Source organism: Hemibagrus wyckioides, linkage group LG13 (assembly GCF_019097595.1).
Source record: "Hemibagrus wyckioides isolate EC202008001 linkage group LG13, SWU_Hwy_1.0, whole genome shotgun sequence".
In the NCBI taxonomy this organism is placed as follows: domain Eukaryota; kingdom Metazoa; phylum Chordata; class Actinopteri; order Siluriformes; family Bagridae; genus Hemibagrus; species Hemibagrus wyckioides.
In genome coordinates this window covers 6,110,824-6,182,912 of record NC_080722.1, presented here as the reverse complement: position 1 = coordinate 6,182,912, position 72,089 = coordinate 6,110,824, and the positions used below count along the sequence as shown (strand labels likewise).

Sequence of the window (72,089 nt, the reverse complement as noted above, 5' to 3'; positions counted from 1 at the left end):
TTCCAGAGAATTAGTCTGCTCAAGGGTCCACTGCTAAAAAGTCCATTAATTAAGATGGATGACCACATACTTTTGTCCATATAGCTATAGACATTATAGAGATCTTATTTAGGGGTGGCTTCAGAAATTCAGGAGATTCTGATGTTGCATTGCTGCAGCACAGAAGGGCCAGTTGCGTGGAGTGAATCATGATTCATGTAAGCATATGTGTTTTTGTATGTTATATAAAAATAAATCACTACTACTAAACCAGCTAGTATTTAGAACTACTAAATCCAAAACTCCAAGTCTCAGTCGAGGTCAAAACAACAAGAGACTCCTGTTTTTCCCCACTAAGCTGAAAGCATGTAGTTTTCTTTGTATGCTGTAGCTTAAAGATTTCTCTCAGCCATAGTGAACAGCTTTGGGTTGAACTATAATGCTCTCTTTGTGCCAGGTTTTCTTGCTCAACATCACAGCTTTGCCAAAACTCCCTACAGTCACATTCCAAAATTCAGAAAGCCTCCTCTGAAGCGTGGAGGCCATTTCAGCAGCAAAGGGGTCCAACTACATGAACACACTTGGTTTTGGAAAAAGAAGTAGATATGGGTGTGACTGTCTCATGACTTCATACTGCCTGGGGATGTAGTATGGTGGATTTTATAGACATCTGGGAATGTCTATTCAACCAATTAGAAACAGGAGGCAGGAGCAAGAGGCATGGAAAAATCATGATCCTCCAATAAAAAAACAGAGGTGGTAACAATGTACTTGGCAGTGGGAAGGGCCTGAAAGCGGATCAGTCAGAAAACACCCACCCCTATGTCCCTACAACCCCTACCATCTGCATAGACACACAGAATTCACAGATCTGCCTTGAATGACTGAAAAATTTGTGCCTGTATGGTGCTCTTTAGTCTCTTCATAACTGTGTGCTGTATCATAAAGCAACATTGAAACAACCCATTATAGTTGCATTATTTCGTTAGACTTAGACAAAGATCATATTTTTACCAGAAGGACCATATCATTGTATATATTTTATACTTCAGGCTGCCAGAAAGACTGAAACCAAACGATGTCACTGAACATGGTAAAGTTGGACTTTCTGAGTAGGAATTACTCAAAGTTGGAGACCCTGTTGAGTTGGAATGATTCAAGATTCAAGATTCAATAAGCTTTATTGTCATTTCAACCACATATAGCTGACGCAGTACATAGTGAAATGAAACAACGTTTCTCCAGGACCTGGTGCTACATAAACATACAACAAAGTTCAAAGACAAAAAACAACACAGAGCTAGGACCAAAGTTTGTCCAAGCCACATGATTCTTAGCTTTCATTGGATGTTGCAGGTGCATTTTCCCTGAATTCTGTAGTCTCTCCTGGCAGTATCACAATGGAGACTCTTTAACCTGTGCAGTTGTCCTTGGGTGGGTGGAAGTCTTCACAATTTTACACAAGAAATTTGGTATTCATGAAGTTCCAAAAAAATGTTCTGATCTTAATTGTGCTCCTGAGTGTGTGTAAATTTACACAAAAGAAGACTAACAAATACAAACCTGACTGTTTAGCTTCAAATCATACTTATCTGTACATTTGTTTCCACTAGGTTGGACAGTTGTTTCTAGTTGGGTGTTCCAGTAGGAATCATAATCTAGTTCAGGCCCCGATACCTGAGTGAACTTTTGGTGTTTTATGAGCAGTCATGTCTGTTTTGAGCCAAAGAGGCAAGTTATTTATTAGTACATAGAACGATGAAGACTATAAAAGGAAACAAAGCTTTTTTTCTTACAATGAAACCCCTTCAGTTTAAAAACTTTCTTGTTTAGACAAGCATTTTTGAAAGTGCAGATGTGGGTTTTGATAAGATAGGGTGTTACCTAAATAATGCTGATGTTTGTAATAAAAATCCTTTCAGCCCACTCAGTACTGTCGGTTTAGGGTGACTAACTGATGCAGCTATCGTCATCTGGCCTTTTGACATTAGAGAGGTTATTATCATAATGTTGAATAACAATATAAGTGAAGTGTGAAATAAAAACTTTTGGACTTTGGAAAAAAACCGGTTCACACTTCTTAAATTTGTCTTTAAGGACCGACATTTGTATTATAATCCAGTGTTATTATTAAGACTTGAACTCTTTTTTAAAGGTCCTCATTGCTCATAATTTGTTAACAATCCATAGCAGAGTGTGTTGTAGCTGCATAGAGAGATTTCATGCCAATGTGTCTCTTTTACTGTGTTAAAGTTAGTTTCATATCTTTATTTGTGGTCAAGTGCATGAACAGCATGCATACTGTAGGACTGCATAATTTGAAAATAAAGGCCTTCAACCATTCAAGCCAGAAATACCTCATACAGAGCTAATAAAACATTTCTTCACTTTGAGCTTCTGTGTCTGCGGTGCTGACACATTCGGCACGGTCACTAAAGTTCAGCAAAAAGAAAGATGTGGAATGTTTGACATTTTGACAACAGAATTTACTATGAAATGCAAACCACACCAGCCGCCTATACTGCTACTAGTCTCAAAGGAAACCCATAGACTTGGCAACAGTGTCCATAGTAATAATATATAATAAAGAAATAAAAAAAAGGTGTATAGGATTAAGATATAAATTTTTTTTAAATAAACAGGATTGTTTTATAAAGTACCATGATATGTGTCAGTAAGGGTTGTTTTATGTTAATGTAATGGAAAGCATCTACTGGATACACATAGTGACAGAAAGCTGCTGCTTAAGCTGCTGCTGGCTTCCTCTTTATTAATAGCACAAGAAACCAGCCAGTGTGCTTGACTGAAAAAAAACAAACCTGACAAGAGTTATTTAGAAAATATTTGCAGCTAGTGAAATATAGGCTAGAATGTTGTCACGTTTACTCGTTCTTGTAGGTATTAATACTCGAACCCCGGCATCCTGGATCTATTTATTGTGAGTTTTGGTAATTACATTAGTCTAGGTGTAAAAGAACAAAGCATGAGCCAGTTTCTTCAGACTTTGCAGTAGGAAAAGAGCTCTAACTCTTACTTCTTCTTACGTAGAAAAGAAATCGGGTTATTTTGCGCAATTTATTAAATATTAAAGTTTCTGAACTGGCACATAATTAAATAGTTCAAAGTAATACACAGATAAATTATTTGGTACTTCACAGTTTTATTTACTTTCATTGTATACACTGTAGCCTAAAATGGAAATGTAATGATGCCTGTGTGTGTGTGTGTGTGTTAACTTAAATGTGGTTTGTTGCATTGTTCACAAATAATACAGTCTAAAAACAGCAAAGTCTTGAAACAGTTTTTATTTAACTATGGATAAGATGACAAGTGAATTTTTTAAGTATTGTTTAATTACTAGTGTAAATAGAATATAAAATCCATGGAGTAACTCCATACACACATACAGTAAACAACTGGATTTGACATTTTGATCATTTCACCTGACCACTGTACTCGCTCCCCCATCACAACAGACCTTCACACTTTCTGACCTGTGCCTTTTTCCTAGGCTGGGGTAGTGGTTTAGGTTGTTCCTCCTCCTCATCTATTGAAAGTGGTGGAGGCAAAGCATGTTTCTGGTTTCCGGATCTAGATTTGGTCAAACATGGGACTTGAGCTACTTCTTTGGCAGAAACATTATTATAGATTTCCGGAGATGTTGGCTGATCTCTTGTTGTTTGGTTTAAATTTCGATCACCAGGAGATGAACAGATGATGGTGTACAGTCCGAACTTTTCTTTATCTGGAAATCATTCCAAACATATATATATTTTATGTTTTTTTTCCCATATTATTTATATAATATAGTAATAGAAATCAAAGCCAAGATTAACTTTTTCAGCAATGTTTGCTCTTCTGCGGTATAAGGCCAGACGGGCTAGCCTGCACTCTCCATGTACGTCAGTTAGCTTTGAGTGACCATGACCCTGTCACTGGTTTACTGGTTGTTCTTCCTGTGACCAATATTGGAAGGTACTACACTTACAGTATGCTTATGGCATTTGGCAGGTGCCCTTATTTGGAGAGATTTAAAGAATTGCTTTGAAGTCTCTATCAACAAAGACATTGTTACTGGTTCACTAAGTCACAGACTAACAATAAGTCTGTTTCAGTGCTAGCACTAACCACTGCATACTAGGAACTCCCTACAGGACCAGGCATTTTAGAAATACTCTGACCCAGTCATCTAGCCATCACAATTTGCCCCCTGTCAAAGTCACTCAGATCTTTACACTTGCCCATTTTCCTGCATCTGACACATCAACTTCAAGAACTGATTTTTTACGAATCATTTCATAAAATCTGAGTGAACGTACCTTGCTGTTGTCTCGCATGGCGTTTACGGGAACGGCAGGCAACAGTCACCAGCACAATCATCACTAGCAGTATAAAAGCTCCTCCACCAGCTAAGATGCCCACCATAATCCCACGATCAAAGCCAAATATTTTATTATTCACATTGGGCTTAAGACCTAAGCAAAATTTCAACCATTATCTTTCATCATTAAGGTTTTATAGCATGCTCATATTCCTTATAAAACCTGCCAGAAATAAAAGTTACAAAATACTTACATGCTGCTTCCACTGGATCACTTGTATTATTATGAACTGGATTCTCTGCAGTACATGTATACTTTGATTTGTCTGTCTCAACATTTCTTAAGACTTTGAATGTATTATTCTTGAAATCTTTTCCATTTTTGTACCAGCTGAAAGATAGATCTTTAGTGTCCTCAATTTCACATATGAAGTTAACATTCTCATCCTGACATGTAACATTCACTCTCGGCTTTGGGATTTTCACTGGTAAATAAAGAAGGACAGCATCATGAGTATATTAGTCGCAGTATTCTGTATTTGAAATCATATTTATGTATTTTCAATAGGAACTATTAATAATTGTATTCAAATTAAATAATATTGCAATGAAGATGTGGTGAAATTTTCCTTATATTCATTAAAAAGCAAGAAAGTTTCAGTAAATAAGAATTTCTTATTTCAAATGTCTTACCATAAACACAGACGGTTTCTGTGTATGATTTTAAGTTCTTCCCATTCCCATCAAAAACATCAACAGTGTAGTTTCCAGAATCACTCAGTTTCACATGCTGGAGCTCCAGGCTTGTATTTTTCAGGATCCATCGTTCATTTTGTTTGATATTCCGTTTGCGGACTAACAGTTTATTGTCTTTTTTAATAGTGAATTTATCATCTTCCTTAAGTGGCCCGTCAGTCAGTTTAAAGGTGAGACTGTCTCCTTCTAATATATTTCTCTGACATGTGCTACAGTCTGTGGATAAAAAATTGTAGAGACATTTAAATACTGAAAACTAATTGATTTGAAAATTCAGATAAAGTCTACTTGAAAAGCAATGACCTACCTGTTGAAGTAAATAGCATCAGAAAACACAGCAACAGAAATGCAACACTGCCATCGATGTTCATCTTTCTTCTAAAAGTTTTCATTAACAAATGAATACAAGAGATTCAGCTTTCTGTTTTGAGCTGGAGGTGTGTTAATGCAAGAGGCCGTATAGGTTAGCTAGTTTCTGTTTTTTGGCCTCAGTCTACCCTGAAGTCTTCCCTAGTTCACTGTGCTGTATATACTGTATCACTGTGCTGTATATATCACTGTGTTGTGCGTCCCAACCCTAGACTGGGTCGTAACACTTAACATGGCAAAATGTCTCCACCTTTAGGTGAGCTTGGCTTTGGGTAAGAGTAGATTATGAGGAGACAACAGAAATACTTCTGTGTCTGAATGCATCACTTGTGTGTGCTGTTCATCAACTCCATTAGTAAATACGTCATGCTAGCTGAAAAGGTAGCTTAAATATGTTAGAGGTGTGAAATTAATCAATTATCCGTGCTTAAAACACAATAGGGTGCAAAATTGATGAACTGACAACCCAGGCACTTTATTCCTACAATGAAACAGGGGTCTAAATTGTTTACATGGTCAAACCCACACAGGCCATCTGGCAACAACAGCCATGCCTCAGCCACAGTCATTGAAATAAGTCACATAAGTCTGCTTGGATAATTGCATAAATGAGCATTGTTCTGAATGAAGTGGATATTTTGTTGTATATACTGCACTGAGATGAGTGTATGCTGTGTTGCTTGAGCTTTTACTTATTTTATTTTTTAAAAATAATTTTGTGTTTGGAAGCTAGGTTGAATAAACCAAACTTTATATTAACTTTATTTAACATACAAACTATGTAAATTTCTTTCTAAAATTTCAACAATTTCAAAAAAAAAATATATATATATATATATGTATATATATATATATATATATATATATATATGTATATATATATATATATATACATATTTTTTTTAAAGAAATTTGAAGAAAAATGGTGTCTTCACAAATAGCTTCAGCACAGATCCTGCAGTATTCGTCAGACCAAAACAGACTTGAATTGATGCACTTGTAAATGGATGTAATGACATTACATTTGCATGGATGCAGTTACAGAAAGCTAGAAATATACTGGCTCTCTGAAGTAAAACACAGAAATCAAATGATCAGAATACACAAGCTTATTAGGAAAACATGAAAAATACTGTTAAATATCTCAAACATTAGAAGCATCTGTTTTTTAAAAAGATTAATGGTAAGCAGCTGCTGGATATTGATGTTATTCTATGTAGTAAACACATATAACAGGTAGATTGGTTGTGATAAATTAACCAGAGGTGTGAATGTGTGTGTGCATGTGACAAACTGGAGTCCAAATCAGGGAATGTTCCTGCCTTCTTCCCATAATCCTATGGATCCACAGCAACACTGATGAGGATAGCGCTTTGGTACTAGGAAATAACACAGCATTTATTATTAGAAAAGTACAGAAAAGGCTATATTATTAAGACAATCACAGATATATATATGTGACTGTTAACCAAGGCCTGCTTAAATGGCTGCTCTATATTTTTAGGTCTGACCACAGGCTTATTTTATTTCAGTAATTTCATTGATAAATTACCCAATAAACTTATTATATTAAATCATCATGTGCTATCATTATGGTAGAATGGCTTTACTGACCACATTTAATATCTGTCACATATGAAATCGGACTTATTTTAATTTTTTCACAAGAACATTTGTTTTTCACAAGAACATCTATCTATCTATACTACTCAAAAAAAGTTAAGGATATTTGGCTTTTGGGTGAAATTTATGGAAAATGTAAAAATTTCACGCTACAGTGATATTATATCATGAAAGTAGGGCATTTAAGTAGAAGCATGCAATGGTGATTTCCTCATCTCAAACAATTTATTGAAACAAAAGCCAACAGTGGTGGGTATACCACAACAAAAAATGTCAATGTCTCAATAATTTGTCATGTGCCCTTGACCATCAATTACAGCTTGACAACGACGTCTCATGCTGTTCACAAGTCGACTTATTGTCTGCTGAGGCGTGGCATTCCACTGTTCTTGAAGGGCGGCCCTCAGGTCATTGAGGTTCTGGGGTGCAGAGTTACGAATCTCTACACGGCGACTCAGCTGATCCCACAGGTTTTCTATGGGATTCAGGTCTGGAGAAAGTGCAGGCCACTCCATTTGAGGTACCCCAGCCTCCAGCAGCCGTTCCCTAATGATGCGACCTCGATGAGCTGGAGCATTGTCGTCCATGAAGATGAAATTAGGCCTGTGTTGTTCATGCAGGGACACAATGACTGGATTAATGATGTTATTCAGGTAGTATTGGCTTGTCACTGTACCATTCACAAGATGTAGGGCAGTTCTGTATTGAGTAGACACACCTGCCCAGACTGTAACACCACCACAACAGTGGCTGATGCATAGCGCTCTCCTTGACGTCTCCAACATCGTTGGCGGCCATCATTTCTGCTGATGACACTCTGTGACACTCTAAGATCAGTGGCCACTTCCCTCTGAGAACATCCTGTTTGAAGCCTCGCAATGGCGAGGTACTGTTGATCAATTGTTAGGCGTCGTCTTGGTCTCATGATGTCAAAATGTGAACAGCATGATGAAGAGGACTGTTTAAATACCAATTCTAATTGAACCAGAAAATTTATTGGTCGATTCACGGATCAAACACCAGTTGTGAATTTTGCCGTTAAGCACCTTGTTAGAGAACAGCAAGTTATGCAAAAAGTACTGAAACACTTAACAGTTGGACATGTGCATTCAAAAGTGTAGAGAAGGTCAAATTAAGTTCACCTGTAAAGGTTATAGTGCATTTTAGGTGCATCCCGAAATTTTACCCGAAAGCCGAATATCTTAGTAGTGTATCAATCTATCTATCTATCTATCTATCTATCTATCTATCTATCTATCTATCTATCTATCTATCTATCTATTCTGTGTAAACTCATGCATGCATGATGATCTGCACCAATGACCATGTCACAAAGTTCCTGAGATCACATGTTCCACATTCTCATGATTGATGTAAACATTAATTAAAAGTTTTTGAATTGTATAATTTGAAGCAGTGCGCTCTGCAACGTTATCTTCTGATTGAATAATTAATCAGTTGTCCGACATCTTAATATTTGATGGCACTGCATTCTAATTGTTTGACTTACATCTAAAGCAACTTGCATTGATCTCATTTATAGACCTAAGCAGTTGAGGGTTAGGGGCCTTGCTCAAGGGACCAGTAATGGCAACCTGGTGGTCCTGGGACTTAAGCTCACAACCTTCTTAGCAGTTGTTTAACATCTTAAGCACTGAGCTACCACTCCCCCTACCACTAACTGAAAAAATTAACAGGGGTTTACTGTAGGTCCTATTCTATTTATTCTATTTAACTGGAAAGTAAATATATATCTAAATAACAAGACATGGATAATTCCCTTAAAAAAAAAAATCTGAGACTATCACTGACAGGAATGTCATGACAATGTAGAACTTTGTGTACATGGGTGAGGATGTTGAGAAAAGACACACATGACAGTTTTACTTATAATACAGCTGTTTTGTGAAAACTAACTGTAAAGATACAGTAAATCTGATTTAATATTTTAAGGCTTGCATGACTCAAAGAGAACAGCTAGAAATATTCTTCAAAAATAAGTGATCATTTAAAAAAAATCTAAGAGTGAACTTACCTCGCTGATGTTTCTCTTTGCATTTACAGGAACAGCAGGCAAGCTCCTCCCCAAGCTATGATGCTCACCATAATCCAAAGGTCAAAAGCAAAGAGCCTGGCCTTGTTACCTGAGCATCAATAAGATTATATATCACACTCACAGATCATAGTATAAATAAATCAAGATATAAATATTTAAAATATTTAAGTTTCAAAAAAGTGCATGAAAAAAATTTATATGCTGCTTCCACTGGATCACTTGTATTATTATTAACTGGATTCTGAGCAGTACATGCATACTTTGATTGGTCCGCCTCAATATTTGTTAAGCCTTTTTCATTCTTATTGATATTTTTCCCATTTTTGTACCAGCTGAAAGATAGGTCTTTACTGTCCTCAACTTCACATATGAAGTTAACCTTTTTATCCTGACATGTAACAATCACTCTTGGCTTTGGGACTTTCGCTGGATATAAGGAAGGACAGCATCATGGGTATATTAGTGCCAGTATTCTGTATTTGGAAACATTTCATATTTATGCATTTTTTAATAGGAATTATTGAGAAGTGTGTTAAAATAAAATAATATTGTATTGGATATATGGTGTAAGATATCTACACTTGTTATGAATGGAAATGTAAATTTTCCTCTTATTCATTAAAAGCAAGAACGAATTTCAGGAAGAAAATATATTTCTAATTCCAAACGTCTTACCATAAACACAGACAGTTTCTGTATAAGATTTTATGCTCACGCCGTTCCCATCGAAAACCTCAACAGTGTAGTTTCCAGTATAGGTCAGGTTCACATGCTGGAACTCCAAGATGTTATCTTTCACAATCCCTGGTCCATCTTTCTTCTTAGTCCTTCTGGGGACTAATGATTTATCATCTTTTTTAATTTCGAATCGATCATCATCCTTGAGCAGGTTGTCAGTCAGTTTAAAGGTGAGACTGTCCCCGTCTGATATCTTTCTCTGACATGTGTTACAGTCTGTGGATAAAAATTGTACAGACATTTAAATCATAATGAAATGTATGTTTGACATTCCTGCCAAACACAGATATGAAATTCTGATGAATTTGTTGTAGAAACCATTAGTACAATCTGAAATAATAATAATAATAATAATCATCATCATCATGAATACATGAAAAACATGTATATTATGTACATAATATTCATCATCGAGATGAATTAGATCACAAAGACTAGCATGATATGAGAACATTAAAAAACATTACAATGATTATTGAAACACAGAAAATCTTGACCTACCCGTTAAGGAAAACAGAGTCAGGAAACAAAGGAATAAGACTGTAACACTGTCGCTGGTGTCCATCTTTCCTTTAAAGACTCAGTGACTAATGTCTTATCCTGCAATAAATAATAAATAAATAAATAAAAAACAGGAACTTAACTTTCGATTTCAGAAATCGTTTATACAAGTCCACACACAGACAGCAACAAGGTGAACTGAATATCCTTTCACAGGAAAAAAAAAGAGAAAGTAATAACATGCATAAGCACCTCCTAGTGGTGCATTACTTTCTACAGAACAGAGAAAATGGTACATAAGGTATTGCTTCCTTTATTTCCTTTATATACAAGATTAATATTTAACAGTGTATTCATGTCTTGAGCAAAATGTTGTATATACAAGCTTAACTGAAATCATGAGTGTTTTCCACATTACTTTTGTGTGCAGTTCACCACCTCCCTTTCCATTAGGAAATACATAATAATGTCTGAATGTGTTTGGAGGTTTAAATTGATTAATCTAAAAACTATCCTCAAAACACAATCACGCATGGTGGCATCAAAATAGTGAACTGACCACACAGACACGTCATTTCTACAAAGAAACAGGGGTCTTAAAGAGTCAGCTAAAGATACTGAGATTGTGTATGTATTTTGCTGTTACAGCTATTTTGTCTCGACTGCATTACCTACCTTTCTCTCCTGGTGCTTGGTCTTCTTTTCTCTCTTTACAGGTTTATTTCACCTACACCCACTGCCTCGTCTCTGTGTTTTCTGCTTTTACTCTTAGATCCGTTAGATTTTACATGCCTCTTATTAGAATTCTTCATTCCACCTTAAATGCTAGCAAATGCATCACTGATCCAAAAGAAAAAATCTCAGGATACTCCGAAAACAATCGCAGTTTTTAGATTTGATTCATTCCAGAGATTCACATATTTTGATTCCTTTCACCAAAACGATTCCTTTCGATTCTTTTACTGATTCGTTCAGTGAAACATTCTGCAAGTTACATCATTTACACCAGTAGTGGGCGCCAGTGGTCGTCTTTTTCGAAATTATGAAGTGCATTACTTTGAAACCAAAATGAAAAAGAGAAGCTGACATTACAAGTTTTAGTATTTATTAAAATTGCCATTTCTTATCCACAACTAGATAATAGTAATAAAAAACTAAAATAAAAATAATCTTATGTGTTCTGATATGCTTTTTGCTCACTGCATGTGTTCAGAGTGATTATTGGAATTACTGTAGACTTTCTTTCAGTTCCTGTTAATCCTTCCCTGACATCTCTCAACAACTGCTACTGACCGGCTGTTTTATCTTAAATACTATCCTCTGTAAACCCTAGAGACTTCTGTATGTAAATATCATGAAAGGTCATTAGTTTCTTTCTTAGTTTCATTAAGGTTTTATAGCATGCTCATATTCCTTATAAAATCTGCCAGAAATAAAAGTTACACAATACTTACATGCTGCTTCCACTGGATCACTTGTATTATTATGAACTGGATTCTCTGCAGTACATGTATACTTTGATTTGTCTGTCTCAACATTTCTTAAGACTTTGAATGTATTATTCTTGAAATCTTTTCCATTTTTGTACCAGCTGAAAGATAGATCTATAGCGTCCTCAATTTCACATATGAAGTTAACATTCTCATCCTGACATGTAACATTCACTCTCGGCTTTGGGATTTTCACTGGTAAATAAAGAAGGACAGCATCATGAGTATATTAGTCGCAATATTCTGTATTTGAAATCATATTTATGTATTTTCAATAGGAACTATTAATAATTGTATTCAAATTAAATAATATTGCAATGAAGATGTGGTGTAAGATATCTACATGTGTTATGAATGGAATTGTAAATGTTCCTCATATCCATTAACAAGCAAGAAAGAGTTTCAGTAAAAAAAAAGAATTTCTTATTTCAAATGTCTTACCATAAACACAGACGGTTTCTGCGTATGATTTTAAGTTCACACCTTTCCCATCAAAAACATCAACAGTGTAGTTTCCAGAATCGCTCAGTTTCACTTGCTGGAGCTCCAGGCTTGTATTTTTCATGATCCATCGTTCATCTTGTTTGATATCCTTTTGTGTAGGTTAGCTAGTTTCTGTTTGTTATTTTGGCCTTGGTCTACCCTGAAGTCTTCCCTAGTTCACTGTGCTGTATATACTGTATCACTGTGCTGTATATATCACTGTGTTGTGCGTCCCAACCCTAGACTGGGTCGTAACACTTAACATGGCAAAATGTCTCCACCTTTAGGTGAGCTTGGCTTTGGGTAAGAGTAGATTATGAGGAGACTATGGAAATACTTCTGTGTCTGAATGCATCACTTGTGTGTGCTGTTCATCAACTCCATTAGTAAATACGTCATGCTAGCTGAAAAGGTAGCTTAAATATGTTAGAGGTGTGAAATTAATCAATTATCCGTGCTTAAAACACAATAGAGTGCGAAATTGATGAACTGACAACCCAGGCACTTTATTCCTACAATGAAACAGGGGTCTAAATGTTTTTTTTTTTAATATTAGTTCAAGAACCTACCAACTAAAGATACTGAAACATAGCGTCTGTATTTTGCTGTTTTACTTATTCTCTCCTGACTGCTTTACCCACCCTACTTTACTTACCTTGTGCTCATCTACGTGTTTATACTCTTATACATTTGTTGCATTTGCCTGCTAAATTTCCTTGTAAACACCCACCAGTTTTATGGCAGTCTACCAATCTTGATCATAGATTTGAAGCATAGATTATTAAATAGAAATCGTATGTTAAAGTGCTTACATTATACAGATTTTTGAAAAACTGAGCACAGGAGGATGAACAAAATATTATGAGAACCACACAAGGTGTTTAGTTATAAAGGTCTGGTTTAGGGTCTCTTATGCCTCTGATCTGTTTTCAAAAACATCTCTCTCTCTCTCTCTCTCACACACACACACCCACACACCACAGACTTGTAGATCAGTGCTGGCATCTCACAGATTAAAATACAGATTAAAACACTGAGGTTATCAGTAGAGCTTCCTTTTGTAACATGTACATAACTCAAGTAACAGTAGTAATCTTTTAGATTTCTACTTGAGTGGAAGTACCTACATTTAACTATACATATGCACTAAACTATTAACTGAAATAGACATATTTTAGTTATATTAATTTGAAGGTCTGTTTAAAGAAACCACTCTGATCAAGCAGGATCATGGTCCTGTCACCAAGAAAGACCTCCAACAGGAAAGAGAAGGGCTTCCAATCTCTGAAGGCAAATACAGAGAGAATGAGAAGGAATTTCTTCCCACAGGCCAACTGGCCCTCAGCCAGGACAACACCTAGAGCTTGGACTTTTTATGGATTTATGCCATAACACCCACTACTTCAGATGGGCTTTTCGCACATTTCAGTCTGAACTGCACTACATTACACATTTGCACTTTATACTCATTCCAAATATAACAACACAGTAAGTATTCAGCTGCTACTTCTCTATATTTTGGCTATTTATTTTTACTGCAAATCCCACTGTAAATCTCCCCTGTATTTTTATACATATTCTATCTATTTTTTTTTTGTATCTTAGTTTTATTTCTATTTATTTCTTTGTCTACTGTTAATTCCATTTTTTAAAATTATTTTTTAAATCTGACTTCTGACTAATAAGGAAAAAAACGCATTTCACTGCATCTCATACTGTGAATGATTGTGTATGTGACACATTTTAATTAAAACTTGACTGGAGACGAAAATAAGAGTTTCTGAATTTAGAAACTTTTACTTTTTAAACATGGTCAAACCCACACGGGCCATCTGGCACCAACAGCCATGCCTCGGACACAGTCATTGAGATAAGTCACACTGTTGTCTGCTTGGATAATTGCATAAATGAGCATTGTTCTGAATGAAGTGGATATTTTGTTGTATATACTGCACTGAGATGAGTGTATGCTGTGTTGCTTGAGCTTTTACATGTCAGTCATGATTAGTGATCTGTACTGATAAAAATAATTTTGTGTTTGGAAGCTAGGTTGAATAAACCAAACTTTATATTAACTTTATTTAACATACAAACTATATATATATAGCACAATAAGAATATAAAAGTATAAGTAAAAATACAACATATAAGATACAAAGTTGTACAGTTAGAAATGTGAATCAAAATGTTACCTGACATTTAGTTTCTCTCCTCTCCTTCATTCAGTCAGCTGTAGCCTATACTAATGTGTGTCTGTTTTTACATTGATAGGTCTATAACACCCACATCAGTGTAAGCTTGTATGACTTAAATAATAATTGTTGCTTTTCTGCTCATTTTTCTTTAGGACAGCCATGATTATTTTTGAAAGTAGCCCGTAAAAACACTATCTGTGACACAAACATTTTGAAGCACAGCTGCATTTGAACCACTTTGACAAGAAAACAACAGAACTGGCAACACTGACTGGACGTTTCTCACACCTTTGTAGCCACTTCTAAACACAAATCTAATAACTCTAATTCTTCCGAAAACAACACTAATATTTTTGCATGGATAAATGTAATTGGCTGCATTAATTTTGAGTTTTTTTTAAAAGACATTTTAAGACAATTTTCACAAATAGCTTCAGCACAGATCCTGCAGTATTCGTCAGACCAAAACAGACTTGAATTGATGCACTTGTAAATGGATGTAATGACATTACATTTGCATGGATGCAGTTACAGAAAGCTAGAAATATACTGGCTCTCTGAAGTAAAACACAGAAATCAAATGATCAGAATACACAAGCTTATTAGGAAAACATGAAAAATACTGTTAAATATCTCAAACATTAGAAGCATCTGTTTTTTAAAAAGATTAATGGTAAGCAGCTGCTGGATATTGATGTTATTCTATGTAGTAAACACATATAACAGGTAGATTGGTTGTGATAAATTAACCAGAGGTGTGAATGTGTGTGTGCATGTGACAAACTGGAGTCCAAATCAGGGAATGTTCCTGCCTCATGTATCTTCCCATAATCCTATGGATCCACAGCAACACTGATGAGGATAGCGCTTTGGTACTAGGAAATGACACAGCATTTATTATCAGAAAAGCACAGAAAAGGCTATATTATTAAGACAGTCCCATGTATATATATATATATATATATATATATATATATATATATATATATATATATATATATATATATGTGATTGTTAACCAAGGCCTGCTTAAATGGCTGCTCTATATTTTTAGGTCTGACCACAGGCTTATTTTATTTCAGTAATTTCATTGATAAATTACCCAATAAACTTATTATATTAAATCATCATGTGCTATCATTATGGTAGAATGGCTTTACTGACCACATTCAATATTTGTCACATATGAAATCGGACTTATTTTAATTTTTTCACAAGAACATTTGTTAGCGTCTAGTTAGCTAACACTGCTGGTGACAGGCACCTGAAAAACTCTTGAGAGCTCATTATAAACCTTAATAGTACAGCAAAGGGACCCTTGACCATTCTTATAAATCAGCATAAGCCAGTTTCCTTGTGGTTAAGGTTAGAACTTTAAGGAAGACAGAAGATCAGAAAGCTATGACTGAAAGAAAGGGGCAAGGTTTTCTTGATCCATCAACAAGCTGTTTTCAAAAAATACCTTTTTGTCTGACTATCTGTCTATCTGTCTATCTATCTATCTATCTATCTATCTATCTATCTATCTATCTATCTATCTATCTATCTATCTATCTATCTATCTATCTATCTATCTATTCTGTGTAAACTCATGCATGCATGATGATCTGCACCAATGACCATGTCACAAAGTTCCTGAGATCACATTCTCATGATTGATGTAAACATTAATTAAATGTTCTTGAATTGCATAATTTGAAGCAGTGCGCTCTGCAACGTTATCTTCTGATAATTAATCAGCTGTCTGACATCTTATTATTTGATGGCACTGCATTCTAATTGTTTGACTTACATTCAAAGCAACAAGACCTAAGCAGCTGAGGGTTATGGGCCTTGCTCAAGGGACCAGTAATGGCAACCTGGTGGTCCTGGGACTTAAGCTCACAACCTTCTTAGCAGTTGTTTAACATCTTAAGCACTGAGCTACCACTCCCCCTACCACTAAAAATGAACAGGGGTTTAGGTTTTTCTATTTAACTGGAAAGTAAATATATATCTAAATAACAAGACACGCATAATTCCCTTAAAAAAAAAAATCTGAGACTATCACTGACAGGAATGTCATGACAATGTAGAACTTTGTGTACATGGGTGAGGATGCTGAGAAAAGACACACATGACAGTTTTACTTATAATACAGCTGTTTTGTGAAAACTATTTCTAAAGATACAGTAAATCTGATTTCATATTTTAAGGCTTGCATGACTCAAAGAGAACATTTTTGAAAAAATAAAAACCACTGATCATTTCACAAAATCTAAGAGTGAACTTACCACACTGATGTTTCTCTTTGCATTTACAGGAACAGCAGGCAAGCTCCTCCCCTAGCTACGATGCACACCATAATCCAAAGGTCAAAAGCAAAGAGCCTGGCCTTGTTACCTGAGCATCAATCAGATTGTATATCATAGTATAAACAAATCAAGATTTAGAAAATATTTAAGTTTCAATAAAGTGTATGAAAAATACTTACATGCTGCTTCCACTTCATCACTTGCATGGTTATCAACTGGATTCTGAGCAGTACATGCATACTTTGAGTTGTCTGCCTTAACAACTGTTAAGACTTTTCCTTTCTTCTGGATATCTTTCTTATTTTGCTGCCAGCTGAAAGATATATCTTTACTATCCTCAACCTCACATGTGATGTAAACCTTCTCATCCTGACATGTAACATTCATTCTTGGCTTTGGAACTTTCACTGATCAATAAGGAAGGTATCATGAGTATATTAGTGACAGTATTCTGTATTTGAAATCATATTTACGTATTTTTAATAGGAACTATTAAATACTATTGCATGATGTAAGATATCTACATTTGTTATGAATGGAAGTGTAAATTTTCCTCTTACTCATTAAAAGCAAGAAAGAATTTCAGGAAGAAAATATATTTCCAATTCCAAATGTCTTACCATAAACACAGACAGTTTCTGTGTATGATATTAAGTTCTTGCCGTCCTCATCAAAAACATCAACAGTGTAGTTTCCAAAATCACTCAGTTTCACATGCTGGAGCTCCAGGCTTGTATTTACCATCTTCCATCGTTTATCTTGGTTGATATTCCGTTTGCGGACTAACAATTTATCGTCTTTTTTAATAATGAATTGATCATTCTCCTTAAGCGGCCTGTCAGTCAGTTTCAAAGTGAGACTGTCCCCTTCTAATATATTTCTCCAACATGCGCTACAGTCTGTGAATAAAAAATTGAACAGACATTTAACTTATAATGAAATGTATGTTTGATATTTCTGCCAAACACAGATATGAAATTCTGATGAATTCTTTAAAGACACCATTTGTAAATTCTGAAATAATAATAATAATAATAATAATAATAATAATAATATTAACAATCCTAATCACAACCTCATGGTAAAAAAAAAAAACATGAAAAAAATTCAGTTTACATAATATTCTGTAAGAGCCAGTGTAACTACTTAAAATCTCTGTATTCATCTTTAACTGAAATCGAGATGAATTAGATCACAAAGACTAGTATGATATGAGAACATTAAAAAACATTACAATGATTACTCAAACACAGAAAATCTTGACCTACCCATTAAGGAAAACAGAGTCAGGAAACAAAGGAATAAGACTGTAACACTGTCGCTGGTGTTCATCTTTCCTTTAAAGACTCAGTGACTAATGTCTTATCCTGCAATAAATAATAAATAAATAAATAAAAAACAGGAACTTAACTTTCGATTTCAGAAATCGTTTATACAAGTCCACACACAGACAGCAACAAGGTGAACTGAATATCCTTTCACAGGAAAAAAAAGAGAAAGTAATAACATGCATAAGCACCTCCTAGTGGTGCATTACTTTCTACAGAACAGAGAAAATGGTACATAAGGTATTGCTTCCTTTATTTCCTTTATATACAAGATTAATATTTAACAGTGTATTCATGTCTTGAGCAAAATGTTGTATATACAAGCTTAACTGAAATCATGAGTGTTTTCCACATTACTTTTGTGTGCAGTTCACCACCTCCCTTTCCATTAGGAAATACATAATAATGTCTGAATGTGTTTGGAGGTTTAAATTGATTAATCTAAAAACTATCCTCAAAACACAATCACGCATGGTGGCATCAAAATAGTGAACTGACCACACAGACACGTCATTTCTAGAAAGAAACAGGGGTCTTAAAGAGTCAGCTAAAGATACTGAGATTGTGTATGTATTTTGCTGTTACAGCTATTTTGTCTCGACTGCATTACCTACCTTTCTCTCCTGGTGCTTGGTCTTCTTTTCTCTCTTTACAGGTTTATTTCACCTACACCCACTGCCTTGTATCTATGTTTTCTGCTTTTACTGTTAGACCCATTAGATTTTACATGCCTATTATTAGAATTCTTCATTCCACCTTAAATGCTAGCAAATGCATCCTGAAGTAATCAAATAGAGGTTTTTAGATTTGATTCATTCCGGCGATTCACATATTTTGAGTCCTTTCACCAAAACGATTCCTTTAGATTCTTTTACTGATTCGTTCAGTGAAACTTTCTGCAAGTTACATCATTTACACCAGTAGTCGGTGTAAATCAGAGGTGGACGAAGTACACAACTTCCTTACTGGAGTGAAAGTACAAATACTACTGGTCAAACATTACTCCATTACAAGTAAAAGTTGTAAAGACAGATTTTTACTTAAGTAAAAGTACTTGTTTTTAAAAGTACTTAAGTATCAAAAGTAAATGTCAGCGCATTGTTTTATTATTGTTGTATGCAATACTTACAGTACCTTTTGTAGCAACCTAGTGAATATACTGACCAGTTTGTAGTATCTATGGAATTAAGAGCTTTTAGAATGTTACAAAACCTATAGAAATTAAACAACTGAATTGACAAAAAAAAGACAGGTATAATCATTTTATCATTTTTAATTTAACACTCCTACCACCCCAAACATAAAAGTACAGGTACATCTCAAAAAATTAGAATATCATGAAAAAGGTCAATATTTTTTATCACTCAGTTCAGAAAGTGAAACCCATATATTATATAGATTCATCACAGAGTGAAATATTTCAAGCCTTTATTTCTTGAAATTGTGATGATTATGGCTTACAGATAAGGAAAACCCAAAATTCTGTGTCTCAGAAAATTAGAATATTACATAAGATCAATAAAAAAGGATATTTCAAAGAGAAATGTCAGACTTCTGAAAAGTATTTTCGTTTCTATGCACTCAATACTTGGTTGGGCCTCCTTTTGCATCAATGCGGCGTGGCATAGATTCTCTATGGGGTTCAGGTCAGGCGAGTTTGCTGGCCAATCAAGCACAGTAACACCATGGTCATTGAACCAGCTTATGGTACCTTTAGCAGTGTGGGCAGGTGCCAAGTCCTGCTGGAAAATGAAATCAGCATCTCCATAAAGCTTGTCAGCAGAAGGAAGCATGAAGTGCTCTAAGATTTCCTGGTAGATGGCTGCGTTGACTGTGGACTTCAGAAAACACAGTAGACCAACACCAGCAGATGACATGGCAGCCCAAATCACTGACTGTGGAAACTTCACACTGGACTTCAAGCAACATGGATTCTGTGCCTCTCCACTCTTACTCCAGACTCTGGGACCTTGATTTCCAAATGAAATGCAAAACTTACTTTCATCTGAAAAGAGGACTTTGGACCACTGAGCAACAGTCCAGTTCTTTTTCTCCACAGCCCAGGTAAGATGCTTCTGACATTGTCTCTGGTTCAGGAGTGGCTTGACAGGAGGAATGCGACATTTGTAGGCCATGTCTAGGATTCGTCTGAAGCTCCCCCAAATTCTTGAATGGATTTTGCCTGACAGTCATCTCAAGGCTGCGGTTATCCCTTTTGCTGGTGCACCTTCTCCTACCACACTTTTTCCTTCCACTCAACTTTCTATGAATATGCTTGGATACAGCACTCTGTGAACAACCAGCTTCTTTAGCAATTACCTTTTGTGGCTTACCCTCCTTGTGGAGGGTGTCATTGACTGTCTTCTGGACAACTGTCAAGTCAGCAGTCTTCCCCATGATTGTGTAGCCTACTGACCCAGACTGAGAGACCATTTAAAAGCTCAGGAAACCTTTGCAGGTGTTTTGAGGTAATTAGCTGATTAGGGTTTGACACCATGACTTTCCAGTATTGAACCTTTTCACAATATTCTAATTCTCTGAGACACAGAATTTTTGGTTTTCCTTATCTGAAAGCCATAATCATCACAATTCCAAGAAATAAAGGCTTGAAATATTTCACTCTATGTGTAATGAATCTATATAATATATGGGTTTCACTTTCTGAACTGAGCAACAAAAAATATTGACCTTTTTCATTATATTCTAAATTTTGAGATGTACCTGTACACATCTATGTGTATCCACTCATGCACATTTCAATCAAATGGTCTGTAAATGAAGACTGGTCAGAAAAAAAATCTAACCTGCTTTAAAACCCAGCTACACAACTGTAGCTGTACAACCACCCAACAGCAACACTGCTTTAACAAAGAGTTATATATATATATTTCCACAATGCATTTACACCGTTTTAATATGCATTTACACCATTGTCCAGGCTCCTCCCTCCTGTGTACAATGCGTTGTGGGCAATATTACCCATTAGAGTGTGCACTGTTCTGCACTTTGAATTTCTACCGGAAGTAGTAAACCATCCAGGAATTTTTGGAATACTCTTTTCAGTATACTACGATTTGGGGCATACTAATTCTATTTTTGAATACTATTTAGGACACATAGTATGAGAATTTGGACACAGCATATGTTTTTGTGTGTTAACTAACATCATTACCAATGCGTTGGTGGTGTATAATATACAAAGCATATATTTGTCCATTTTGTCAGCAACTGAGTTAAAAAAATTATGGAAAACCACTGAACTTTACAACACGTGACGCTACAAGAGTGAAAAAAATCATCCTATGAATAATGTAACTACTTTCTACTCAATGACATTGACAGAAATGTAGTGGAGTAAAAGTAGAATATTTGTCTTTCAAATGTAGTGAAGTTAAATTAAAAAGTATCCAGAAAAAATAATACTCAAGTAAAGTACAGATACTCAATAAGTGTACTTAAGTACAGTACTCAAGTAAATGTACTTCTTTACTGTCCACCTCTGGTGTAAATAAAAATAAATATGTAAATAAAACAGCCATCTGTCATTTATTCACATTGCTGAGAACATATAGAGCTTGTCTTAGTTCAATACACTGATCATGTGTGTATGCATTTCTGTGAAAATACTAAAAACAGTAAATCCATCCTCTGTCAAATTTGGTTATATTGTAGATACACCCATAAAACATCTACACTTGAATTTTTAATCCTGACTGTAAGCACTTAATGTTTGTGACACTGGGTGATACATTTTATGGCAGAAAAGAAAAGAAATTTCCCTAGTCTGTTTTTAAATCCAAAATTTTGTTGAGTCTGTGCCTTCTGTAGTCTCATTCACACTCGCACTCTGTTTTTCTAAATCGAGATTATGCCTCGTGCACAGATATTCATTTTCTCCCAAGTGCTGCATTAACAGTATGAGAGACAGATCTTTTTTTGTTCATTTCTTTCATGACCTACCCAGTCCCAGTTCATTCATATCATTCACAATCCTGTACTGTTCCACATGTCCCAGGTCTTAAAGAAAAAGTCCATTCTCATTCACATTCAGCACCAGGAGCATATTTGTTCAGTACATCCAACCAATGACATGAGCTGGGCTCAGTGGTAGGTTTCTCACCTACCATGCAGAAGGCCTGGGTTTGATTCCCAGCGAGTTCCCAATCCCCAGCCACTGGATGCAGTGCCAGTCCCAAGCCTGAATAAAAATGGGAGGGTTGTGTCAGGAAGGGTATCCGGCATGAAATCTGTGCCAAGTTGTTGTGCAGACCAGTTGGTCCACTGTGGTGACCCCTCACACACGTAGGGAGCAACCGAAAGATCAACATCCAATCAGTTACATTCTTCTTCACAGCCTGCACTCTACTGCAGTCAGGAAATAGGATAAGTTTTCCCCAACACACACTTTTGTATTCTTCTTGATTATTAAGTTTAGGTTAGGTTTCGTGGTCTAAAAGTCTTTTTTGTCTGGTTGCAGCTGATGTAGATTGAAGTAGATGTAGATGTAGATGTAGATTGAAGTCATTATGTAGAGTTTAGGGCTCCAACAATTGTTCAAACTACCTTTAAAGTCCACCTCTGATTGGCTTAACTGTTATCTGGAAGTTGAGTCAGGTCAACAAGACGTCTTCCTAGTTAGATCAAAATGTTTCGCTACTCACCCAAGCAGCTTCTTCAGTCTGGGGGAAGTTGGCAGGATTCACGAATTTGTATCCTCCAGGGTCAAGGCTGCTCCTCTCCCTCGTTAAGGGAACAAGGGGAGGTCACAAGAGGAGGAGGTGTTAGGAGTATGGGAGTCGTTTAAGATGGAATGACCCCAGAGAGGGGGAGTAAGGGGAGAGCGATTGAAGTATTAGGGGTAAAGATCAGCGAATGTGAAAGTGGATGGAAAAAGAAGTCCAGTTGACTCAACTTCCAGATAACCTCACCTGGATGACTGAGAATCTTCACAGACACACGACCCAATTGTTAGTTATTCTAAAATAAATAAAAAAACAACAGTATTCTCTGTGTTAATTGTAGACATCAGTAGAAAAAAGAAAGAAATAAAAACAGACCACAAGAGGGCGCTGACGATACTGTTTGTAATAGAGAGGTTGATTTATAACGGATCATCGTAAGTGTTCATGTCCGCTAATAAACCTTCAGTGGAAATGTCTTTATCAGGAAAATAAAGCCTCTTTACTAAAACATACACACAAACCAGATCAGCTTTGAAAAGCTTTCTATGTCTATTAAAAACAGTTACATGCAAATAGGATATAAACTTGTAAACTAAGTAAACAGGTAATGTATGTAAAATTCTGGGGGCAGTATGCTCTCTGGAAGCCATGCTGATCACGTGATCATGTGTGTATTCATCTCTGTGAAAGTGCTAAAAACAGTAAAAGCATCCTCTCTTAAATTTGACCGTATTATTGTTCTGATATCCACAAAACTATTATGTGTTCTGATATGCTTTTTGCTCACTGCATGTGTTCAGAGTGATTATTGGAATTACTGTAGACTTTCTTTCAGTTCCTGTTAATCCTTCCCTGACATCTCTTAGCAACTGCTACTGACCGGCTGTTGTTTTTTTTTTTTTAAATACTATCCTCTGTAAACTCTAGAGACTTCTGTATGTCAAAATCACGACGGGTCATCAGTTTCTGAAAAACTCTAACCAACCTTTCTGCCACCAACAACCATGTCACGGTTAAAGTCACAGAGATCACACATTTTCTTCGATCTGATGTTTAACGTGAACATTAACTGAATCGCTTGACCTGTATATATATATAATCAGTCACTGCCACCTACGGTCAATAATTGAATAGATAACTTTATTCGGTTTTATTTGTTTATAAAATGTTTATACTTAGCCCTAGCAACAGTGTCAAGGAAATGAGGAAGAAACCTTAAGAGGAAATAGTAACACATTGTTTTCTGGGAAACAGAGCATATGAAATCATTTCCCTTCTATAGCTGTATATAGTCAGGTTTATTTGTGTAACAAGGAGCTTCTGAGCAAGTTGTTTATATCAATGGCCAGCCTAGTGTCTCCTAGTAGTCCACGTGGGTTCATCCTCAGCAGCAGTGAGCACCACCGAGTGATGAGACTACAACCAGAAATAAGGAATCAGGATGGATCAGTCAGGACTGGGGAGAAGAAGCAGTCAGGAACAGAGAGAGAGAGAGAGAGAGAGAGAGAGAGAGAGGTTTTTGAGGTTTTTGGTTTTAATAACATTCTGTGGTTTATGCTTGTGATATTAGAAACACATCAGAGGCATAAGAGACCCTAAACCAGACCTTTATAACTAAACACCTTGTGTGGTTCTCATAATATTTTGTTCATCCTCCTGTGCTGAGATTTTCAAAAATCTGTATCATGTAACCCCCTTAACGTATGATTTCTATTTAATAATCTATGCTTCAAATCTATGTTCAAGACTAGTAGACTGCCATAAAACTAGTGGGTGCTGAATACAAGGAAATTTAGCAGAGAAATGCAAAAAATGTATGAGTATAAACATAGATGAGCACAAGGTAAGTTAATGTAATCTTAAAACTTAAAACTTAAGATTTATTTATTTATTTCTTTGTTTGTTTCCTTTATTATTATTATTATTATTATTATTATTATTATTATTATTATTATTATTATTTAAAATAAGAACCAGATAACTTCTGATGTAGTGATAGAGCTACGTTCTCCCATAAGGGGGAGGCATTTGACATCAGAGGATGCAGAATACCTGATACACAACTTGCTTACTAATCTTCTACTGCTCTATCTATCTATCTATCTATCTATCTATCTATCTATCTATCTATCTATCTATCTATCTATCTATCTATCTATCTATCTATCTATCTATCTATCTATCTACAGATTCAGATCAAGCATTGATTTGCATGCTCCTGGGTTATATGAGAACAGAGTAAAACTCCGGGGGACTGTTTGACTCGGTTTTATTTTTATTTGTCTTCAGAACTGAATTTGAGTAGGGTAATTAAAAGAGTTAATAAATATGCAGATCAGATGATCCAATCAGATGATTTGAACCGGTAGCCGCCGAAAAACAAGAACAACAATATCGAAGGGTTAATGTTTTTATCTCGTAATGCTGCTTCACCTTAAATGTTCAGTGTTCATCTTCAACTTTTTGTTAATTTTTATTTATTTATTTTTTGCAACAAGCTATATTGTCAATGTACTCATCGGATCATAAAGGGTAAATAAATGAAAATAAATAAATAAATAAATAAACCTCAAATGTCAGAACCTTTTCTGGTTGAAGGTAGCACCATAATCTGAAATAATTTGCTGGGTCTGAACCCCAGGTCTGGTCATAAAACCCCTTTAGACCTTTGTTTCATTGTAGAAATGAATTGTCTTGTCAGTTTGATTGCAACCACATTGGCTGTGGAGCAGTTGTTGGTTAATCATTTCAACCCTCTCGTATTTGGTATTTAAAACCTAACACAATATATTTCCTAATGAAAAGCGATGTGACAGTGCCATTTTGCATTGCAGATGAAGAAGCATTTCTATTTTCTCATTTTTTTCACATCATATACTATTAAACTAAAGCTTAAACTTAAACTCTACAGTTACTCTTGCAACACACTGTAATTTTTTAAAGCCTGCTTGTTATATACGACAAGTTTGTTGAAGACACTTTGCTAAGTTTTTTGGTATTGCACATCTGCTTTTAAGGCAAAAAAAAGCAACCTGTGCTTGTCTTTGTATTAACACACCCCCATCTCGAGACAGGAAACAGAAGCTGTTTCCTACATTTGTCAGTGAAATATTTCAGAAGAACAATGAACGCCAAAGGCAGTGCTATAGTCTTATTTCTCTGTTTCCTGTCTCTATTTACCTTAACAGGTAGGTCAAGATTTTCTGTTCTAGTAATAAATTTTCCACTTAAATAATTAATTTTTGTCCTAATTTAGCTTTATTGGAATTGTAGATTTGACTACAGCATTTTCATTATGCAAATTTGCATTGTGACTCAAAGTGAATTATTTTTTTATCAGTTATTAAACATAAGTGATTTTTTTTCATGTAATTTCACAACAGATTTGTGATTAAAATTGTATTTTATAGTTTCCAGACAATACTAATGGTTTCTGGTATATAGAATACTTTAGAAATATTTTTGGGTTTGCATGTTTCAGATATTAAATATTATATTGTGTTTGTCTGTTTTAAGTAAATTTTGTTATGGCTTTAAAATGACTTTACAATATTTTTCCCCAGGCTGTAGCACATGTCAGAAAAATATATTAGAAGGGAAAAATCTCCCCTTTAAGCTGGCTGACAGGCTGCTTAAGGATGATGAGAAATTCACTATTAAAAAAGACGATAAATTGTTAGTCCGCAAACAGAATATCAACCAAAATAAACAATGGAAGATGGTAAATACAAACCTGGAGCTCCAGCAAGTGAACCTGAGCAATTCTGGAAAATACACTGTTGATGTTTTTGATGAGGACGGCAAGAACTTAAATTCATACACAGAAACCGTCTGTGTTTATGGTAAGACATTTGGAATTGGAAATATATGTTTTGGTTTTTTTTTACTGAAATTCTTTCTTGCTTTTAATGAATAAGAGGAAAATTTACACTTCCTCTAATAACAAATGTAGATTTCTTACACCATGCAATAGTATTTAATAGTTCCTATTAAAAATACATAAATATGATTTCAAATACTGAATACTGTCACTAATATACTCATGATGCTGTCCTTCCTTATTGATCAGTGAAAGTTCCAAAGCCAAGAGTGAATGTTACATGTCAGGATAAGAAGGTTTACCTCACATGTGAGGTTGAGGACCGTAAAGATATATCTTTCAGCTGGGAAAAAAATAAGAAAGAAAGCCAGGAGAAAGGAAAAGTCTTAACACTTGCTAAGGCAGGCAACTCAAAGTATGCATGTACTGCTCAGAATCCAGTTCATAATAATACAAGTGATGAAGTGGAAGCAGCATGTAAGTATTTTTTTCATGTACTTTCATTTTGGAACATAAATACTTATCTCTTAATTTGATTATTCTATAATCGGCAATTTTGCTATACGATCTCATTTATAATACATATAATGATTGTAATTTTGTTCAGGTACCACGTCCCAGCAGACGCTCTTTGGCTTTGACTTTACGCTTATGGTGGGCATCTTAGCTGGTGGAGGATTTCTAGTCCTGTTATTGATAACTGTGATGGTGACACTTGCCTGCCGTTCCTGTAAACGCAAAGAGAAACATCTGCGAGGTAATTTCATTCTTAGATTTTAGTGATAACTGATTAGTATTTCCTATAATATTTTTTTTATACTGAAAACATATTTAAATGAATTAAACATTACACAACTTTCTAAATTAAAACACTGGACAAATTTCCAGTGATTCTCTTTGGGTCATGTATTCTAAAGCAAGCCTTAAAGTCAGATTTCTTTTTAGCTCCAAACAGTTGTATTGAGTTTAAAACATGTCATGTGTCTCTTCTAAACATTATGTTTTATGGTGCTTTAGACAAGCTTCATCCATGCTTTTTAAGAGTAAGTTTCTAGCAGTTATGTCGGTGAAATTTGACAACACCGGAACATTTTTACGCTTTGAACGCCTCCCACAAAGCTCCGCCCCCTATTGCGGCCAATAGAGTTCAAATAGAGTTGGCAAGGTTTGTCATGACATCCCTGTCATTCATAGTACAGGTTATTTGTTAAATAATATAATTATTCATATTTTTAGATATATACTTACTATTCGGTTAAGCAGAAATACCTATAGATCTGCAATTATCCAATCAGAAGAACATGTAGCAGCAACATTATGTAAAATTACAGATACAGCTCAAGAACTTTAGGCAACATTCACAGCAAACAACGGAGACGGAGGAATACATCTCAGTAATCTCACTGAATTTTGAATGTTGGTTGAGTTTGATTATCAGTGAGATAGCCATGTCAATGCGTGTGCAAGTCTGATCTACAGCTGGTTTTCAAAATCAAAGTCAGTGTAGACGTCTTCCCTTGTAATCTATTCTTCTCACTCTTTGGTGTGCTTTATGTGTTTTCTGAGATGCTGTTCTGCCCAGTATGCTTGTAAAGAGTGGTTATTTCAGCAAACTGGCCTGTTCATTTTACTCTGAACTACTAACATAGCAATAACAAACTCAGAACTGACACTTTTTTTTTTCTGTGTGAAACGGGGTGGAATGAAAGAGCATGGGTGAGAATCTATAACACGGGTGTCAAACTTCAGTTCTCAATATCAGACTATCCATGAGAAAGTTATGGCATTTAATCAAAGACTAATAATAATAATGATGATGATGATGATTGTTGTTCTTCTTCTCCTTCTTCTTCTTCTTCTTCTTCTTCTTCTTCTTCTTCTACTTCTTCTTCTTATTATTATTATAACTTTAACACACTCTGTTGACTTACACCCATAAGCTTTACAGGCTCTAAAATAAAAATAGGACATTTCAAAGAAAAAAGGAGAAGAATCTCATCTGGACTATTTTAAGTGTATGCTCTTTCAGCTGAAAACAGTTATCATACTGATTAAAAGTTTTTGGCTATGAATACATTCCTTCACGTTGTAGTTATCAGCTTTCAACTGCTATGATAAGAAAGAGGATGAAGCATTTAGAATCGCATATTTTTCGTACATATCTGTTTGAAAGCTACCAGTCATTAGTACTAGCCACACTAGAAGCACAGAGATATAGAGATATGGAGATTTTCTGCAGTCAGAGGAAAGGAAACAAGATCAGAATTCATAAGATAAGCTTTTAATTTCCCCCTTGTAACTAACGTGATCATTTTTCAGTGCAACTCTCTTGAAGGTTTTTTATGGGAACAGTAGTAATATGGCAAGATTGAACGATTCAATTACAAATTCATCCTATTACACTGAAAAAAGACACTAAAAATGCATGAGCATGTTACGTTAAGCTATTTAGCTATACAGATTAAAAAACAATCACAATTTTATTCTGTGTATTTTCCTGGTTTCCGGGTTATGCCACTGCCACCCCTGCATCGTGAGAAACGCAGCACACAGGCTTTGATTTTACCCGCCTGTCTCAGCTCTGTGAGATGGGAACCCACACATATTGTACAATGGCGGTCGCTATGCTGCAGATCAGATATTCTAGACCCGTGTAAACATGCTGAGGAGTCTTATAAAGTGTACTATAGTCTTTTTTTCACAGTCTATAATCTTGTTTTATCTATAGTCTTTCTTTATAGGCCACATGAAGTGATGCAGCAGGCTATATTTGCCACATGGGCCTTGACTGATGCTAATGTGGTACATAAAATGACTAACAGGAGCCGAGTGATAACTCAGAACTATAACTATAAAGTTTCCACACAGGTTTTCAGCTAAATAATATACTTTGCTGAGGCCATGGCTTAAGCTACCACTACTACTACAACTACTACTATACCTACTACTATAACTACTACTACTGTACCTACTACTACAACTACTACTGCTACTATAACTACTACTACTATAACTACTACTACAACTACCACTACTACTACAACTACTACTATACCTACTACTATAACTACTACTACTGTACCTACTACTACAACTACTACTGCTACTATAACTACTACTACTATAACTACTACTACTATAACTACTACTACAACTACTACTACTACTACTACTACAACTACTACATATAATAATATATACAAATTTACCAGGTATCAGGTTTGTACATGTAAGGCAAAAATAATTGCAACTGCACATACAACTTGAAACTTTTGTCAGACAAAATGTTGCTGTCCTACTTTATGCCAAGCCCCCTGAACTACTTTTTGGAAGCTTTTCCTCTGAAAAAGAAGGTTACTTGTGTTTTTGGTTTTTTTAGTTTCTTTTTTAAATATCAACTCAGCAGGTGTGTAAAGTAGGTGACGGTTCCCAGAACACTGTTTTTATTGTTGGTGTGAAAACTGTGCTAGTTTCCTGCTTTTAAATAACCATTTTACTCCTCAGAAACATATCTTGCAACATTTTCAGCCGAAATTATTATTATTTTCAATATTAAATGATACAGTAAATGATTATTGAGTAATTCAAGGGCAACATTCGTAAAGGTTGAGAAACAAATTTACAGAAATAAACATTCTCATGGAAATATAGATGCGTTTTATTAAGAGGCCGGACTAACTAACTTCCATATCTACATTACAGTGACTTTATTAATTCAGAGATATATATATGTTTTGTAATAATAATAATAATAATAATAATAATAATAATAATAATAATAATAATAATAAATCCTGTGTTCTTTTCCAGATGAAGAAGAGTTCAGACTGAACTACGTCAGCTCTAATCCACCTCCACATAAAGGGAAGCAAACAGCAAGAGGACAGCCAGCACCTCCAGAGCCTGTCGAAAACGGTTCTGCCGAGGACTTATCTCAAGCCCCACATCAAGTTGCATCACGACCCCGGGCCCAGCAGCGTGGTCGACCTCCACCACCTCCAATAGATGATGACGAGGAACAACCTCCACCATTACCCCAACCTAGGAAAAAGGCACAACACAAAAAAACATGAAGTTCTAATATGATGAAGAAGCAAGTACACCGGTCAGTGAAATGATCAAACATAGTGAATATCTGTATGCATGAATATATGAAGGAAATAACAGTATCGATGTACAAATAATAGAATTAACAGTTTAGCACTTTTATTTGCTTGTTTCCTTTACATATATTCATATATACAAGCATCAGTGTATTTTATAGAATATTGCAATATTCTATAAAATATTTTATATAATATTGTAATTGTAGTGTCATTGTTCATAGTTATATAGCCTATACATATATAAATATTTACATAAGGGATCTGTGTATCCAGTACTTTTTAGTGAATGAAAAACTTTATTAAACATAAAAAAAAAAAAGAAAAATCAACAAAAATCATGAATCCTTACTAGTGACAAGAAAGAGTTGTTAGCAGGTTAGAGAATTTTCTAGGAGGATTTGGTTCATCTAAAAAAAAGTCTCTTATTTATCTATAATTTCTAATTCAACATGAACATTTTATAAAGTAGAACAAACCGAAAATAAAAACCCAAAATCACTTTTTTTTTATTTAAGAAACCACAAGTCTTTTTGCTCTCCTCACACTGCAGTTTCCAAAAAACCACCCCATGCTGTTGTTTTTTCACATCTCGACTAATGTGATGCTTTGTTTCAACAGTACCAAAAACCACAATAGAAAAAATGCAACTAGCCAAGATGCTGCAGTCAAGAGTGTCAACACGTACAATTAGTAAGAAAGAGCACCTTGCACCTCCTTCAGCATCATTGCAATGCCCGCCTATTTCATTTTAGAGCTGATTTTGAAGAGTTGAAGATTTTCTTACCTGCATCTAAAGCAGTCAGCAGATTAGCATCTTTATATGTGGCTAGACAACTTTGCTCCAATTTGGTTAGCTTTTAAGGTCACATGTTTGCTTTGTTGCCACACGTTAGCATTGTTCAAGCACTGCTCAAGTACATGTGAGCCAAAAATAAGACAGCTTTCTGTCACTCTAACTAAAAAACTAGTACTGTTTGTGTATAACATAAATGATAAATATTCAGTAGTTGTCTATGATTAATAATTTAAAAAGTGCAGCTAAATATCATTAGAGTCTTAATATCGTCGTTCAGTCTTTGTTATTTTATTTTATTTTTTATTTTATTTTAATTTTTTTATATATATATTTGTAATTTTTTCCCCTTCCCCAACTGCTTTAATATTTGTTATGCTGTGTTTATTTTTTATTTTTATTATTATTATTCATATTTTAATCTAATTTGCCTGTGTTTACACTTCTTACATGAACTGATCTGTTCACTGATTCAGTTACTGTTCCATCACAAACATTATGACTATATTACATAAACATACATAACATAATTACTTGATATTTCCATGTAACTCTTTGCATATAGCAAAAAGCCACTGAATGACACCTAGTCAGCTTTTTTTCTCTGTTCTCGACCTTGCCTGCTCATTTCCTGTGCATAGATGATATATGAAGCTGCAGAAGGCTTTTTTAAGCAACAGTAGTGGTATCTCAGTAAAGCCATTTAGTTAGTACATGCTGTGGTTGTGTATTCCTAGATTTTCTGCTTTTGTTTTGTGTTACCTTGTGCATTTATTGTGTATAATATATGACAAAGTTATTGTGTCTTAGTGAGTCGTTTAATTGTGACATAAACAAGCAGCTGTATAAAGCATCATGGCCCACACTTCATAATTATAAATAAATTCATACATAGAGGGGAATCCATATTGTGGCATGTCTTTCATTTAACTTTTCGTTTCTTGTAATGTGCTAGATGAAAGAAAGTTTCCACTGATACAGATGAGATGTCCACCTCCTTATTGAGAACAGAGTCTAATTTTAGCTAGCCTGTCCTCCTGCATTGACTATAACATCCTGGTTGTGGAATTTAAAGCTCTCGTCTATCTCTGGTGCATTTCCTGAAATATCACTTGTCCTGAGTAGTGGAAAATGTTTATCTTATTTCATTTTATTCTTAGTTTAAAGGAAGTTTTCATTACTTTTGATAATTCTCATGCATATACAGTACAGTAGGTAAGAATTTGAAAGAATAAAACATCAAGTGTTTTGTAAGGTGTTGGGCCACAAGAAAACATCACAACAGGCACAACATGTGCCTTTTATATAGAGTCCACAATTGTCTGGAAGTGTTCTGAAGCCGTGCTTCTTAAAAAGAATATTCCCTTAGCTGGTGTTTGGATGATGGTGTCCAAAAAATGACTCTGAAACATTTTGTTCAAGCTGTTCAAGCTCTGTGGTTAAGGTCTTGTGTCTGTGAAGGAAAAAGGAATTTTCATCCCTGTCAAACTGTTTGTACCCTGTGGATGGGGGTGGGGTCATTCTGGAAGAGACCACGCCCATTAGGATGGAAAAAATCAGAAGAACTTTGTACTGATTGGCAGTGATACATCATTTTAAAAGCGGAAATAACCCCCAAACCTCCTCCACAGCATGTTTTTCCCCTTTAATTAGTCAGCAACCTATGGTTTATTCATTAGTGCTTTATATTTTTTGTGTTTTAACACAAATGCTTTGTATTGTTGAATTTTTTTGTACAGCATTTTGAGATTTTGTATCCATATTGAAAAATGCTATATAAAAAATATTATTATTATTATTATTATTATTATTATTGTTATTATTAGAGTAGTAGTAGTAGTAGTAGTATTAGCATTAAGTTTACAGGGCGAGGCTCTGATGGATGGGTGAGTGGCAACAGCTGATAACTTTTCATGATTAAAAAACATGTAATCATTATTTATAGTTTATTTCATTCTATTGAAACAATCTGATTTGAAAGATGTCGGAAAAAAAGAAACATCTTTGTTGGGGTTGTATCAGGTTTGATTTAAACATCAGTATTCAAAATGAGACTATGTATTTGAAGGTTTTATTTTCCTTTGACAAGGAACTTCCGCTGGCCACCCACACAGGATGTGTTTAACACACTAGCACGATAACAAGCAGTACTAAGTAGATTTCTTTCCATTACTTCGGCATGTCGTGTATCTCAAATGATGTCAGTATTGCATTGGAAATAAATCCAAATCACATACATGAGCCACTGCTTCATATAAAGTAAACAGCAGTACCTATGAGTAAATGTTATTTCTCAGAATAACTGATAATAGACCATTTCTGTTTCTAATGCTTCTGATCATTTGACACATCAAACATATTTTACATTTTATTTTATTGTTCATTTTAAAATTGTGGGTTTTCATAAATCCCTTCATTAAAAAAACTGCATGTTAAAAAAACAAATAGCCTATAGCTATATAACTATCTGTATTTTTCAACTGTTAGTACACTGTGTGGTCACAGTTTTTGGACACACCCATTTGCACTTCCTGCACATCCTATTTCAAAACAATAGGCATTTAGATATTTATATTACATTTATGGTATTTGGTTGTTGCCCTTATCCAGAGCTAGATACATTTTTATCTCACTTTAATACAACTGAGCAGTTGAGGGTTGAGGGCCTTGCTCAAGGGTCCAGCAGAAGCAACTTGATGGGATTTGAACTCACAGCCTTCTGATTAGTAGTCCAACATCTTAACCTCCATGAGACAGAGTTAGCTATGGGGATTTGTGTTCATTCAACCACAAAAGCATTAGTAAGTTTGGGGATGTTTGGTAAGGAGGTCTAGGGTGTAGTTGTCGTTCCAGTTCATTCCAAAGGTGTTTAATGGGGTTGAGTCAGAGTCAGGGCTCTGTGCAGGACTTCAACTTCAACCTTGGCAAACATGGAGCTCGCTTTGTGTACAGGGTCATTGTCATGCTGGAACAGGTTCAGGCCTCTTAACTCCAATATCATCTTGTCATTTTAAAGAGAAACTGGAAATCGTAAACTTCTCCCATGCCAGGATAAGACGAAACTCCTTCCATAAATTATGCATAAACATCATGTTTATTAAACATTAAGCAGTTAATCTTCCTTTCAAAATGTTGCTTAAAACATTCAAATCACACCTTATTGTCATTTATATTTCTTGCTGTTGCAAGTAGCTCATAGAGATAAGTAGCTGAAAGGTGTGAATGGGCTGCCTAAAGCAAATTTCAAGTGAAGCATTCTGAATGAATTCAGTGTAAGATGGTACGTGCATGCAGACAAAGGCATGGGGCGTAGTAGAGCAGCTAGAAAGAAACTTCCTCTCTTTCCTCTTTCCCACCACTAGTTCACTCACATGTCAAGGGTTTTGACACCTTGTGTTTTAAATAAATAAGCCACACAAACTGCGGGTTTGTGAGGAAGTTGCACTGCATTCTTGGAAAACTGTGTATGTGTGAGTGTGTGGGTTAACCTGTGCTATGCCAGTTCCCATGCTCAGTAATGACCACATTTATTTGAAATCGAGTTATGTCTGTTTAGTTTTCTTCTGGGTTTTCCAGTTTCCTCTAACCTCCCAGAAACAAACCAGTTGGAGGATTGATCTATTGTGATGGACTCGTATCCCAGCCTGGGAGTATTCCCACCTCATGTGCAGTGTTCTTGGGATCCACCAGATCCACTGCGGCCTTGATATCTACAAAAAACAAAGTAATAAATAATAAATAAACAAGCAAACAAACATAGCCTTTACCCTGTACATATCCTATAAAAATAATAAGGATGTATGGATGTACGCTCATGTATTTTATTGAATTCATCTGAACAAGCCGGGTTGTTAATGATCCGTTGTGTCTCTTTTACTGCAGTCGATATTCAGGCCTTCAGACCTGTCTAGGTCATAGGTTGCAGCCAACAGCTTCAGTTCAGTGAAAGAAACCACTGCAACCCACTTCTGCCCACAAAGACAAAATCATAAGCTAAATTTATCAGGTGGAAAGAATGAAAACCATTTACTATCCATTCAACAACTATCAACTCCTACAAATACCATTAACTGGATATATTTAACCTCATACTTGCAATGAACATGTCAGATTTCATGTAAAATTCTTACAGTTATTAATATTAATGAACTGGGACTTTTCTTATACCTCAGTCAGATGTTTCCACAGAGCATGCATTGCGCTCACTGTATACAACTGCGCACATCTGCACTGTATTAACAATTATTCACAATAATCATTCATATATTTCTACATTTATTTCCCATTTGCTACCTGTACAGTACCTGTAAATTCTATTTTTATTTTTAACCACATATTTTAGTAAAAAAAACATTTCCCTGCATGTTATTCTGTATACAGTGGTGCATGTGATGGATAAAATTTTTATTTGAACCAAATAATAACCAAAATAGCAAATCAAATAGACCTAGTGCATGAGGTAATTTCTTTACGATTAATATATGAGAGTGGCTCAAAGAGTTTACAAAAAGTTAATTATTCGTAGTAAAGCTACTACTAATTATTTTCTTTTATGTATTATTTAAAGCTCTACAGGTTCATGCATTTCCTCAGCCTCAGTATCATGATTTTTCCCCCAATATATTCAGATTGACAGATGTATTCAACATGTTCTCATTGTTTATCGACTTTTCATTCACAGTAAATTCTATATTATACATTTTAGTTGCTATTATATAATACACTATCAAAAATACAAATCTCTGTGATTGAACTGATAACTTTAACACCTTAGACTTTGAATTCAGAAATGACTGATGCTCATATTCATACTTTAAGTTTAAACAATCACCAATTGACTCTATAGTACACAGTTGGTACACACACAGAATACATACATACTATAGAACATACACACCTACATACATAGATAGATACTGTAGTACAAATACAGATGGGAAACTATTATAATTGCAATTATATTCCATTTTCTCTCAGATGATGATGGGTTACCTTTTCAATCTGGTTCCTCTCCAGGTTTCTTCCTCAGTTGCACAAGGGACGTTTTCCTTCCCACCATCACCTCTGGATAAATGTCAATATTTAAAATGTATATACAAAATTTATGTTTCTCTAAAGCTGCTTTGTAACACATTGCCTGTTATTAAACGGGCTATACATATAAAACTGAATTTAATTACAGTAAATAGGTTCACCAAGGTTGACAAACTTGATTATCTAGATTATAATAACGCCTTTCAGTATGGATACTTGTTTTCTGAATCTCTTTTGTTGCAGTTAGGCTTACTTTGCCAAAATTGCTGCAGATATTTAATCTGTAACCTTTTCCATTCCACACAGATCTTTATATATCTGTGATTTAGTTACTTTTCATGTGTGTTGACAGTTGCAGATTCAGTGATATGCTCACAGTGTGGTGTAGGTACAGAGCCTCAACTATGGCTTAATCTTAGGTTTCTTATCAAAAAAACCTATAATTGCCTTGCAAAACAAGAAAAAGCAAGTTAGGAGAAACATAAGAAAACATGAAGACATGATGAAGGAGTGGAACAAAAAATAACAATTAAAAATTATTAAAATTAATTAAATAAATAATTCAAGATATTCTTCTATACTTCTATACAATAATAGAAGAAAACTTCTCTACAATAATTAGACAGTATATGGAGATCGGTGGAGATCAAAATTAGAGAACAATATATGAACACTTGATTTTTTTCAGCAATAATGTAATCTTCATTGCTCAACATTTGAAGGAATTGTTGTTGTGGCTGTACCATACTAATAGAACAGTGTTTTACAAAATAACCAAGGCACGTCAACAAAAAAACCTTTATTTTGTAGGAAACACAATGATCAAAATTAGAGAACAACAATGACTGTAGCAATTTCTGAAGGAAACAACAGTCAACAATTAGTAGGAAGTGTACAGACCCTTGCTTTGAACAGGACTTCACTAGTCTCTCACATTGCTCTGGTGTGATTTTGGTCCACTCTTCTTCCAATCTCTTCCACAGGTCGGTGACTATAGTGAGTTTCTTGGCCATAACTTTGTTCCCAAGGATTTTCCAGAGGTTTTCTTTTGTGTTTAGATCAGGACTTTGGGCTGACCATTTAATTATGTCAATGTTTTCAGCTTCAAGGAACTGTTTTACCCATTTTGCTGTGTGACAGGGGGCTGGCTGATTGGGTGATGAACGCAGGGAAGGAACCGCATGTTGTTGAAGGGTCTGATACACATTTGCATTCGCTGCAGAAACCATCCCCCAAACCATGACGCATCCCCCTCCACCTTTCACTGATTTCTTTACACACTTTGGGGTCAGTCTTTCACCAGTTTGATGATGAACATAATGTTTCCTATCTGACCCACTTGCTTTCATCACTAAAGTGAACTTTAGACCAGTTGTCCTTTGTCCACATAACATGCTCCTCAGCAAAGGTTAGTCTAGCCTTTTGATTCTTTTTGCTAATGAGAGGTTTGCTCACTGCAGAGTGGGCTTTCAGTCCAAATTCTCTTAAATGTCGAGACTCTGTATGACAAGACAGATCCTTACTTTGGTTAGCATAGAACTTGTGAGCAATCCCAGCTGCAGTGTTGAACCGATTATCCATTGCGATTCTCCGCATTATTCTGGATGGCCAGCTTTCTTAGGGGACTTAAATGAGTTTGTGTCGTTGTGAAGATGCAGTATTTTAGAAATGACAGATTTGGAATGACCAACCTCTCTTGCCATAGCTGAAAGGGTCATCCCTTTGGCTTTCTATATCTTCAAAGAAATATATTATTCTCTGTCTATTTTTTCTCCCACCGAACCTTGAGACATCTTTACAAACAAAATCATTCTGATGCCGAGCCTGGGTACAAACAACAGGACACCTGGGTAGGCTGTCAGATCAATTTGCAGAGTTAGGAATGGCTGGTATTTCATTTTACTGTAAATATTAGATATAAGATGTTCTATATATTTCAGTATGATTATGGCTGAACTGCATTTTGTAACAGTTTTGTACGCAGTGTGCAGATATAAAGTGTTTTACAGATGGTGGAGTGGGAAGACAAAAGAGTGCATGGAAGTACAAGATGTGATGGTGAAGGGCAGCGGTGGTTCAAGGGGCTAAGTCTCTTGGCTGTTGAGCAGAAGGTTGGGATTCAAGCTCCAGCACTGCCAAACTGCCACTGCTGGGCCTTTGAGCAAGGCCCTTAACCATCCCTGCTCCAGGGCTTCACAGGCTGACTCTGTGCTCTGACCCCAACTTCATAATCAGATTTCCTTGTGGCTTTAATGTGCAGATTATCTTGTGCTATAATGTATATGTGACAAAAATAAAGGCTTCTTCTTCTGCAAAAGATGTGTTTACTGAATGTGTTTTGTGTCAAAGCAGTGAAAACTGAGGCAGTTTGACAGTTTGAAGTTCATAGAGATCTGATTCACTGACTGTGTGAAGAGATTTAGGAATGTGACTTCAGTTTTAAACAATGCATGTTAGCAAAGCAAACAAACGATCAAAACATTTTCAAAACTCAAACTTTAACCACGCCCGCTGGTGGTGACTTAAAGTTTTATTTTAAGAAATTATAATTCACTAGTGTTTACAACATTATTCAATTATAAATATTCTATGTAAATTAGACAGGCTGAATAATTATGTATTTTTATATTGTGTAACCATAATGACAAATGGAATAAAGACCCAAATCAGCACATAAAGTATTTTAAAATGAAGCAAGGAGTTTAATTACTGTAAACTATTGGAAAATACTCAGAATAACAACCAGACATACATCCAGTAGGCTGAAATGTTCAGTAGGATTTGTTCATATATGTACTTTAACTCCTAGCTTTAGGTTTGTATTGTAATGGCGGTATTCAGCTGTTGTTGTGTGAGGTGTGTTTAGCCACCTACACACCAGCATGCCGCACCTTCTAATCTGTCTTTTTTAGATTTTAAGCTTACTCTAGAGATCACAGAGTGAAGTGGAAACGTGTACACAAATCCCATTCACAATGTAAACAGATGGCCAGTGTACACCAGATGGTGTAGCAGAACCTGGACACAGATCTTGAAGACATTGTTAAATTATATTTATATATTTGTCCAGGCTTTAGGGTTCATATGTTTACATTAGGTGTCTCTGAGTGCAGGGAGTGGTGAGAATCCATCCATCCAGCCATCCATCCAGCCATCCATCCATCCATTTTCTGAGACGGGTCGTGTGACATCATTACAATATGCATTCAGCCAAAATCCGCATTGATTCATGTGTGTTGAACATAAATACAGCTGATATAGCTGTATCCGAACGAGACACACTATCAGTAAGGCACTGTTATTAGGCACTGTTATTAGGCACTATCACACTATCTATAAGGCGCTGTTATTATATTACTTATAATTAAATGTTAAAACTTCACAGTAGATATAAAATTTCCCCTACAGCAAATAATTTATGATGCCTATGTATGGTAGATATAATAGTTTCTATGCTGGTTATATTTTTATATAATACATTTTTTTATATTATATCAATTATACAAAGTACGACATGCAGTGAAATGCTTTTAAAGATTGAACATAAAATAAAGTAAAAATACGCCCAAATTAAAAAAAAAAAAAGGAAACAATTGAATTTCAAGCAAAATTAAATTTAAAATTAAATTAAATTGTACAGAACAGAGGAAAAATATCGTACAATGAGTGACGATATCAATATAAAAATGGTGATGAGAGTTGAGTCAAATGAAAGTCTTAACTATTTTTATTTTGTAATATCTATTGCAAATAAGTGTCATAAAACTAGATCATGTTTCAAGTATCAGTAAATTGGGCTAATGCCAGCAATGGCCCACTAATACTTTTTTTTTTTTTACTTTTTAACCTACAAATTGAATATCTTCTATCTCTAATGCACCATATATTGCATTTCCAAGTGTCTAGACTTTAGACATATTCTCCCTTGCAGTACCTTCACAAACCCCTAGAGTTCATCAGACCTCCCACATGTACAATAATGATGAATCAAATAGCAAATGACTACCTCGATCTCTAATTAATTTATTAATTTATCACTAATTTTGCTTTTCTCTGATTGACACATGCTATTGATTATTTGAACCATTTATATTTGATAATGCTTTATGCATTACACCCAAAATCAAATCACTATGTAAAGATGAATAATTTATCTTCTAATAATCTAGATTCCAAAAAACAGCTCCAACTCTTTTGTATATAATTTTGAATAAATAAATAAAAGAAATTTAAATAAAAATCTACACTTACACTAGCTCTTAGACCTTACATTTGTGAAATTTCCTCCTCTAGTACTCAATTAAAAATCTTGTATAGTAGCTCTGTTGTATTGTCCCCTGCTTAATATATTGCTTTGCCTTGCATTTCCTTATTTGTGAGTCACTTTGGATAAAAATCGTCTCCTAATTGAAATATAAATGTAACTGTAAGTGAATGATGTTGTACAACACTGCCATCTTATGGCTATTAACAATTTTATAGTTCATTTATTTCACACCAATTCACTTTTTATTTAAACTAGATTTTGATTACGGGTCACTTAGTGACTGAGTTCCTCCAGGTTCTCCAGTTTCATTCCTCAGTCCAAAAACATGTAATGTAAGTTGATTGGCATCTCCAAATTTTCTGTAGTGTATGTGTGTGTCTGTGTGTGTGTGTGTGATTGTACCCTAGGATAGGATGGCACCACATCCAGGGTGTCCCCTGCCTTGTGCCCCAAGTCCCCTGGGAAAGACTCAAGGTTTCCTGTGACCCTGTGTAGGAAAAGCAAATGATTTTGCATAACTCTGTATAACCTCTTCATCACCCAGTATAATTTCCCATTGCACTCTCTCAGTTGGAATTCATTGTATAGTGGGTGAGTTTATAAACCTGTGGTTTCCACCCGATTCTGCAGACACAGCACATTTTTTGTGTGTGTTTTGGCTTAAACATCTGGTTCAACTCATCAGATAATTGTCCAGCATTTTTATGAGCTGAATCAGTAGTGAGAGGTGTGTGAGATTCCTCAAGGCTGGCAGTATGAACCACATGGTTTCTGTAAAATGTTTGTTTTATTTGTTTGTAATCTCACTTTGCCGATATCCATGGACTACTAGTTCAGTGTAGCACATGACTAGCTACAGTACTTTCAGGACACTGATACACTCAGACACAGTCCGGTCTCCAATCATAAACAAACAAACAAACAAACAAATAAATACATACATACATACATACATACATACATACATACATACATACATACATACATACATAAATAAATAAATAAATAAATAAATAAATATTTTTTTTTTCAGTAGGAAATGTATTTTGTTTGTAATGTAATTTAATTTAATTTTTTATATTTTATTTTTCTAAAATACAGTGTATTTACAGGGTAAAACATAAAAATATTAGGGTAATATTAAGGTTTACAGGGTAAAATAAAAATTTTATATATTATTTTTTTTCTGAAAACATGCTGTCATGCACATAATTTTCTTCTTTACTTTTATTCTTTTAAAACCTCAAAATATCTCAAATTTTATTAGCACTAAAATTAAATACAAACTATTTGAATAAAAAAGTTTAATACATAATGTACATGTTAAAATTATAGCAGAAAAAAAAATGCAAATGACATCTGTTATATTACCACAGAAAGGAATTTCTTTCTCTGTCCTTTCTGCGATATCAAGAGCTGATCCGTGAACCACCTCCGGCCATGACCCCCACGGGGAGGAGAACATAACCTTCCTTCCTGAGATGACTCAAAAACAGATGTGGGACTGTGAGTGATGGTGAGTTCAGCTGAAGAGGAAAGCATGTTTACAGAAAGCAAAGGTGTGGTAGTGATTTTCCTTCCATCTTTCCTCAGAGTTAAGTGAGATAACAGGGAGGAAACAGAATCACATGGAACGTTATCATCAACACATCCTACAATCAGGGAATGAAATAGACATGTAGAAACTGCACTATTATTATGTGTTCAGTGGACATCGCAAGGTCAAATTCAAATGAAGTAAATATAATATAATAATATTATATTATATAAATATAATGTGTTTATTTCATAGTTGATAAGATAAATAAGTCAGTTCATTTGACATACAAGAAAATGATCAGCGAGTGAGTCCAAGTATTTCAACATTGATAATAACAGAAATATTAAGAATTGCTGAGATTATCAATATTAAGGATTTTATCAATATATTATTTAATAAATGTTAAGGATTTTATTGATCAATTGATTCATTTTTATGTGCTGTGTTCCAGTACCAAAACAGTGAGAGCAAATGCCTTTATTTGTCTCTGTATATGTGAATGACTTGTTGCTAAGCAGCAATGCTTGTTTTCTTTGTTATAATAGTGTTGGATGTATCGCAGGTGTAGACAGCACTACTGGCCATAACAGGACTACCAGGTTACTGACTGTTTATGAAATATGAAGGGTGGGTGAGTAAATACATTATTTGGCAAGGCAACATGAGTAATAAAGCTCAGAGCTAATGCTTACACAAGGAACCGTTTGTGGCACAATTCCAACACTGATCTGGAAAAAAAACAACAGGAGATGTAATCCTTCTGCACATCATGGGCTCGTCATCCATCAGGCGTCCTGCTTAATGATGTATGGTTCATTGGTAGTCCTGTGAGATTTGTAACCTTAGCAAACACAAACCCAGTAATTTTTACGCTGAATTTTTATATTGCTCTAAAGCTGCTTGTAGAAAATGTCCATTCTTGAAAGCGCTATGCAAATAAAATAAAACTGAATTAAATTGAAAACAATACATACCATAAATCAACAACTGGACGGTGAACCTATATGTTACCACGTCAAAACTGATTATTTTCCAATAATAAAAGTATTTTATTCCTCTGGCACCACAGCTATTTCCTAATATTTCTGTTTATTGTCATGGAATACCCATGAATCTAGTGACTTCCTGTTATCGCTTACTTTATAACAGCTATAAACATTTGTTAATTGTTTTCTCTTACTTGAAGTTAATAAATCGGGAAATAAAATTACCAGGAAAAATCACTTCACCTTGAAGAAAGTCAGAAACATTACAAAGTACTGACACCGGAGACTCCTTCCCTAAATGTTCAGTAAAGGTAAACTTTTCTCCTCACAGAAAACTTCATCAAATAAATTAAACACATTTTTAGGTTTTATTTTTATGGAGCTTCTACCAAATTATGTGTGATTGTACTAGATAGAAATTGTGAATGTATTAAAAGGAACACACATCATTTCTTTTTTTTTTCTTTTCTTTTCTATTATATAATGTATAGGACTTGAGGCCAGAACTATTGTCAGAACAGCTTTTACAGAAAACTAATCAACATCTCAAGCATTCAGCAGTCATGTGGTATAAAATCTTTAATAGCTGCTTATTGAAAAGCAGACATGTGGAAGTCTTTTCTTTGTGGTTAATGATATTTGGAGGAGGTTTGTTACCTTCCCACCTGCAGTAGTATGGCTGTGAAAGTGGCTCAGCATCTAAACCTGTGATTTCAGTCCTTGTGTGTATTTTACTCACTGCTGATTGGTGACTTTTTTCATGGCTGATTCGTGGCAGATGTAATAGCCGAGAAAGAAAATGATGGACCACACACAGAATAACCGCATGTGCAACACTTGGGTTTTTTAGCACTTTATGTAACAGCGTGTGTTTTATAGCACAGATTCTTGTGGGAATGTGATTCTTACGTGTGATACGTCTATGAAAGAGGGTGGCGTGAGTGTACGGAGGGTCATTTTTGCATTGCTGTTAATATTGTCATTTGCAAATGGAATATAATCAAGGTTTATTTTAAAAGTGCTGACCATTACAGGTGATCTTTAATCTGTTTTACAATGCCAAAGGAAAAGGCAAGGGGAACTAGGATAGTCTCTAGGATGGAGGACGCAGGCAAGAAATTTAGTGTTAGCAGTCAATCAAGTAGGGAGAATGATGATCTAGAGAAAGGATACAGTTGATTAAGAATAAATTATTCAAAATGATCTTTGTTTTTGTTGTTTTGTTTTTTAGGAAGCTCTTCAGAATGTTTCAGAGGCTTTAGAGGCATCTGGTGGTGACCAGAGATGTACATCAGGAACAGTAACTGAGACTATACAGTATGTGAACTTGAGTGAGGTAGCTGAGGTCGAGGAAATATCAGAGTCAGAATTCACACACTATGTTGATTACTTTTTTCCAGGGGCGTAGGGGTAGGGAGGAAGGAAAGAAGGAATAAATGAAAGATAGACAAAAAAGTTTAGGCCACACATGATACAGATACAGACACTTGAAGCAGGCACATACAGATACAGCAGATAGATATGTACATGCAGATACAGGTCCAGGTACATATACAGATACATATGCAGGTACAGGTACATATATTCAGACAGATACAGGTACAGATATAGGTGCAGGTGCAGGTGCAGGTACAGATAAATATACACATGCAGATACAGGTACATAAACAGGTACAGTAAGAGATACATATTTAGATGCAGATAGAGGTAAAGGTACAGATACACATACACATACACATCTCAGGCGTCATTAGGCATCAAGGCAGGATACACCCTGGACGGAGTGCCAACCCATCGCAGGGTACACACACTCATAATTTAGAAATCATGCACATGCAATTTAGAAACATCCATCAGCCTAGAAATTAGAGCACCCGGAGGAAACCCACCAAGCACGGGGAGAACATGCAAACTCCACACATACACACAGTGAGCAAACGTGCTAACCACTAAGCCACCATGCTGCCACAGACATATATATCTATTTATTTATTTATTTATTTTTTTTTTACACATATCGTACTGTATATACAACTTGCACATATTCTTATGCATATACTAGCTGCCATAGCTTTATTTATTTGATGTATATATATTTACATATTTATCTGAATAGCTGAACTTGTTCATTTCTACTATTTGCACTTCTGGTAGATCCTGAGCAGCATTGCATTTATATGTACCTGTAGCAATGACAATAAAGTTGCATCTATCTATCTATCTATCTATCTATCTATCTATCTACAGATAAAGGTATATATATATATATATATATATATATATATATATATATATATATATATATATATATACATATATATATATATATATATATATACAGGTAGAGGTACAGAAAAATGCATGTAAGAACAAGAACTTCTGACCAGATCACTGGGCCTGAATAAAAAATAAGAAAAGGAGGAAGAAAAAGAGTTTATCATGGTGGGTAAATGTCTGCATTATTCCGGCAGCATTATTATGTGGAATGGAAGCGGGAAATGTTGCTGCCTCACAACTCCACTGTTTTATCCTAAGCTCAGGTTACTTTTGCAGAGTTTTAGATGTTTTTTTTTCCAGCTTCTCCAGTTTCCTCCCATCTTCCATAAACTTGCTGATCAAATTACCGCTCATCTCTGTCCACCTCAGAATCACTGCACATTGATCTTGCCTCATATAACCCTGAGCTCTCAGAGTGCAAGCTCGGTGATAAATGATGAGTTATGACCAGGCTTGCGAGACACTTCTTAAATATTATACAGTAACAAACACAGGTTACATTTTTTTCTGTTTATCCATTAATTTACTCTCTCTCTCTCTCTCTCTCTCTCTCTCTCTCTCTCACACACACACACAGACACACACACAAACAGTGGTGAGGGCACAGTGTGAATTCAGGCCATGTCTAGTGGGTGTATTTATAAGTAATGAAGGCCGCCTAGCCTTGCATGCCACAGATGCTTCGGGTATTACCAGAACACAGAGCAAAGGCCAAGCGCATTCCTGAATCCCTCCATATCACTCTCTCTCTCTCTCTCTCTCACACACACACACACACACACATCTGTCCTTGTGAGGACCTTCCATTGTCATAATCATAAATGCAGCTAAATTAACTCAATTTTATAGCTTTTTTAAACACCAAAAAAATAAAATAAGATAAAAAAAATTAATTCCTCATGGAGATGTCTCCATACTGGTGAAAATGTCAGGTATACATCTCCTTGTGAAGATAATTTGTCCCCAGCAAGACATAAAAACCAGTCTACACACTCACACACTATACTCACTGGTGGAGTTTCTGCAATGTCCGATTACTTATTTGTCTTTCTCTCACACACACACACACACACACATATGCACATACATTCCCTCACAGTGTGTATGATTTTCCACTCTGCACTGTGTCTAAAATAAAACTCGGTTCATTGTGGTTATTCTTAGTGGTGGCATTCAGTGAGAAGTATCCGTCTTCCAGGAGTTTCAGCAGAGACAGGAACTTCCTGGAAATCTGACTTGTGGAAAACCTGAGATTGCTTTTGTACAAGCAAATGGGAAGGAGGTAAGGAGTGAGTGCCAAGCTAAAGACCACATTACATGGCGAGACTTCCTCTTGTAGTATTAGTTCAAGAAGACAATGAGAGCAGTTAAAAGTCCATCCTCTTACTGTACTCCGCCTCTCCAGCAGGATGTCACTGACGAGCTCGGAGTGCTGGGTAAGCCTTTACAGACAGTAGGTCTACAAAAGACAGACAGACATACAGAAAGAAAGGAAGAAAGAAAGAAAGAAAGAAAGAAAGAAAGAAAGAAAGAAAGAAAGAAAGAAAGAAAGAAAGAAAGAAAGAAAAGCTAAACAAACAAATGCACACTATTAAATGAAGTAGGTTTTTATTGGCTGAAGTAAGTTTTTAATCGATAAATTCACTTCTTTATAAAATTAACTGAAGATTTAAAAGACACTCATACAATAATTATGATCGAACTATAAGTAAAAACAAAAAAATGTAATCAGTTTTTTCAAATGGAGATGTGTAAGCAATTAAACACTTGGGGGCATGATAGGAAATATAATTAATTACAGGAAAATAATGAATAATCTGCCACAAAGCATATTTTCTAATAAACGCACATCCCAAAGACATTATTGTTTTTATACCCTAAGAATTTTTTATTTGTTACAGTACATCAGAGTTGCAAAATTACTTTTTTAACATTTATAGCTGTGGAAAATCCATTAGTCAAGAAATTGACAAAATTAAAAACACATTACATTATACATTACATTACATTATAGCAGCTTTAAACAGTCCCTCACCAGCCTTGATTTTTTTTTATTTTATTTTTGAGACAAAAGACCAAAAAACATCTTTGATCCTGAAGACTGAAGTCAGGTTACAGCTTTAACGCTGACTGTTACTGTTAAAGCATTGATACTGGACACTTCCTCCAAAAATGCTCAATAAGCATGCTCTCTTTTGCTGTGTTGTTATAAAGTCCCTGCGAATGACAAATTAAAATCCATTAATTACATATTAAAATAAGTGCATTTATATAAACCTGTGATATGTGTTGCACGTTAACAAACTACTGAAAACACCCCTCAGAGTCAAGAATTCATCACTACTGTGGTGCCACGATTACACATCATCTTCTCCGCAGGATGCTTAAACACTTCCGGCAACTGAGTCAATTCAGAGTCGATTCACCGCAACTGAATCCTTTGAAAGTTTGTTTGGAACCTATCCAAGACCACCTCACTCAGACCTTCTCAGAGCGGTTGTTTTGGTCTTAACCTGCATGTGATTGCTGTGTTCTCAAACAAACCACACTGAGGTGAAATACACACCAGGGTTTGATTCTAACACATTAAACTCTGCATACTGAAACGTGAAAGCCTCATTTAAAAATATCGAGAAGCGCCAAGTAATCATACCCTGTGTTTGGCACGTGATGAACGTTCTCATTCATTCACTAGGTTTCTCATCCGAGCTTGACTTTTTGCGGTGTAACACAAGTAATATCTCCATCTCACGTCTCGCCTTGTCCTTTCTCATGTTTAAACACAATTGAAACGAATCACACCGCATTTAAATTGCTTTCTTTAATCACGCTGTGTTGAATTTTGAAGGCCTTTGCCACAATTTGTAAAACATTAACTGTCTCTCTTTCCCTTCCAGTCGTTCAGTCTTACAACACAAACTAAAACTCATTTTTAAGTGGGACGATGGTATGATGTCAATGCAAGTAGGAGGAGAGACGGGGAGCAGCACATCATAACGTATCTTTCCATCAAATCACTAGAGCTGGTAAAGTGTTACAGACTGTAGGCGGAGGTGACTAAGTGAGAGACCCTGTGAGATTCAAAGATGAGTCAAGCCACTAAAACGAAGAAGAAATGAAATGGATTAAATTCCCTGCCATGTAACTTACAGTACACTTCCATGCACAACATCTCACTGCAGAATGTTAATATGCTAATGAATGGGGCCATTTGAGGCCTTACACCCAGCTAAACTATGCTGACGTTTGTTAGCGTGGGTATGTGAGCTCATGAATAAGCTCCAGTCGTTACAGCCGTGTCTTTCCACTCAGCACAAAATTAGAACCGACTTATGTTAAATAAGTTAAAGGGAGAAATCTGATGCAACAAGAAAAGGTTAATTCAGTGGAATATCCCTAACTAATGTCTCTGGTCAGGTCCATGTGCTCAGACATACACGGAATCGTGCTGTAGAAAGACTGAACAGCAGAGGGAGAGCATGGCTCTTTAGCCATTTTTGTCTTAGCAGTAATAACTGCAGCTACTGGAGTAAGTCTTGTTCTAAAACAAGTTCGTACTGAATATTCTCTTATGTAAAAGTGAGTACTCAAAATTCGTATTCACCCCAATCAGTGTCAATATCTTAAATCACACTTTATGTTCACCCAGAGATACAATATTGAGGGAATTTCCATTCCCATTTTCTCATATTGTTAATAAATAATAATTTAGTGAGGTTCATTTCAACTTATTCTCCACAATCAGCAGTTTTGCATTGTAGACCCTATTTGCGGCTGCATTTAACCAAAAAAAATATGAAATTATAGTGAATTTTGACAAAATACGTCCATCAACCCATAGTGTAACAGCACTGGCTATGGGTAATGCATGTATAATACTAATCTAGACAAAGCACCACAATGCACTGATATCTCTCAACATTTATTGAACTACTGAAATGTTAAAAGTTGAGGAAAATGGTTAATGAGTACCATCAATTATATTTAACAGTTTTGTATTTTCCTGGTTTCATTTTGAAATAAATCGTGTTTTGAAAGTAAGCTTGGGATGAAAGCCAACACTTGATGAAGTTTCTATACCTCTTTATTTCCCCCTATACCAGACTCTTCAGTGAGATCAGGTGGGGACTACCACAAAGCAGTGCAGCCACCATGAACTCCAGACTAAGTTGTCAGCATTCACTCCCCAAATAAACAGGTTCACAATCATAAACACCTGAGAAAAAGTCTGATCTCTTCTGACTTTAACTGTAGCAGGGATTTTGCTGTTAGTTGAGGTGGTTTGAGAATTTCAGAAACTGCTAATCTACTGGAACTTCCACAAATAGCAAGCTCTAGAGATTACACAGAGAGTGTAATTGGTTGGTGGAAACATCTTTTTGATAAGAGAAGTCAGAAGAAAACTGGCAGATTGGCTTGAGCTTCCAGGAAAGATGTAATGACTCAAATAATCACTCTGTACAAACGTGCTGAGCAGAAAAGCATCTTGTCATGCACAAAACATTGAACACTGAGGTGGATGGGATTGAACAGCAAAACACCACATCTGATGGAAACATGATGCTTACTGAAACTGGATCATCTAGCTAAGAGGCATTGTGCTTGTTGCCACATGATTGGAAGATTGGATAACTGCATAAATGAGCCTAATAAAGTGGACAATGAGTGTGTGTTGGGCCATATTCAGTGCTGAGTTATGTTTAGGATTTAATACTGCAATTGTGCATTGTTGCTACAGACTTATAGAGTGGCACAGGATTCGCATTGAACAGTGTAGAGTTAAAAAAGAGGTGTAGAGTTATAAAAAGAGGTGTGGCATTCTGAACTTGAACCAAAGTCTGTTTAAAGTCTAGCATCATTGAAGGTTTGATGCAGTTTGAGCTCAGAAACCACCGAATTCCATTCAAGGAGCAATTTTAACACATAAATAAAAATAAACTAGCAATTATTTAACAGTATAAAATACCATCCTCCATTCCAAGTCTGTGAAATGTTTGATGTGACAGCATTTTCGGGACAGAATGTTCTATGGATTAAAAAATATACTGTGTAATTTAATTGAAGTGAGGTACAAGTATAAATATTGACAGTGTGGAATTAAGTCGCTGACTCGGCTTATAGTAATTGAGTAAGTGTATGATTGCAGACAGAGTCCTGTTTACATAGTCTTTCTAACTAATCCCGCTATTATACAACTTCAGCTGGAGAACTCAGATGGCATCAGGGTCTGCCTAGTGTATTTCAGTCACTCCTACTCATCTTGACTCTGGTATGCTAATCTCTGTTTTTGTTCAGACGACTGCTATTTAAGATCTGCTGCTTTTAACTACTCGCAACTTTACACCAGTATGCTCATCAGTGTTATGATATTCTACTCCAAGCAGCTGCTCAACCCATTATTACTGATACTAATGAGGTGAAGGGCTTGTAATGCCATAGTGCCATAGTACGGACATGACAGGACCATAAAGAAGAAAATCACTGCTACACCTAAGAGACCCAGGTGCTCTTAGACGACTTTTACCTTGAGTGAAGGATGTGATATTGCTCCTGTGTGGATCCTGGATGTCTTAACATGAAAAAATGATGTAATATATATATGTATGTATATATAAATAGTGATTAATAACTTGAAACTAGTCAAATCTAGCTGCTACTTCTTAACATGATTATCATAAATCAAAGATAAGATATATTAAACCTATTTCTAGGCTTTTTTTAAGCTTTCAATTTTCTTATTCTATTGGTAGATATAAATAATAATAAGTGCTTAAATTAAGCAACAAAATAATTTGCCAATTGAATGTGTTTAGAAATAGTAAAATATGTCTAGAAATAAGTTGAATAATTTTAGATTTGGTTTCTTGCAATCATTTAATAGGAAAAAAAACAGATCTTTCTGACTATATTCAATTTTAACTGCAAAAGATCATTTTTATATTTTACTTTATATATATATATATAAATTGGTAGAATCTATTGGTAGATACTTTTTTCTTTCTAGAAATTAAATGATTAAAATGAAAAAAAAAATAATAATAATAATAATTTGCCAATAGAACAAGAACAGTTTATGCTTAAAAATAGTAAAATATGTTTAAGATTAGATTTGGTTTCTGGTAATCATTTAATAGGAAATAGCAGATCTTTGACTATATTCAAGGCATTTGCTTCTTTAATTGCTGTGCCCTTGAGCTACATAGCTGGTAATTAAAGTCTTCCAAAAACATGATGCAATAAATAAATTAACAGTATTAGTTGTTTTTTATATGGGTGTGAAGATCATCTAATGCACATTGATTGTAGTATATGATATGATAGAGTAATGATACAATGCACTTCAATTTATGACTCTTACAATATGATTCATTTCTTTATCCTGGTTGGTGTTGTGGTGAAGCCGAAGTCTTTTTCTAGGAACACTGGGAGTAATGTGGGACTACATCCTGGATGAGAAGTTGCTCTGAAAATAGGACTGTTTCAATGTAACAGGACAAGCTGCATTTTTGTCTTAAGAGAGAAAGAGAAAAAATATAACATTTAATGTAACTATAAACTGATAAAAGTATGATGTGATGAGATTATGGAGTTTAATTTCATCACTCCGTCTATAGACAATCGAAAGAAGTTGTCTATTACACACACAAACACACACACACACCAGTATCAGTTTTTATCCTTTCTCTTTTTTCATTCTAACTTGCTCTTTTTACCATGTAAGTCAGGCAATTTTCCTGATTTTCTTTTTCACTTCAAGTATTTGAAAGTTCATGTTCAAAATAAAACTCAAAATGAAATCATCCTTGATATCGATTCTGGTCCAAGATGGCCACCCGTATTAAATTACAGCATTCAGCTCAGGTTTATGGAAAAGATTTGTTTGCAGTTTACAGTAACTCACTAATACAGTCTGGGTGATCTCACTGATGCACTTGATATGGTTTGAGGCAAATATTTACACACTCCAATTTCTTGGAATGTAGCTGCTTTAGCCTCATAACTCCAGCAGCTCAATTTGTGTACATTACATTTTTAGCCCAAAATAATCTTTTCGGAGGTCAAGTGTCTTTAAGCAGTGAGAGTCAAGTGTGTTTAAACTTTGATGCTCGACTGTCTTTGTATGGTGAGAGTGTAGTGTGTTTCTGCAGATGGTGTAATGCTGTGTGTTGCAGCTGTCCATATTATTCCTGTCCGCCCTGGGACTCTTTACACTCTCACTCGATCTCACACTATGGGTGTGGCATTGTGGGAAACACAGTCTGCCTCTGTGTGGTCTATGAAAAAGTGTTTAAGTCCAGTAGACACTTTAAATGGCTGATAGAGTTTCTATCCTTAGCTCAACTTAGTGAAAGGAATTGCATTAGACCCATTACAAAGCAAGAGATTCCCAGTACAAAATATAAATGTGAAAAAAAAAGTAAAATAATAATATGCAGAAACTGGATACAAATCTCTGTTCTAAATTAACATACTCAAAATAGTTTATTGTATATTATAGTATTGTGTGGGTCCACTTGTGCCTTCAAAAAAGCCCTGACTCATTAAGACATGGATTCCACAACACTTCAGAAGGTGTGTGTGGTATCTGGCAGCAAGACGTTAGCAGCAGCGCCCTTAAGTCCTTTGAGCTGGATCCTCCATGGATCAGACTTGTTTTGTCCAACATACACTATATTGCCAAAAGTATTCGCTCACCCATCCAAATAATCAGAATCAGGTGTTCCAATCACTTCCATGGCCACAGGTGTATAAAATCAAGCACCTAGGCATGCAGACTGTTTTTACAAACATTTGTGAAAGAATGGGTCGCTCTCAGGAGCTCAGTGAATTCCAGCGTGGAACTGTGATAGGATGCCACCTGTGCAACAAATCCAGTCGTGAAATTTCCTCGCTCCTAAATATTCCACAGTCAACTGTCAGCTGTATTATAAGAACGTGGAAGTGTTTGGGAACGACAGCAACTCAGCCACGAAGTGGTAGGCCACGTAAACTGACGGAGCGGGGTCAGCGGATGCTGAGGCGCATAGTGCGAAGAGGTTGCCAACTTTCTGCAGAGTCAATTGCTACAGACCTCCAAACTTCATGTGGCCTTCAGATTAGCTCAAGAACAGTGCGCAGAGAGCTTCATGGAATGGGTTTCCATGGCCGAGCAGCTGCATCCAAGCCATACATCACCAAGTGCAATGCAAAGCGTCGGATGCAGTGGTGTAAAGCACGCCGCCACTGGACTCTAGAGCAGTGGAGACGCGTTCTCTGGAGTGACGAATCGCGCTTCTCCATCTGGCAATCTGATGGACGAGTCTGGGTTTGGCAGTTGCCAGGAGACCGGTACTTGTCTGACTGCATTGTGCCAAGTGTAAAGTTTGGTGGAGGGGGGATTATGGTGTGGGGTTGTTTTTCAGGAGCTGGGCTTGGCCCCTTAGTTCCAGTGAAAGGAACTCTGAATGCTTCAGCATACCAAGACATTTTGGACAATTCCATGCTCCCAACTTTATGGGAACAGTTTGGAGCTGGCCCCTTCCTCTTCCAACATGACTGTGCACCAGTGACCAAAGCAAGGTCCATAAAGACATGGATGACAGAGTCTGGTGTGGATGAACTTGACTGGCCTGCACAGAGTCCTGACCTCAACCCAATAGAACACCTTTGGGATGAATTAGAGTGGAGACTGAGAGCCAGGCCTTCTCGTCCAACATCAGTGTGTGACCTCACAAATGTGCTTCTGGAAGAATGGTCAAAAATTCCCATAAACACACTCATAAACCTTGTGGACAGCCTTACCAGAAGAGTTGAAGCTGTTATAGCTGCAAAGGGTGGACCGACGTCATTTTGAACCCTATGGATTAGGAATGGGATGTCACTTAAGTTCATATGTGAGTCAAGGCAGGTGAGCGAATACTTTTGGCAATATAGTGTATCTCACAGATTTTCAATCAGATTGAGATCTGAGGAATTTGGACACCAAGCAAACACCTTGAATTCTTTGTCATGTTCTACAAACCATTCCTGAATAATTTCTGTGTGCAGGGAGAATTATCCTGCTGAACTTTGCCACTGCCATTAGGAAACACAGTTGCCATGAAGGTGCATATGTGTTTTGCAACAATGTTTAGGATAGTGGTACGTGTCAAGGTAACATTTGCATGATTGCCTGAATCCAAGGTTTCCCAGCAGAACATTACACAACCCAGAGTATCACACTGCCTTGGCTCCCTTGCTTTCTTCTAATAATTCATCATACCAGGCTACCTTCTTCCATTGCTCCATGGTCCAGTTCAACTGCTCATATGCCCATTGTAGGCACTTTCCGAGATGGACAAGAATCAACATGAGCAATCTGACTGGACTATGCAGCTAAGCAGCAAACTGCAATGCCCTGTGTGTTCTGATACCTTTCTATCACAGTTGGCATTAATCTTTTAAGCTCAGTGCTACAGTAGCTCTTCTGTGGGAGTGGAACAGACGGCTAGCCTTCGCTCCACAGTTGCATCATTGAGCTTTTTGTGTCCATGACTCTGTCACTGGTTAAGTGGTTGTTCTTCTCTGGACCACTTTTGTTACGATACGAACCACTAAATACCAGAAACATACCACAAGACCCAGTTGTCTGGAAGCATAAATTAAAAAAAAAAAAATCCAGCATGAAGATAAGATTGTTGTGGCTGTCTGATCTCCTAGGAAATACCTAGCTAAAAATCAGTAAAAAGGAAACATCCCTATGTGTATGATAAAATTACAAATTCTATTATATTTTGTAATTATTAAATATTTTTGCCTTCTTGTGGTTTTTTTTTTTTTGCTTGAGAAAGTGGCACATTTATTTGCTTTTTCAAGGAATTTGGCAGCACTGATACAAACATAAAAGTAGGAACAGACAGTACCACGCTACGTTAGCTGTCACGTGGCTGTACTACATGCCTGCAGTCTAAAAGAGGAGACTAATGGCATGGTCTCTCAGAAGGGGGCTTCTGTGTTCTCCTTAACTCTACACACACATAGCTCAGATCACATTCACAGCTGTTGGGGTCTGCCCTTCTTTCCACAAAAAAAACCCATGCCATTAAGGCCAAGGTGGTCATTCTCACGACTCTCATGGGATATATTGCCACCTACTTGAAAAAAAATAGCTGCATAAAGTGCCAAAGGCTCTTCATTCTGGCTCATAAAACCCCCAAATCCATGACAACATCTGTAGCTGGCTTCAAAATCTGAGGCTCTGGAATTTATTATTTATAAGGACAAGGCAGGTAAAATCTGTACCTGGGCCACACTATGATCAGTGATTTATTTAAGAGTCCATTTCAAGGCTGAAAATGTAAGAGACTCCAGATCGAATTCCCAGATGTTTGTCCTGGATAGTTCTTCAGTCCTGAATCACTCACATTACAAGATTTGCATTACACTGCACATCCTGACTAACAATTATGACTCTGACTCTGACTATGACCTGCATAACCTTATGTCGAATTTTCCTTGAACAAATTGACTAATGACAGCTCAGCTTAGCTGCCACTGGACATCTGGGTTTCATCCATGACATCAAGATTTCATTTTCAGTTAAGACACTCAGCGTTCTCCCTACACTTCAGTGATGTGGAATTGTAATGAAATGCTGACTGAAGGTTTCTTAGATTTTAAATTGGAGAAGGTGATGAATGGACTATAAGTAGGATACAGAGGTTTAAACAGGATTTTACACACACAATATGTATGGCAGTAGAGGCTCAAACAGTTAAGGCTCTGAGTGGCAGATCAGGGGTTCCACCCACAGCATGGTCAAGCTGCCACTGTTGGGCCCTTGAGCAAGACCCTTAACCCTTTCTGCTCTAAGGAAACTGTATCATGGCTCACCCTGCCCTTTGACCCCAACTTCCTAAGCTGGGGTATGTGAAGAAAAGAATTTCACTGTGCTATAAGGTATATATGATAAAGGCTTTTTCTTCTGAGAATTTATATAGATAATTCCCTAAATTCAGCCTAGAATCTGAACATCTTTTGTGATCATAGGGAGACATATAAATGAGCCTCAAACTCAGCTGAACTACCTTCTTGTGAGGCCCAGGCATAAAACAAACAAATGTTGAAGAAGAAGAAATAATATTTACCCTGTGCACTATATGATTTATTCGGAAATCACAAGTGATTTTGATTTTTCTATTCTTCTGCTCATACTCAAATATATCTTTTTATTTTTCCTAGCTTCTATCAGTCAGGTGTCCACTTGGAAACTAGGAGAAAATATAGGACTTTGCTTTTCACACTACAGAATACAATCCAGAATATTAATAATAAAAAAAATCACTGAAAAACAAGCTAGCTTTTTATTAACCATGTCACGATACACTCACAGAGTTGGAAGTGCAGAGAGGAGTGATCTTTTTAAGATCAATATTCCCCCCCACCCCTCCAGAAAAAGGATTTTGTGCATGTTTGGTTTTGTCTATTTTCAGCATTTAATGTCTTTGTCATGTCACAATCCAGAGTAGTGGTTAATGACTCATATTGAAAGTAGACACACAGCAATTTGTAGATTCTTTAGTTTCTATGTATTTCTGTTTTAACCTAGCCTACTAGGGGCAATGTCATAATAAAAAGATTTTTTTTTCCGCACAAATGTTTGTGAAATAGTAAATTGTGATATCAAACCCATTTATGCTCTCTGAGATCTTGTTTATAAGCACCTAAAATTTGAAGGTGTTTATCTTCATCCACTAAAATTTTGTCTAACGTTATCCAAAAGAAAGAAAAACACATCTCACACTGAAAGCCTGAGTTATTTTATGTCAGACTCACAGACAGAAAATAATTCATTTGTTAAAACTGATTGAAATTGATTCAATATCGTGAAACAGGGACAGGTCAGATGATCAGCAAGGCAATGGTCAAACCTTGAAATCATAAACAGGGCAAATACTTTGTGGTGAATAAAATGTTTAAAAGTTCTTTTGTGTGTGTGTGTGTGTGTGTGTGTGTGTGTGGCTGAGTGAACACAGGTGTGTTCAGGTGTGTTCAATCTTGGTGAGTGAGAATGGGGAGGTTTGTGTGTGTGTTTTGTGGAGTGTAGTCCAGGGTGAACATGTTTGTCGTCCACAGTGTATGATAGGAATTGGATTGTGGTGGACAAAACAAACATAATGCCAACATATACAGTTTTAACTGTAAAATTTATTCCCAGAGTCTCTAAAATCTGAATGATTGTTTTACCAGCAGGCACTCGATGAGCAGTTCATTGGTTTCTGCTATTTTGGTCATTGTTTGGTTAGCATGTGGTTACATGGAATAATGATCACGAGACGAGTGACTAAAGTGTGTATTTATGTCATTATGTCAAATGTCTCAACGGTTAGAATCCCGTGACTGAATTAGATTGATTTCTTTCTCATTGTCTTGACATGTTGATTTGTGTCTACACCATGTTAAAATATAACTAAAAAAATATCTGAATCCTCATTTTTAGTCAGTCTTCTTCAGAACTGATGAAGTGTGGGAAAGCTTCTCTAACTGTCCCAATTGTCTCCTAAACAGAAAATAAAGAAACAAAGCAGGATGGTGGTGTAATAAACAGCTGTTTCAGTAAACCCATCCTCACCCTTTCTTTCTGTCCTTCATTCCTCCCAATGAACAGCTCTATTCTTTGCAGAGGAACATCTTTTGGAGATGAATGAGCTAGAACAGGCAGGGCCGGATAATAATTCAGGACAGGAGACAAAGCAAGAAAAGACACAAGAAAAAAAAAATGTCAGCGTATTACAGAGAGAGCCTTTGATCCTGATCGAGATGTGGATATTTCCAAGCATTTTGTGTTCTGCTCTCGGTTTCAAGTATAACTGTGGAATGTGATGGAGGGAGGGGGAAATGCTCCCTTGCGCCTCACAAAAGTGACTTTTTCACAGACAATCACTCTCAGTGTTCAGGCATGGAGAGAGCACGGACATTACACTGATCGGCATCTTAATTAGATGCTTCACAAGGGAAAACTTGCTTCTGGGAATTCACAGAGACTACATCTATTCATATGTCAGTTCATGGAAGGACTATTTTCCAGACTAGTTTTATTATAGTTCAGATAGATAATGCTCACTTGTGTTCAATTATATAGCATTTTTTAAATGCTATGAAATTTATATTCACAGGCAGTGAACTATAAACAAATTTACCAGATTGCAACCGCCATGTTGCTCTTCTTCTTCTTCTTCTTCTTCTTCTTCTTCATGGTGCATACATACATCTTCAGTAAATGTTCTACCTGGTCAGGTTCATGGTGGGATCATCACATGGCATTGTGCCCTACACTCATTCACACTAAGAAGCAATTCAGAGCACTCAATCCAATCTAATGACCTAATGGATTTGGGGTAGGAAGAAAACTAGAGGACCTGAAGGAAACCCACACTGAGGAACATACACTGAACACCTGATGAACAGTGAAGAACTGAGAGCAGAGTTTACACCAGGATCAAACCAGGCAATGTGGAGCATTGGTTGCTCTGCCAACATGCCACAAATAATTCTTCTTCTTCTTCTTCTTCTTCTTCTTCTTCTTCTTCTTTTACTTCTTTCCTGTAATCTGTTCTATGTATGTGATTGAATAGGATCGGTTGTCTAAGTGTCACAAATCAGAAACATGTAGAGGCTTGATGTTAATGTATGATGATTTAGATTGCATTGCTTTTGTGAATTGCTAGCAAAAAATCTTAGCTATGTTGTACCTTAGCATCTGTACAAACTCCCTCTTTTAACAAGTAAAGCTTTAACTCAGTCAGTGCAGTGTAGAAGGTTGTGTCTAAACTGCAGCGATTCTATTCTCATGTCCGAGGATTTTGTTTTTTTACTCTGGCAGGAGTCTGAATACGTCTCCGATGTGATCTCTGATGTGGGTGGAGTCATTAACACCCACTACCCAGTACTGTGTAACTATATGATTTCTCTGAGACTGAGAGACTTTTAATGCCAACTGTGGCACAAAATAGCAACTAAAGGAAACGACTGTCCAAGTAAATCATCACATTCCTGAAATTTTACTGTTAAATTACCTTGGTATCGGTTTTAGGTGACAATCTTTGTCAGCTATGCTTACTAGACGTTTTTCCTGAAATATTATATATTATATTTTGGTATATTATATTATAATATTATATATTGGTATAACAGAATCTGCTTTTCCACTATACATGGTGAAGACATAACACAGAATAGTTTAAACTTTACTCAGAGTAAAGTTGCTGGATATGACTAACTCTATATTTCGCTGATGAGAAAAAGCTGAGAAAGATGGATAAATCTGACATCTTTCCTTTTCCTCGCCCCTTTTATTAGTCAGAGACATACTGCAGTGATTACAAAAATAACTGCAGAGGTTAGGTTTCCCTTTGACGTACAGACTCACACATCCTTACACACACTCACATGCACTGGATACACACACTTCTCATCTGTCAGTTGCTGTGCACATCTGGATGAAGTGGGTGTGTCCCTGGAGTCACAGCAAACAGCCTCTGAGGTCTGCTTTAGCAGGCATGGCCCTATTCCACACCCACCCACAACCAATCAATCCCCCCGCCCCACATACACAAACACACACCAACCCATTCACAGACCCACCCATTCACACAATCACACCAACACACACACACACGTATTGCCACCCAATCAAACTTGAACATATACACATACCCACCCATACACATACACACTCAGTTCATCAAAAGATCATGTTTCAGAGACACAAGCGCATTTCATTATCTGCCAGAAACAGATTTCAGTTGCGACTGATTGATTTCAATGAGAGCAATCAGAATTCAAACCTCTGCCAGTGCTTGAAATTTATAGAATGTCCTCACGAGGAGTTCATGGCTAGCAGCATGTGAGAGAAAACAACATGCATGCAGCTAAAACAAATGTTTGATGATGCCCCGATTACTTAATACTAGTTGGGTCAATCATTTCAGTATCAAGTGAGCAAACAGTTTTTAAAGTTGATGTGTTGGAAGCATAAAAAATGTAAGTAACAAGGGCCAAATTGTGATGGCTGGATGACTGGGTCTCAGAGTCTTCATAATGTCAGGTCTTGAGGGGAGTTCCTGGAATGCAGTGGTTAATACCTACCAAAAGTGGTAGGTCAGGGGCATCTAAAGTTCACTGATGCCTTTGGGGACAGTAAAGTGTCAGAACTCATAGTCACAAGGGGGGCCTACACAATATTATGCAGGTGGTTTTAATGCAATGGCTGACGGCTGTGTATTTTAACGTAAAAGTTAAATGTAGCTATCTGGTGTACATTGTGTTTAAATACATCTGCACCACAAGCTCAGGGTTATTCATGTTCCTAGGCTACATTTCATGCCGTTCGTGCAATACACACCTGTTTTAGACGCCAGCATCTAACCGCATAGTCGCATCAGTTTTACTATATGCGAAACATGATATCATGACATTTTACAGTGTCTTATAGCATTGAAATCCAATTTAAGTGTCCCTGCTGGACAGTTCTACAGTGTGTGTGTGTGTGTGTGTGTGTGTGATTATGTGTGTGTACCATTCTGCTGGATGACTCACTCTTTCCATAGCTGATGATGTTCCAGAAGGAATTAAAACATGGAGCATGCCACTGTGTGCTGCCGATCACATGTCTCAGTGGGCCTGCAGTAACACGGCCCATACTGCAAGGGGCGCTGTCACGAATCCTGTGTGCTGAATAAGCATGCAAGAGTGCAAATGTTTTTTACCCCAATGCTCTTGTAAAAAAAAAAACACATTTTCTTTCATAGCAAAACAATGATGCCAAACATAACATTATTTGAAAATGGACATGTGACCTACAGCAGCTTTATTACGAATATGTCAAAGTGAATACTACATTGGTAAGATTCCAAAGCAGCTATAAAGGCAAAGGACATTCCTAGTGATTATTTTAAAACCTTTCCTAAAGGGTAATGCCAAATTAAACTAATTAAATTTCAAAATTAATGGTTTTATTATTTTATTATTATCATCATAACATACACTGACTCTTTTTGTTGTAGTATAATATGGAGCAAATGGAGTTTGTCTGCATGTCAGGAACAGAAGAAACTCTGCAGAGCAATTGTTGCACATCTCCTCTCCAAAGCACAACTTATGTAAATGTAATGCAAGGTCTTACAGCTTTGTTCGAGTATTCCGGTTGAGTGTGGCACAGGAAATCCCGTATGTGTGGCAGGAAGCATATCAAACGCTGCACAGCCTAAAGGTGAGGGGTGAAACCCAGAGAGAAAGGGTGGGTTTGAGGTACCTTCGAATAAACAATACCATTAGTACACCAAGCAATTCTTCATGAATTTGATGATGAACAAATCTGTAAGGTTAGAAAACCAGTATCATATTTTCTTCTTCTTCTTCTTCTTCTTCTTCTTCTTCTTCTTCTTCTTCTTCTTCTTCATACAAACATTTTCATTAAGTGTCTCTTCCTGTGTCTCTTCCTGTGTCAGTATCATGTTGTCTTAGAGCAGTTCAGCATCACCTTGCTCCCTAAAATCTTTTTGAAAATGTAATTTTATCAAAGATGGAAATGAAGTTCAGTGTCATATAGCATGACATAGCATAGTATGCTATGGTACGGTACGGTACGGTACAGTACAGTACAGTACAGTACAGTATAGTATAGTATAGTATAGTATAGTATAGTATAGTATAGTAAACTATGACTTGGTAGGGTTTGGTGAAGTATATGGTATAGTTTAGTAGATCATAGTATAGTATAGTATAGTATAGTATAGTATAGTATAGTATAGTATGACTTGGTAGGGTTTGGTGAAGTATATGGTATAGTGTAGCATAGTATAGCATGACATGGTATTGTACGGTAAAATATATGGTATAGTTTAGTAGATCATAGTATAGTATAGTATAGTATAGTATAATATAGTATAGTATAGTATAGTATGACTTGGTAGGATTTGGTGAAGTATATGGTATAGTGTAGCATAGTATAGCATGACATGGTATTGTACGGTAAAATATATGGTATAGTTTAGTAGATCATAGTATAGTATAGTATAGTATAGTATAGTATAGTATAGTATAGTATAGTATAGTATAGTATGACTTGGTAGGATTTGGTGAAGTATATGGTATAGTGTAGCATAGTATAGCATGACATGGTATTGTACAGTAAAATATATGGTATAGTTTGTAGATCATAGTATAGTATAGTTTGGCATAACATAGTATGTTTGGGTAAAATATAGGGTATAGTATAATAGAGAATATACATGAAGATATATATATATATATATATATATATATATATACATACAGAAGATACATGATCTGCTTTCTTGGCTACAGAAAATAAAATTCACCTGCCATCTCCTGTGGTGCTGTGGCCTTTCTGGTCACAAATTTAAAACAAACAAACCAAAAAATCTACAAGCAACTAAACAAGGAGTCACTGCTGTGTATTAAATAATGGTTATGCTGTTTATTACTGTTGCTTGGTGCACATATGAAATTTTTTCTTTTGCTATGCTTGTACCTTATATTTAGTATAGTATAGTATAGTATAGTATAGTATAGTATAGTATAGTATAGAATAAAGTTAGAGTAAAGCAGTCATCAAATGTAATTTGTAGTTAAAAGTAATAAATACAGCATGTTGTGTTTGTCTATGTGTAAAGTATAGTGAATCTATCTATCTATCTATCTATCTATCTATCTATCTATCTATCTATCTATCTATCTATCTATCTATCTATCTATCTATCTATCTATCTATCTACTGTATCTAGTGTGGAAAAAGTCAACACAGCTGTCTTACTGTTCTCTCTGTACATCATACATTCTAAAATCTTTGAACATTGCATGTATTCTTCCATTATGGTTTTAATAGCATTGTTCATTTAAACTCATTATGTTCTGTTGCTATTAAAAACATAACTCAGCCAGTCACGCTCATTGGGTTGCCAGCACACCTACATGAGAGAATACCAGCAGACAATGAACACCATCGTTGTGTAGCTCTAGTGTTTGTGTGTGTGTTGTTATGGCCAGTCGGTTCAGTAGTCTGCTGTATTGTGAGGGGGCGACATGCCAGGCTTGGCGGCCGCTGCCCCGTTGCCCCCGCTCGGCCGTGCCTCGGCTGGAATGTGATGACTGGCGTGGTGAACAGAGCCATGTATTCATTCTGAGCAAGACTGGGCTTTGGCTCGCTCTTTACTGTCACACACACGCCTGTTAGACATGCGCTCTCTGGAGGGTCTGTCCAGAGCCTCCACACTGCTGATAGTCCTGAATTAACCTTCGTGTAGTTATTCCATTGACTCAAACAATCAGTTTATATTTTACTGAAATATCAGTGTGAAATCCATAGAAAATCATGAGCATTATTAGCAACAGAAACAATATTTCCTTCACATGCAGATCCTCATTATTCATGAATTTAATTTCACCTAGAGGATCAGAGTCATTGTAGATCTGTTAAAATTTTACATACATGTTTTAGATTTGCATTTTCCCTGTGAGCTTAGTTTGTGATTTCACTAAATAGCTCAACCAATCACAGACTGCTATTCAAATTATGATACTACACCGACCATGCATAACATTATGACCACCTGCCTAATATTGTGTCCCCCTTTTGCCGCCAAAACAGCCCTGACCCATCCTGCACTGTGGTTTCTGACACCATTCTATCAGAACTAGCATTAACTTCTTCAGCAGTTTTAGCAACAGTAGCTCGTCTGTTGGATCGGATCACACGGACCAGCCTTCACTCTTCACGTGCATCAATGAGGTTTGGCCGCCCATGACCATGTCACCGGTTCACCACTGTTCCTTCCTTGGACCACTTTTGATAGATACTGACCACTGCAGACCGGGAACACCACACAAGAGCTGCAGTTTTGGAGATGTTCTGATCTAGTCGTCTAGCCATCACAATTCGGCCCTTCATCAAACTTGCTCAAATCCTTACGCTTGTCCATTTTTCCTGCTTCTAAAACATCAACTTTGAGGACAAAAGGTTCACTTGCTGCCTAATATATCCCACCCACTAACAGGTGCCATGATGAGGAGATCATCAGTCTTATACACTTCACCTCTCAGTGCTCATAATGTTATGCCTGATCTGTGTATGTTCCTAGTCTTGAAACCCTTAATGAATGTTGTATTAATGAATGAATGAATGAATGAATGAATGAATGAATGAATGAATGAATGAATGAATATACTGAGTTAATTCTATATTTTGACAGTTTTGACATTTTTGTCCGACACACCAGTGAGCAATGCCCACCAGTTTTGTTATTTTTGCCATCAATACAAAAACACTGGTGAGTTCATATGGGGAAAAAGATCCTGTGAATGAACTGCAAAGGATTACCAGCAGCAAAAGTGATGTTCTATTGTTCTCCAGTCCGTTGTTATTTATCACCTTAATCCAATAACATAGCTTCCCTCATGAGCAGAGGAAGTTATGAGTAGATTTGTCTTCCTGAACAGGAAGTGGGTTGAGCACTGCTAGTGATTCCTTGAGGCACAATTAGAACTCGAGTCACACATCCAGACATCCAAAACAACCTTAGCACCACTGAGGAGGGCATTATTTAGGGTGGTTGGCCATTCTAGAATCATTTTAGAGAGGTTAATTTTTTTGATAATTCAGCCTGAGAGACATTATACCGTAGTACATGTAATAGGGAATTATTTCATTTCAATTTCATTCACCAGTCACTTACTACAGATTGAACCAGGGTTGATTTATTTTGATGAGCTCCACTTGAAATTCACTCAGAAGTTACATTAAAGCTATTCCTTTGCTATACTATAATTGCTTTGTTTATAACTGATCAGGTCAGTGTTAAAAGTCACACTACTTCAGGGATCATCACCTTCCATACTTCGGTCCAGATGGAGACTCAAAGTATTTCAGAGGAATCAATCAAGAAGTTTTATCTTCTCTAGAAGAGCTGAAGATACTGTAGCTGTATCTTCAATTTTCAATAAATAAACTTGCTCGGGTGCTTGTAACAGAGCTCTGTTTTTACAGTCACATGAGACTAACTACAGAGCTAGAGAATTCGATGAGAACGGCAAAATCACAGAATTTTCCTAGATTTTGCATATCTGCTTATTATATGTTAAATGATAACATATTCAAAACAGACGTCTCGTTTATTCAGAGTCCTTGGTTCTACTCAAAATTAGAAACGTAAAGCGACACTACGAAATATAACCATTCTGAATTGTCATACTTATGTCAATAAATGAATTGTTAATAGTTAAGCATTAAAAGTTCCATTTTCACCAGTCATGTTATTTTTTAATCTAGATTTTTATTAGCAAGACTTTTTAATGAATCTTGACAAATGTTAGTTGAATAAGCTTGCACTAGCAGAACATTTCTGCATACAATTGTAGCTTGTTTAAAAATCTTTAATAAGATATTCGTACATTATCAAGTTGTCTTTGAAAAATAAAAATAAACAAAAACAAATACATTCGAACTGATAACACCAGATAAGATAACACCTTTTCACGTCTTGTCAAAGACCACACATTTAGGAATATATCTGGGAGATTTATTAAAGTTTGGAATGTAACAGGCACGCGTGTGGATGACGCAGCTGCATAACTGTGAGATTCCTTACCTCAAAAAGAACAGCTCACTCACTTCACGCTCACGCTGAACACTGATGATGAACCTGACAAGCTTAGATGTTGAAGTTTAGTAAAAAGTTGTTAAATCCACGCAAATTATTTACCACAACTCCACCATGCTGTGCAACATCACTTAATGTATGTGACACTAGGAACAGTCTAGAACTTGAAGTGAAATATGTAAACATGTGAATTAAAATACACTATGAGAGGTAAAAAGTTGTGTTACTTAAAACCAGTCCAAATTACATGAACTTACCTATTATAGATATAAGATTATTAATCCTAGTTCTAGATTGATCTAACTGCGATTAATAATGTTATATCTGTATAATAAACAGAAATATTTGTGCGATTCACCTAAGATATATGTACTTGCAGTGTAGTGTGTGATGCTTGTCTGTATACTGTGCACTATTACAAATAAGCACATGTAGCATGAGCATATAAAAGTGATTCAGAGAGTCTGAAAGTCGTGTAAAGTTCACTAGAGATAAAATGTTGCCTAACTGAGATGTGTAATCCCATTGGATTCAGTGAAAAGAATCTTGGGTTATTTTTTTAATATATTAGGGGTTCTTTAGGGCCTTTTTTTCTTATGTATTTATTTACCCATTTTTCTCTAATTTGAGTGTGAATTCTTAATAAAGTGTGACTTCAGTGTGAAGTTTAATAAACCGTTTGTTGCTCAAATTCTTCCTTCTAAGCGGTCTATACAACCATTTCTCTGGAAAAATATTTTATTGGTCATGCACAGATCCCCAGGGTTTTATATTGAACTGTATATAACAAAAACATAGTAAAATGTCTGCCCACAAGGCTGGTCCATATAAACTTGAGTGCTGCAAAATGTGCCACCCACTGAGTCCACTCACGTTACACACATGATTTATTCATGAAGTAAATAAATACAGAGGTAATGCAGGTCTTGACTAGCTTTACCTGCTCTAATGAAACACTGGGATTTGGTCTCAGCAGGGGTAGATGCTGTCCCACAGGTTTAATGCTTTGGTTATCTCTCAGCTCAGGGGTAATATACATAGGAAAGCATGAGCCAAGTGTTAATGAATATAGATTATATTCCTTTTTTTTGTTAAAACAGAAGACTTATAGATGGGAGTTGGTTAAAGTGCTCAGTCTTGCTGATGGATATCATGAGTGAGTGAAAGGGAAAAGTAAACAAGAGACTGTGTGGATATTACTGTTTAAACAGTGTTTCTTCATTTCGGACATGTTTTTGGAGAGAGTTTGGAGTCATTAAGTAATTTGGGTAAGAAAAATGAGAGGTATGCCTGAGCAATCCATCACTTAAGGTAACTGCCACACCCATGGCATGACTGAAATCCAAACCTAGCTATGTTGCTCTCAGTACCCACTAGCCAGATTCCCTGCCTTTCTCTCTCTCAGTCTCCCTCCCTCTCTCTCTCCCTCACTGTCTCCCTCACTGTCTCTCTCTCTCTCTCTCTCTCTATCTCTCTCTTGCTCAGCTGAAACCCATCCTGCAGAGTCCTGAGATGCCTTTAGCGGCACGCCGAATCGATTTGCTCTCCCACTCAAATCATATGACGGCTCGCTGTACACTCAATCCCCAATTTGCGTATGTTGTGCTCAATTCTCTCGTTTGCTGTAAGTGCACGGATTCAATTTCGCATATCTGTGGCAACAATTTCCAAAAAAAGGAAGAATTTTTAGCAGCGCCTTAAAAATTCCAGCCCACCCTTCTTTAAATCTCTCAACACTTCAAAATATTTTTCTTTCCTACTTTTTTTTTCTCAACATCCAAACATAGGGAGTGTTGTGATCTAAATTCTCAAGGGTGTTGCAGGTTCCAATTGCATTAATGCTTACGAACATGCTAAACAGATTCGGGTGTGCATGCTGAGTGCTATCGATGCTACAAGCTCAGTTTTGGCCCCTCACACACGCCTGGCATTCAGCGAAGCAGCCAAGCCAGCTGAAAGACGCAAGGCTGATACATATATAGGTTGCTATAAGGTTTCACTCACGTTCTAGGTTAAAGTCTGTGGCCTGGAGGACAAACTTTACCAGCTGGATCGGCATGACTTCATAGGGCAAATCTGAACCAATTGGAGAGATAGGAAGAAAAAGGTAAATAAAATAGCAGTGTCCAAAATGACTTACTAAAAACTATGCTTTTACACTATGCACAATGAAATCTAGTGTCTAGTTTTTTGGATTTTAGAAGGGTAGTATAATCTAAAATAAAATACTGACACTTCTTTTACTAACCGAAAGTGTAAGAGGTTTCCCTAGTTTTAGTAAAATACAGTTAATTTATTTTTTATTGAAAAATAAATCACGCAAACATGAGCTAATTTAAAAGACATTTGTTACATGTCTCTCCACCGGAGTGTCATTTTTTTCTGATTCCAACGTCAATGGCTGGAAGCCCTGCCCCTCTTCCGTAACGAACACGGCGCTGCGAGTATTGAGTGCATGAAGTGTCCATCATCCCATTTGGGACACTCAGGTGTTTCTATCAGAACCTATGCTACATCTGACTGACTTGATCTAATCAATACGACACTTGTGCTCACTTGTGCTCCCTGGAGAAATGACACACAACATAACCCAGTGTTCGAAAGCTCGGAGGAAATTAAAGCGCAGATACGCCACACCTCCACACCTCCCATCCAAATAACTCCTAGCTATTGGCTTGATTGACTCGAGTTGGCAGCAGAGTCAAGCTGTGTTATTTTACCTTCTCCAGGAAGCAATGGTGAGGTGAGAGCTTAGGGATCTTGGCTGACAAACAGAAAGACTAATACAGATCAGGCAAAAAAGCAATTTCAAGACAACTCTTTAGACCTGATTCATAGTTACACTATTTAGAAATATTCTCCTCCTATAGAAAGTCTAAGCATAATTTTTTTACATTACATTAGTGTAATGAGTGAAGTTGCAGTTCTGCAGCTTCAGGGTAGAGGGATCGATCCTGAGATCAGGTTACTGTCTTCATGGAGGTGGCTCTTTTCTTCTCCCTCTGTTCAAATCTGGGTTCTCTGGTTTGTCCCAAAAACATTGTGTGAGCTAAGATAATTGAAATACAATGGTGCCCTATGACTGGATTCTTCCAGGATGTATTCTAGCTTCATGTCCAGTGTTCGTGGGATAGACTCTGGATCCACAATGATGCCACTGTATGATCCACTATTTTGTTTTCTATTGATAGTCATTTTTCAAGAATGTCTAATATGAAATTTAAGTGAATATATAAAGCAAATAATAAAAGTATATTAAATAAGATGTAAATTATATGATTATATACAATTTTATAATACAAATTGTTACAACAGTAAATGTCTTTTAAAATGTAACACATGAAAAACAAATTATTCAGAGATTTTTTCTCCTTCATTGTTCAGGATAAAAGAAAAATACAGTTTTGCATAAACATTTATGAATATATTTATAAAAAATGGGTTTTAATTAGCAGGTTTTCTGTTCTTTTCTTAGCATAGAAAGGTCAGTCAAGCAGTCAAGGCTCTGGTTTGGTGGTTGGGAGGTTCCAGTTCAAGCCCCAGCACCACCAAGCTGCCACTGTTGGGCTCTTAAGCAAGGCCCTCAACCCTCTCTGCTTTAGGGGTGCTGTATCCTGGCTGACCATGTGCTCTGACCCCAACCTCCAAAGTTGGGATATGCAAATGAAAGAATTTCACTGTGCTATAATGTATATGTGACAATAATAACGGCTTCTTTTGATTCGTAGAAAGACATGTTGAAGCTCTTGCTTGTGGTGATATATTACCAAAGAGGTAGAAAGAGACTAGGTTTAAAATGCTAGAATATTTATTTAATAACCACAACATTCTGTGGAACTAGGACAGCCATCTATTCAACTCCTGAAAATGTTTTTGACTGATATTAGTAAAGAATTGTTTAATATTTTTTAAGTCATTGTGCAAGCACAACGAAATTGTAAATGTGTCAGCCTCCATTGGTGCATTTTATTTATAAAATATAGCCGACATTCAGTACCATGCTGTAGAATAATATGGAATCTAATGTGAGTTAAAATGCAGCAAGTGATCCAACCAGGTAAACTTCAGCAACAGCCATGCCCTTGAGTCTTTATTTGGCCTCTAGCTGTCTGAGCACAGTGTCTCTGTGGCTGAAAATGCTCATTTGCATAAGCCAAAACCGTGTCATCAGTCTGTCCCGGACTGCGACACACCGGCCCAAATCTCTCACAGTCCAGCCCCTGTTTGTGATCAGTGTGAAAAACAAGTAGATGTGTTGACTGTAACAGGACCCGTGTCTGATTGTGGTGTGTTAAATTGCTTTGTGTGCTCTCTTCCTGTTGAGATGAATGATTGATAAGCCCTGTGGAACTCAGTTGAAGCTCTGAAGAGAGGTGACCCACCCGACTCACAGATTCACAGCTCAGATTTCCCTCCACTAGAGACATGATTATCAACAGCACACGGAACACACAGAATACAGTAGCCATGGCAACAAATACTGCTCCGTCATCGCCTGACCCTGTAATAGTGCTAGCTAGTGCTATATGTCTGCTGGAATGTATTAAGAAGTATCAGCTGAAGTAAATGTAAAACACTTGACGGAGAAGCCAGCGATCAATTAGACCATGTTTAGTGAGCTTCTTCAGTCGCTGCTTTTAGGAATTTAAATTCAAGGGTTTTTTGGACCCTAACAGGTTAATACTGAGACAAAAAATATTTAAAATGAATTTAATGATTCATTAAATCGCATCGAGTTACATCAACACTTTTTACTTAAATCCAACATGATTTGGTGATATATTTTTCAATTAAACTAATATAGAAGAATAAGCCTTTATCTGTCACATGTACATTATAGCACAGTAAAAATTCTTTCCTTCTTAGCTTGTTAGGAAGTTGGGGTCTGATCACAGGATCAGCCATGATACTGCAAGCCTGGACCCCAGAGAGGGTTAAGGGCCTTGCTTAAGGGCCCAGAAGTGACATCTTAAGGACCCAGAAGTGGCATGATTACCTTTGTATAAGTAACCCAGAGCCTTAACCATTGAGACAATGCTGCCTGCACCTGACGTCTATCAGATCAAGATAGCTAGCACTCTGAGGTAGCAACATTACCGCTTCACTATCATGACACACATGCTGTAATCAGTATACATTAAAACTGTATTTTTCTTTGCAGTCATTGCCAACATCTTCATTAAATTTTTTAATGTAACTGGAAGATTTTAATACTATGTGAATTGATCACACTCCATGATTTATTCTAGTTACTAGAAACTTGTTTACATTAAATGTAGCATTAAAAGAAATGAAATCATATTTTGGTGTGAAAATATGTATATTTTATGTAACCTATATTCGATATGTTCCTTTAACTCTGTCCATCCACATATCCCATTATTTTAACGCTTCCTCTCAAAGTTCACAGCCCTTAGTCTTTCTAAATATATCTTTATAGACTCATATTTTTATGCCTCAAATGTGACCTTAGTAGCTTAAGCCTCACAGTTGAACAGCCATGAGCTAACTTTTGCATCTACCATTGTCTTTGAAAAGACATTAGAATAATATACAGCATATCTATTTAAAAATAAAGACAATAATAAAAAAAACATGAGGCCAAATCAGCAAAAAAGCTTGAAAAGAGGTTTTGTCACGACCCGCTCAGTCTTCTGACCTGACTTGAAGAAGGCAGCATATGACATCTGGCAGGAGAGAAATGTCATGAAGAATGTGAGGGGGTTGGGATACGAGGCGGCCGAATATTACAACCAAGAGAATCCAAAAGATGTCCAGACGATACCAAAGTGTTTGTTAGGCAAAGCATTGGTGT

The 72,089-nt window shown here is 36.2% G+C and overlaps 3 protein-coding genes across 5 annotated transcripts; 1 reads left to right on the top strand and 2 right to left on the bottom strand.

Annotated features, from left to right (window-relative positions):
- Positions 1-3,160: 3,160 nt before the first annotated feature.
- Positions 3,161-6,241, bottom strand: LOC131363276 (T-cell surface antigen CD2-like). Of its 2 annotated transcripts, none has more exons than XM_058405633.1 (5): positions 5,364-6,241; positions 4,994-5,272; positions 4,555-4,785; positions 4,299-4,388; positions 3,161-3,724 (listed from the first exon to the last, which is right to left on the bottom strand). In XM_058405633.1, exons 1-5 carry the CDS (start codon positions 5,446-5,448, stop codon positions 3,447-3,449), a joined length of 963 nt encoding a protein of 320 aa, XP_058261616.1. In that variant the 5' UTR covers positions 5,449-6,241; the 3' UTR covers positions 3,161-3,446. The 2 variants fall into 2 exon arrangements, with proteins under 2 accessions (XP_058261616.1, XP_058261615.1); XM_058405632.1 differs by having other exon boundaries at positions 3,164-3,724; positions 4,299-4,454.
- An 8,132-nt stretch (positions 6,242-14,373) lies between these two features.
- Positions 14,374-18,900, bottom strand: LOC131363930 (T-cell surface antigen CD2-like). Its single transcript, XM_058406929.1, has 6 exons — positions 18,748-18,900; positions 18,074-18,172; positions 17,426-17,704; positions 16,985-17,212; positions 16,785-16,893; positions 14,374-15,386 (listed from the first exon to the last, which is right to left on the bottom strand). Exons 2-5 carry the CDS (start codon positions 18,135-18,137, stop codon positions 16,808-16,810), a joined length of 657 nt encoding a protein of 218 aa, XP_058262912.1. The 5' UTR covers positions 18,138-18,172; positions 18,748-18,900; the 3' UTR covers positions 14,374-15,386; positions 16,785-16,807.
- A 6,129-nt stretch (positions 18,901-25,029) lies between these two features.
- On the top strand, positions 25,030-38,873 carry si:ch211-132g1.1 (T-cell surface antigen CD2). 2 transcript variants are annotated; one of them, XM_058406927.1, is made up of 6 exons: positions 25,030-26,003; positions 26,379-26,657; positions 26,885-27,112; positions 27,243-27,392; positions 30,446-30,740; positions 31,360-38,873. In XM_058406927.1, the coding sequence occupies exons 1-5, from the start codon at positions 25,940-25,942 to the stop codon at positions 30,706-30,708; spliced, it is 984 nt and encodes a 327-aa protein (XP_058262910.1). In that variant the 5' UTR covers positions 25,030-25,939; the 3' UTR covers positions 30,709-30,740; positions 31,360-38,873. The 2 variants fall into 2 exon arrangements, with proteins under 2 accessions (XP_058262910.1, XP_058262909.1); XM_058406926.1 differs by having other exon boundaries at positions 30,446-38,873.
- The last annotated feature ends 33,216 nt before the right edge of the window (positions 38,874-72,089 follow it).

Excerpts from the sequence above, each read along its gene's own strand:
- LOC131363930 (XM_058406929.1), bottom strand. The coding sequence starts at position 18,137 with ATGAACACCAGCGACAGTGTTACAGTCTTATTCCTTTGTTTCCTGACT. Across the intron at positions 17,213-17,425 it reads AGAAACTGTCTGTGTTTATG|TGAAAGTTCCAAAGCCAAGA; the intron begins GTAAGACATTTG and ends CTTATTGATCAG. Across the intron at positions 16,894-16,984 it reads TGATGAAGTGGAAGCAGCAT|GTAACAAGGCCAGGCTCTTT; the intron begins GTAAGTATTTTT and ends ATTGATGCTCAG.
- si:ch211-132g1.1 (XM_058406927.1), top strand. The coding sequence starts at position 25,940 with ATGAACGCCAAAGGCAGTGCTATAGTCTTATTTCTCTGTTTCCTGTCT. Across the intron at positions 26,004-26,378 it reads GTCTCTATTTACCTTAACAG|GCTGTAGCACATGTCAGAAA; the intron begins GTAGGTCAAGAT and ends ATTTTTCCCCAG. Across the intron at positions 27,113-27,242 it reads TGATGAAGTGGAAGCAGCAT|GTACCACGTCCCAGCAGACG; the intron begins GTAAGTATTTTT and ends AATTTTGTTCAG.
- LOC131363276 (XM_058405632.1), bottom strand. The coding sequence starts at position 5,448 with ATGAAAACTTTTAGAAGAAAGATGAACATCGATGGCAGTGTTGCATTT. Across the intron at positions 4,786-4,993 it reads AGAAACCGTCTGTGTTTATG|TGAAAATCCCAAAGCCGAGA; the intron begins GTAAGACATTTG and ends TTTATTTACCAG. Across the intron at positions 4,455-4,554 it reads TGATCCAGTGGAAGCAGCAT|GTCTTAAGCCCAATGTGAAT; the intron begins GTAAGTATTTTG and ends AATTTTGCTTAG.